The 72,089-nt window shown below is 39.4% G+C and overlaps 1 protein-coding gene and 1 pseudogene across 1 annotated transcript; both read right to left on the reverse strand.

Annotated features, from left to right (window-relative positions):
- Nucleotides 1-25,022: 25,022 nt before the first annotated feature.
- On the reverse strand, nucleotides 25,023-25,961 carry LOC121438921 (annotated as a pseudogene).
- Nucleotides 25,962-68,204: 42,243 nt separating this feature from the next.
- On the reverse strand, nucleotides 68,205-69,113 carry LOC121438450 (vomeronasal type-1 receptor 48-like). The gene has a single exon (XM_041638783.1). The coding sequence runs from the start codon at nucleotides 69,111-69,113 to the stop codon at nucleotides 68,205-68,207; it is 909 nt and encodes a 302-aa protein (XP_041494717.1).
- Between the last annotated feature and the right edge of the window lie 2,976 nt (nucleotides 69,114-72,089).

Genomic DNA, 72,089 nt, shown 5'->3' on the forward strand with positions numbered 1-72,089 from the left:
GAACAGGTCTCCTTGCCTACAGATGGATCTTCTGGCACCAAGATCGGGTCTCCTTGCTGGCCAGGTAGCTCGCAAACAAAGGTCCTACCTTGCTTGCTACAGGCAGGCTATTGAGACAAAGGGGCCCCCGCCTGCCCAGTTGCCCTCACAACTTGGTCCCAGCACCCAAACAGGCTGATCTGGGTGATGTTATGGGCCTGCGGATTGGAGGGAGGCATAAGGGAGAGGTTTTCTGGATTCAAGTTTGGTGGGGTAGGAAGAGAGAGGCATAGCCAGGAATTATAGCTACTGCAGGAAGACCAGGAAGTATAGGGGGATGAGGAATGTCTGTGCTCCCTGTCCCAAGGCTGCTGTCAAGGGTCGGGAACTCACTCACCCCACTGATGGCTCGTCTGGCACCAAAATTGGGTCTCCTTACTGGCAAGGTAGATCGCAAACAAAGGGCTTACCTTGTTTGCTGCAGGCAGGCTATTGAGACAAAGGGGCTCCTGCCTGCCCGGTTGCCCTCATGATTTGGTCCCAGGGCCCAAACAGCCCCCTTCTTAAAATTTATCATAGCTCTTACCAACCCTAAAATGATTCCCTTAATTAATATATATACTTCCCTGCTCCCATATCCATTCATCCATTATTCCATCCATCCCATTCCCCCAAGCTCTCGCCATCCTCCCCTTCTCACTTGTCTCTCCCATGTCTCCTTTCCCCCATCCCACCCCACCCCCCAGTTCCCAATTTTTGCCCAGCAATCTTGTCTACTTCAAATATCCAGGAGGATAACTATATTTTTCTTTGGGTTCACCTTCTTAATTAGCATCTCTAGGATCACGAATTATAGGCTCAATGTCTTATATTTATGGCTAAAAATGAATTATGAGTGAGTAAATCCCATGTTTATCTTTTTGGGTCTTGGTTACCTCACTCAGGATAGTGTTTCCTATTTCCATCCATTTGCATGAAAAATTCAAGAAGTCATTGTTTTTGACCACTGAGTAATACTCTAATATGTATATATTCCACACTTTCTTCATCCATTCTTCCATGGAAGGGCATCTAGGTTGTTTCAACCTTCTGGCTATTACAAGTAATGCTGCTATGAACATAGTTGAACAAATACTTTTGTAGTAAGATAGGGCATCTATGGGGTATATTCCCAAGAGTGGTATTGCTGGGTCCAGTGGTAAGTTGATCCCGAAATTCCTGAGAAATTGCCACGCTGCTTTCCAAAGTGGTTGCACAAGTTTGCATTCCCACCAGCAATGGATGAGTGTACCCCTTACTCCACATCCTCTCCAGCAAAGGCTATCATTGGTGTTTTTGATTTTAGCCATTCTGACAGGTGTAAGATGGTATCTCAAAGTTGTCTTGATTTGCATTTCCCTGATCGCTAAGGAGGTTGAGTATGACCTTAAGTGTCTTTGGGCCATTCGAACTCCTTCTCTTGAGAATTCTCTGTTCAGTTCAGTGCCCCATTTTTTAATTGGGTTAATTAGCATTTTAAAGTCTAGTTTCGTGAATTCCCAGTGGTCCCGAGAGATGTCCCCAACTAGGTCCTTGGGCAGCTGAGGAGAGAGAGCCTGAAATGGTCCAATCCTATAGCTATACTAATGAATATCTTGCATATCACCATAGAACCTTTATCTGGCGATGGATGGAGATAGAGACAGAGACCCACATTGGAGCAATGGAATGAGCTCCCAAGGTCATAATTAGGAACAGAAGAAGGGAGAAAATGAGCAAGGAAGTCAAGACCGTGAGGAGGGTACCCACACAATGTGATGGTGGGGCTGATCTATTGGGAGCTCACCAAGGCAAGCTGGAATGGGACTGAAAAAGAATGGGATAAAACCAGAATCTCTGAATATGGTGGACAATGAGGGCTGACTGAGAAGCCAAGGACAATGGCACTAGATTTTGATCCTACTACCTGTACTGGCTTTGTGGTAGCCTAGCCTGTTTGGATGCTCACTTACCAAGACTTGGAAGGAGGCGGGGCGGGGGGGAACCTTGGACTTCCCACAGGGCAGGGAACACTTACTGCTCTTTGGACTGGAGAAAGAGGGGGAGGGGAGTGGGGCATGAGGAGTGGGGGGAGCGGGACAGAAAAGGGAGGCGGGGAAGAGGTGGAAATTTTTAATAAAATATAATAAAAAATTATCATAAAGTTTATTTCCAGCCTAATTATAATTGTCACTTTGGTTACTTTCTTAATTCAAATCCATAGTCCATCTAATATTTAAAAGGTGACATTTAGGTGGACAAGATAGATCTGTGGGATAAAGGCATCTTGCACCAAGTATCATCACTGGCAAGCAAACCCAAGGACCCACATAGTAGAGAGAAATTCTACAAGTAGAACTCTGACCTCCACATACACAGTATTGCGTCAATGTGCACTTTTAGTAAACAGATAGTAAAAAAACAAAAAAGGTGAAATTTATTTTGTAAACCTACATATCGCCTTATAAGCTAACAGCTCTCAGAACACAGTCGAGAGAGGCTGAGGAAAGGGAAAAAACTGTAGCAGGTATCATTGTTAAATTATTTTGGGTCACCAGCCCCCAATAATGACATGGAGATTTTTTCATCAATTATGAAAGCTTGGCCTTTAGCTTAGGCTTGTCCTCAAGTAGCTCTTTTTGCCAAACTAACCTACTTTTGATAATCTACATGCTGACACATGGATTTGTGCCTTTCCTCAGTATGGCAAGTCTAACTATCTCCAAGCCTGATGACAAAATCATGTAATACTCCTAATCCCTCTCTCTTTTCCTAGAAGTCCCACCTATTCTCTCTTGCCTAACTATTGGCCATTTAGCTCCTTATTAAACCAATCAGAAGGTATCCTAGGCAAAGACACATATATAGAGTGTAAACAAATACTCTAGAACAAAAGAAATTATTAACATTGTGGCAGAAATTTATGATTTTTTATTTAAATTTTTAACTTTTTCAAAAATTTCACAAGTAATGTATTTACAAAATTTATTCTATAAGAGTACATGAATTTGAGTGGAGGTAAGGGGGAATCAGGAGAAATTGGAAGAATCAATGAAGAGAGTGTTGTTGTTTTGATAAGATAATCAAAACAAAAAGCCCTTAGCCAAACTGAAATAAAGATAAGACCCAAATTAATAAAATTGAGAGGAAAGGTAATCATTAGAACAGAAACTGTTGAAATTTAGAAAACCAAAAAGAAATGCATTTTGAATACATATTCCACTAAATTGAAAATAATGAGACCTCTACCTACAACACAATGAATCTCTAGATTTCCTCCATGACCTACCTATCTCCACCTACCTAGACAATTCTTTGTGCCACCCCCAATAACCCACTCCATACCCAGAGTTCCTATATCTGTCACCAAGGTATATCTTGGTGTGCACCACAAGCTTCTTATCCATACCCTTTCTATAACCTAACTAATTCAGACTCTGTCCTAGAAACAGCGTATCTGCCTAGTCTGGCCTTCCATACCTTTATTGCTAGGAGCCCTAGGATTGGACCAAAGCTTATCTTATCATCTTCATGCCCACCTCCAGCACTCTACAGTGTCATATCCAGGCTTTCAACTCAGACCAATTATTGGAGTAATATAGAAAATGTTGAGAGTTTGGTTTAGAGAAACAGTTAACACTTTAAGTAGATAGACCTTAATTGGCCATCCTCTTCAGACCATGGAAGACAATAGTGCTGAGAGAAATTGGGACAATGGAGGCTCCAGTCTTAGAGGTTTCAGAGGAAATAAATATTAGTAAATAGCCTACAGACCATTCTTGTAATATTTCGGCAAAGAATGTGGTCAGTTTCTGCCTTGCCCTTAAAATCTGCCTGAGGCTAAAGTGGGGAGTTTTCAGATTAATATATTTGGCAAAAAAAATTACAAGAAATCCTAGTATTGACTGTGTCAGATGATTATAAGTAATGACTGTTATGAAGATCTACATTGAAGAGGAGCAAACAGAACAAAGATAAATATAAAATGTATAGTTTGAGGAAAAAAGAAAAAACAGGAAATATAATGTTGGAGCCAAGTCTTAAGGAAACATTTAATGAAAAGCCTAATGCTAACTGGAATAAAGAGAGTGGTGTTGTCAAATTCATTTGTATTTTAGTAAATCAAGCATGCCAAAAGATCTGAGAGTAGCACAGCTCCACTAGTCAGCCTTACAGACCAGGCAGTGATGACACAAAACTTTAAACCCTATAGCCACACTAGCACTCATAGAAACTGGGCAGTAGTCATGCACACCACTAATCCCAGCCCTAGAGAGGCATTTACGACTGGAGGAGAAAGTTCTAACACAGTCTCATCAGAGATTCCTGGAGGTGGGATCGATTGCCATTTCTGACTGAGGTAGAGATAAGAGCCAGTTCTGCCTGTTTTCCTTTTTTGACCTTCAGGTTGAACCCCAATATCTGTCTCTGTTTTTTTTTTATTAATAATGCTACAGAGTGGCAAGATACTATCAAGATAATGTTGAAACCAGTGAAAGGAAAGGCCTGAGGGATTTCCTGGGCCTTAACAACAAAATGACTTTGACCACCTGATTCTGGATTGAGTCAATAACAATATTGGAAAATAATCAGGGTAGCTGATGATGGCCATGGGGCCAGTACAGGGCTCTGAGTTCCTGCAGGTGCTTGTTTTGTTCCATTTTATCAAAGACAAACTGACACACAGGAAGAAAACTACAAAAAGAGAGACACAGACTCAATACCAGAAGCCGCACACTGCAAAACCGAAAGTGCAGATGAAGGCAGATCATGCCTCCCAGTGACTAGAGCATCCTGGTCTCCCCTCCCTCAGAAATACCCATATAGCACACTCCTGGGCTGGGGCAAAGGGACTCGGGACATGTCTGCCTCCCCTCTTGTCACGTTTCAATACTAACCCTGTGAAGGTACAATTTTCAAATTACTAACTAACGATAACTCAGAAACAGAAACGCAATAAACGAATAGACAGGCATAAAAGCAAGCTAATTCTGCGTTACCTCCAACTGGGTGAATCTGGAGTGGGTCTGGCGGCGACTCTTACCTGGCCAATGAACCAAAGTTGTACCCTAGAATCCAATTATGGAGGAGGAGTCTCCCAAAGTTAACACTCTCACACCGCAGTTGAAATAAAAGCAAGAGGATTTAATTCTGTCGTAATAGGGTCTTTCAGCATTTGAGAAGCCAAAATACCCCGAATAGCTGGAACAGACTATTTTTAAAGTAAAAAGTCATAAAAACAAGGTGGGGGGAAAATTGGAGGTTGTTCTCCAACTATTGTGATTGGCTTATTCAAAGGGCTACTGGCAATGATTCGTCTGAGCCATGGCGAGAGAGTGGTTACTAGATTAGGCGGGGTAAGGGGGAACATCTGTGGATCATTGTGACCCTATTTTAGAAACTGAGGCAACACATCAGGAAGTAAGTCAACATCTAATGGTTATCTTTCCCCAATTCCAGGAACAGAGCTCTTTTTGGAAAATTTTAACAAGGCCGAGGGAAGATGGAAAGTTCCCAAAATTTCAGTAAGTGCACGAATTCTTGTTAGGCCCTTGGTCACCAAGGGAGGGGAGAGCACTAATGCTGAGAAGCCTCAGAAATGGCATCAGAATTGTTTTAAAATTCTACAATCTAAAAAAAATTAGATCCAAATACAAAAGATTATACATCCTTCTCAGTTCATCATGGAACCTTCTCTAAATATGAACAAATACTCATCAACAAAACAAACATCTACAGATAAAAACAATAGAGTAACCCCTGAGTCTTATCAGATCACCATGGATTACAGTTAGAATTTAACAACAATACTACTCTCAGAAAGCATACAAACTCATGAAAATTGAACAGTAAACTCCTTGAACTATCCATGGGTCAAGAAAGAGAGAGAGAGAGAGAGAGAGAGAGAGAGAGAGAGAGAGAGAGAAAACTTCCAAGAATTCAATGAAAATAAAGGCACAATGTATGCAAACCAATGAGACACTATGAAAGCAGTGAAAAGACGAAGTTCATAGCACCAAAGGCCAACATGAGAAAAATGGAGAAAGATCACATCAGTGACTTAACAGCAAACCTGAAAGCTCAAGAACAAAAAGAAGCAGACTCAGCCAAGAGAAGTAGAAGACAGTACATTATCAATTTAAAGGCTAAAATAAACACAATAAAAACTAAAAAATACAAAGAATCAATGAAACAAAGAGCTGGTTCTTTAATAAAATCAACAAGATAGACAAACCCATATCCAAACTTGTCAAAAGGAACAGAGAAAACATCCAAACTAAAAATATCAGAAATGAAAAAAGGTACATAACAAGAGATACAGAGGAAATTTGAAGAATCATAAGGGCATAATACAAAAAACCTGTACTCCACAAAATTGGAAAAGATAAAATAAAGGACAATTTTCTAGATAGATATCATATATCAAAATTAAATCAAAACAATGTAAGCAATTTAAATAGACCTATGAAATGCAAGGAAGTAAAGCTGTCATCAAAAACCTCCCACTACCCCCCCCCAAAAAAAGAAAAGAAAGAGACAAAAAAAGAAAAGAAAAGCCCAGGGATGGAAGGTTTTAGTGCAGAATTCTACAAGAACTTCCAATAAGAGCTAATAACTACACTCCTCAAAGTGTTCCACATAATAAAAAAAGAAGGAACATTGCCAAAATTTTATGAGGCGACAGTTACCCTGATATCAAAACCAGACAAAGACTCAACTAAGAAAGAGAATGACAGGCCAATCTCACTCATGAAAAAGCTTTTGACAAAATCCAAAAACCCTTCATGATAAAGGTTTTGGATAGATTAGGAATAAAAGGAACCTATCACAATATAATAAAAGGAACACAAAAGTCAACAGCCAACATCAAATTAAATGGGGAGAAACTCAAAGCAATTCCACTAAAATCAGGAACAAAACAATGCTGTCCTCTCTCTTCATATATCTTCAAGTACTTAAAGTTCTGACTATAGCCATAAGAAAACAAAAGGAGATCAAGGAGATACAAATTGGAAAGGAAGAAGTCAAACTTTGTTATTTGCAGATGACATGATATTATATATATGAGACCCCAAAAACTCGACCAGAAATCTCATACAGCTAATAAATACATTCAGTGATGTGGTAGGATACAAGATCAACTCAAAAAAATTCAGTAGCCCTCCTATATACAAATTATAAAAAAAGCTGAGAAGGAAATCAGAGAAGCAACACCCTTTACAATAACAACACATAGCACAAATATATTGGGATAACACTAACCAAAGAAGTGAACTACCTATTTGACAAGAACTTTAAGGCTTTGAAGAAAGAAATTGAAGAAGATACCAGAAAATGAGAAGATCTTTCATGTTCTTCGATAGGTTGAATTAACATAGGAAAAATGATAGTCCTACCAAATTAATCTATAGATTCAATGTAATCCCTATCAAAATCACAACACAATTTTTCACAGACCTTGAAAGAAAAAATAATCAATTTCATATGGAAAAAATCCCCAAATAGCTAAAACAATCTTGGACAATAAAGGAACTTATTTATCATATCCCTGACATCAATCTCTATTACAGAGCTACAGTTATGAAAACAGGTGTGTGATGTCATAAAAACATGGAGGTTGACCAATGGAATCAAATTGAAGACATGAATATTAACCCACACACTTATGAACACCTGATTTTTGATGAAGAAGCTAAAATTATACAATAGAATAAAGTATCTTCAACAAATGGTGCTGGCATAACTGGATGTCAACATGCACAAGAATGAAAATAGATCCATATATATCCCTATGGACAAAACTCAAGTCCAAATGGATAAAAGACCTCAATATAAATTCAACCACTCTGAACAGGATAGGAGAGAAATTGGGAGGTATCATTCAAAGCATGGGAACAGAAGACTACTTTGTAAATATAACCGAAGGAGCAAAGACACTGAGAGAAACAATAAATCATACGACCTCATGAAACATGGAAGGTTCTGTAAAGCAAAGGACACAGTCAAGATGTCAAAAAGGCAGCATACTGTAGTAATAAGGGCGATGGGGCTGCGTCCCCAGCACCCCAGCTGCCTGCCCAGCTTATGCTCCGAAATAGCAACACGGAAACTGTATTCTTTTAAACACTGCTTGGCCCTTTAGCTCTAGCATTTACAGGCTAATTCTCACATTCCAATCAACCCATCTCTAATAATCTGTGAGAACCGGTCTTACCGGGAAGATTCTAGCCTAGTCCATCCTGGGTCAGAGCTTCATGGCGTGTGTCTGCCCAGGAGCAGGGCATGGCGTCTCTCTGAGGCATCTGCTCCCGAGAGGAGAGCTGTCCAGTCTGAGCTCACTTCCTCTTCCTCCCAGCGTTCTGTTCTGTTTACTCCTCCCACCAATCTTCTAACCAATAAAATGGGCCAAGGCAATTCCTTTATTAGCCAATGACCTTCCTCCATCAGCATACTTAGTGGCAAAAGATTATCACCAATCACACATCATACAGAGGACTGATTTTACACCTGTCAGAATGGCTAAGATAAAAAACACCAATGATAGCTTATACTGGAGAGGATGTGGAGAAAGGGAAGCACTCATCCATTGATGGTGAAAATGCAAACTTCTACAAACACTTTGGAAATCATCATGGTGGTTTCACAGAAAATTGGGAATCACCTATCTCAGGATCCAGCAATACCACTCTTGGGCATATTCACAAAAGAGGCTCAATCATACTACAAAGACATTTATTTGTTCCACAATGATCATAGCAGCATTATCTGTAATAACCAGAATCTGGTAACCACCTAGATGTCCCTCAAGTGAAGAATGGATAAAGAAAGTGTGACACATTTCGACTGAGAGCACTACTCAGCAGCAAAAATCAATGACAACTTGAATTTTGCATGCAAATGAATGGAACTAGAAGACAGCATCCTGAGTGAGGTAACACAGACCCAAAAGACAAATATAGATGGGTTTGTACTTACAATTTGTGGATACTAGCTATAAACAAAGGATGTTGAGCCTATGGTTTATGATCATAGAAAAATGAAGTAATAAGTAAACCCTAATATATACATATATAGATCCATAATAGATAATATTGCCTAACAAAATTGGCAGCTTGGAGTTTGGGGGAGAAGGGAGAGTGGAAGAGAAAGAGGAGGAGAGAAAGAGAGGAGTGAGGAGAACTTGAGGGAATTGGATAGTTGATATGGAGTAAGGACAGAAATGTGAGCAAGGATTGAGATATCTTGATTGAGGGAGCCCTTAAGAAATATGATTCTATAGAAATTCTCAGGAATGCACAAAGATGACCCCAGCCAGGACCCTAAGCAATAGAGAAGAGGATGCCTTAACTGGCCTTGCCCTGTAGTCAGACTGATGAATATATTAAATGTCTCCAAAGAATCTTCATCCAGGAATGGATGGATACAGATGCAGAGACCTCCATCAGAGCACTGGACTGAGCTTTCAAGGTCCAGTTGAAGAGTGGGAGGAGTGAGAATATAAATAAGGAGGTCAAGACCATGATGGATACACACACTGAAACAGTCTACCTGAGCTAATGGGATCTCATGAACTCCAGCCAGTCAGACTGGGAAGAAACAAACATAGGTAGAAAGTAGTCCCTCTGAGTGTAGTTGACAGTTGCATGCCTTGGTCAGACTTAGGGACCACTGTCAATGGAACCAGGATTCATCCCACTGCCTGTACTGGCTTTTGGGGAACCTATTGTCTTTGGATGGATACTTTTCTCAGCCTAGATATAGTAGGCAGAGCCTTGGACCTTCTGCAAAACAGTGTATCTTAGCCTCTCTATAGAGTGGATGGGGGATGTGGTGAGGGGGCAAGTGAAGAGAGTGGGAGGAAGGGAGGGAGTGGGAACTTGGACTGGAATTGTGCAATGAAAAAAAGATAGTTTGTTTTATTTTTTAAAAAAACTAAATAAAACAAATAAAAAAAAATACATGTTTTGTCTATACAGTGTACCACACTTATGTCTTGAGCTAGCAAAGTCTAGAAGAACCCTCAGAATGAGTTAGGCAGTTGTGGGTTGCCATATGGGTGCTGGAACTAAGCAAAGATCTGTAGGAGTAGTGAGTGCTCTTGACCATTATGTAACTACAATATATATGTTAATATTACCACTGTAATTATTAAAATGATTATACTATTCATATTTTGCTTTATTTTTTTCTTCAGCATATTGTGTGGACCTTAACAACCATAAAATTCCTCAAAAAACTGGCTAAGTAAAGGCCATCTGTGGATTCCTTTCTATTCTTGTGGATTACCTAAATCCAGCTACACAAACCCCAGCTGAGACACGTAAGTAGTTTTGAACCCTACAGTTCCTGTCTTTGTTCCTTTCTGAAGGCCAAGCTTTTCTGGTTAAAGAGTGAAAGTCTAGCATTGAAGATGCACTGAAGGAAGAGTGCAGTTGGAAGCTCACCCCTCACCACACCACAGAGCAATAGAAAACAATATCCTGAGTGAGATAACTCAGAGCCTAAAAGACGAATATGAACCTTCATCTAGCAATGGTGGTGAAAGAGACAGACCCACATCAGAGCAAGCAATGGAGTTTCCAAGGTCCAGTTGAAGAGCAGAAGGAGAGAGAAGAAAAGTAAGGAAGTCAGGACAATGAAGGGTTGGTCCAGCTACAGAGAGTGAGACTGATCTAATGGGAGCTCAGCCAGGCCAGCTGGACTGGGGCTGAATGAACATGTAATCAAACTGGTATCTCTGGATGTGACTGAAAATGGGGGCTGACTGAGAAGTCAATGATAATGGCACTGGGATTTTCTCTACTGCATGTACTGGCTTTTTGGGATATTAGTCTGTTTGGATGCACACACTCCTAGGATGGATGAAGCGGGGAGGTCCTTGGACTTTCCATAGGGCAGGCTACCCTACTCTCTCTTAGTACTGGAGAGGGATGGGAACAAGGAGAGGGGAAGCAGGAGGGAAATGGTAGAAGGGGATGAGGTGGAAATTTTGAATGGTATTATTTATAAAGCAATAAAATTTAAAAATTAGAAAAAGAAAAAGTTGGTGAATGCACAGTAGAAAGTCATGACCCTTTGGCATGGGAACCTATTAGGAAAGCCAAAGTGCATCATTCTACCTTTTTAAGAGTCAAAGACAAGCCTCCTAACACACCCTCATATGACTGGGCACGCAAAGGGGACTCCCACATCAACTCCTCTTTTCTGTTTAAATAAAAAAAAGATTTAAACTTTAACATAGTAAAAATACATATAACAAAACAGGTGTCAAGTAAGAATTATACTTACAATATCTATATCTACTTTACCTTTTATCATAACTAAGGAAAACTATAACTATAAATTGTTCAACTCAATCAAAGACTCCAGAAGGATATAATAATCCCTAAGTAAACAAGAAATACATTGTAAGCAACTTCCAAAACTCTAGAATTGACAGAGACATCTCACTGCCTGCACAGTCACCCAAAGTTCTTCTGTACCATTGGGGTATCCAGTCTTCACCCACAGGCCCATAGTATACAGCAGACTTTCCCATGAAGCATGAAATTTCAAAGACAGTTCCACCTATACTTGCAATTTGTCCACCACATTTTTATGTGTCTTGCAGAATGTCTAACAGACTCTTTCATGAAGCTGGAACCCTGAAGGATCATCTTTCCTTTAGGCAAGTTCAGCAATCATTTCTCGGTGGATCCTCCATGTACAGTTCATCTAATGATCTCCATAAGGAGTCTCTTCAATGCCCATCTTCCTCTTGAAGCAGATTGGTGCTGTCAGGAACAGATGTGTCTCATTCTCATGAAAAATTCTATGTTATTAAACACTTTAAATGCCATATTCTGGAGGTACCTGAAAGATGTGAAGAATATCTATCTGAAATACATCTTGTATATCTAGAAAATCGAACTAACATGACTATAAGTTTGACTACTATAAATGACTCTTTATTAACCTATATTTCTTAATTATACTTTACATTTTTAAATGAGCTATACAAACACAATACCTTAATCAAAAAGAGAAGTATACATATACACAGCATAACAAAATTGACCTTATATTTGTATCAATAAATCAATATCCATACCAATGCACATCTCTGTAGCATACCCCCTTTAAATCAAAGAAACAATTATAAGGAATATTTGGGAATAGCAATAGGCTATATATTTTAAGAGTCTCTTGGACATGGTATGCATTTTTAATATTTGGATTTTAGCTCTTATATCACTGATAAGCAAGCTACAGAGGTTAGGAATAGAATAGGTGAATAGATGCATTTCCTTATGAAGTGCATATAGCAGAGATAATGCTAGCTGGCTGGCAGGCTGGCAGGCTGGCAGGCTGGATGGATGGATGGATGGATGGATGGATAGATGGATGGATGGGGAAGTTGGTATGGAAGAATAGAATGGAGATAGTGAAGAAAGAGTGGGGAAAGAAAGGGAATGTGGAGGGAGATAACTAAAACTAAGGAACCCTTGAGGGGTTGTATGGGAATATAATACATTAAAAACTTTCATATGTTTTTGAACGTGAACTATATTAAATAACCAAATGATAGAGGGGACAGAACAACAAGTGAACATAACTATTGGCCAAATGTAGATTCTAGTACAAAAAAAATGGGTTATATTTAATTGAGTTGTTGAACAAATGGTTGTTAAAAGAGATTTCCTACTGCCATGTTCTAATGCCATTAATCCCAAAGAAACACACAGAGGTCTATGTTAATTATAAACTGATGTGTCTATTAGCTCAAACTTCTTTTTAACTCTTATATCTTATCGTGGCCCATAAAAGAGATTTCCTACTGCCATGTTCTAATGCCATTAATCCCAAAGAAACACACAGAGGTCTATGTTAATTATAAACTGATGTTCCTAATAGCTCAGACTTTTTATTAACTCTTATATCTTATCGTGGCCCATAATTCTTGTCATATTAGCCACGTGTTTTTTTTTTTTCAGCAAAGTAGTCACATCTTGTCTGTTTTGTGTCTGGATTCCTCTGTTTCTTGGTGATGACTGTAAACTGGCTCTTTTCCTAGAATTTTCCTGTTCTCCTTGCCCTGCTTCTACTTCCTGCCTGGGCAACCTGTCTCTACTTCTTGCCTGGCTATTGGCCAATCAACGTTTTATGTAAAAAGTACAAGAAACAAATCTTTACAGAGTAAAACCATTGTCTCACAGCAAATGGGCCCCATGTAAACCCCACAAAACCCAGGATATCACCAAGGATATTTATTGATTGCTCTCCACAAATTGGTGGTAAGGCCTTTTGCTGAAGACAATCTCTACACGAATCATTTAACAGAGAAAATTTGAGCTGGTGCCTATCTACGAACTTCACCCAAATGATTTAGTGTTCAGCATTCTGGCGGGTGCTCTGCACACCATCCCAGCTACAAACTCTTCAAGATACTCTTCTGCAATAGTGCCACAAAGCTTATATATATAACCAACCAATATCTGATTTGATTTAAAGCATGCCCTCCAATAGATGAAATCCATACCTGACACTGCTTGGGTGGATAAAAACCTGAGATCAGATAAGCCACAAGCCCAAGGGAAAACCAAATACAGTAGAATTCCTACATTCTGCTATAATAGCGTAGCAATAAAATGACTCCATCATCACAGAAGCTTCATGTGAGAGAACATGGGAACAAATATGGAGACTCATATGCAGATAATATGCAGAGTGAGACCTCAAAACACTCCATTCTACATGGAATATCTCCCTCAATCTTGCCCCTCAAGACTCATGGAACTCAATGGATGAGGAGGTGCAAAGAATGTCAGAGCCAGAGGGACTGAGGACACCAAGAAAACAAGGTATTCTTATCAGAGACTAATCCAACAAAATCAGGTGAGGGATTCAGGGTAGGGCACGAAGACTAAGGAAATGTCAGACTAAAGACATAGAGACAGAAAACACAGGATAGATTTTGGAGACGGCCAGCTTACTCTGCATAATCCCAAGTTTATTTCAGAGCCTGCATATATACAAAACAGAACAAAGGACAGCACAGACAGTCAGTATCTAAACACAAGACCATTTCTGTCCTGTTGTAAGAAGTTTCCATTTCTATCTTGATGTTCCTCAGGATTGGCATCAGCAGTATTCTTTTTACTAGGTAGTGTGTCCTCTTCTGATGGGCAAAATGCTCTTTCTTATGGGCTTAATCAGAACATTTTCATAGCCCTCAAGGAAGCTGGAACAGGCAGAGTATCCAAGCTTGAACTCAAATGGCATTTTAAGTCAGAATTGACTCCAAATGAAAACTGAGTCACACGTGGGCTCCCACACCTTCTAAGCACAGCACACCAACACACATATAAATTCAGAGACTGTGGCAGCATGCACAGGCACTGCACAGGTCTGTACTACATGGAGTCCTAGAGCTGAGAGAAGTGGACACAGGATCACAATACTAATCTAAAAGCTATCTACTTTTTATAGTCCCCTGCAAATGAAAAATTGGTTTTCTTCAAGAGAGACTCACTAGGGAAATAAACCATTCATAAGGTGAGTTCCTATGCCCTGAAGTAGAATATTAGCACAAAAATAATGTAAATGGAATATTTGCAAACCATTTACATCCATATTGTAACTTTTGTTTTTTCAGTTTTTATAAGATTCCTGTGTGTTCAAACATTGTTTGTTTCTACGTCTGTATTTGTTTTGTGCTTTTTCTTTTTTTAGATTTTTTATTTTTCCATTCAAAAATTTACATTTCCTCCCCTCCTCCTATTCTCCTCCTGCTCCCCCAGTCTCCCTTGTCCATTTAATCATTATAACATACATATGAATTAGAGTTAGAAAAATCATGGTAAATATTCAAAAGGCAACCTATTCTGAAATATTGTTTGCCCATCCATGTTACTGCTAACCAAGCAATTCATACATGTAAAAAATTATTTCCTATTCAAAAGATTTGAGAAAAAAATCAGGATAATGAGGAATTAACAACAGTAACTCAAACACTCAAACTGTTGCTACATTCTCCCCTTGGGGCGACTTTAGCTACACCAAGCACTAAACTAGTTTGTTGTGGGTTCTCAGATCAGTCCTCAAGTACCTGGGGTTCTCAGTGATGGTGAGATATACACCATACAAGCTAAAAAGAAAAAAATCAGTCACCCCTCAAGGTGTATCATACATAAGATCTTCACTGTTCGTGCACATTGGCACTCAATTTTCTATGGAAGAAAAATACAGAAAATGCACGGTATCTCAGCAAAGCACAGGTTCTGAGCACAGACTCATAGCAGCCATTTCAGGCAACAGGTAGAAATGAAACATGGAGGATGTCTTTCCATTTTTTTATTATATGGTTTTCATTATCAAATGCTTTGCCAAGCATACAGGGTCTTTGAACTCCCTGCCTATATCAGCACATGACCATGGACATGTATCCATTCCTCTGCTGAAGGTCATAGATAGGAGGGCCCACTGTAGCTCAGGTTTTTTTTTCTTTTTTTTTTATTGAGAAAAGAAGAAAAAAAACATAAACAAAAAACAAGTTTCCACCTCCTCCCAGCCTCCCATTTCCCTTCCCCTCCTCCCACCCTTCTCCCCCTCCTCCCACCCTTCTCCCCCACCCCCCCACTCCTCTCTCCCTCCCTCTCCATTCCACAGAACAGTCCGGGTTCCCTGCCCTGTGTTAAGTCCTAGGTCCTCCCCCCTCCGTCCATATCTAGGAAGGTGAACATCCAAACTGGCTAGGCTCCCACAAAGCCAGAACATTAAGTAGGATCAAAACCCCCTGCCATTGTCCTTGGTGTCTCATCAGCCCTCATTGTTCACCATGTTCAGAGAGTCCGGTTTTATCCCATGCTTTTTTGGTCACAGTCCAGCTGGCCTTGGTGAGCTCCCAATAGATCAGCTCCACTGTCTCAGTGGGTGGATGCACGCCTCGTGGTCCCGAATTCATTGCTCATGTTCTCCCTCCTTCTGCTCCTCTTTGGGACCTTGGGAGCTCAGTCCAGTTCTCCTGTGTGGGTCTCTGTCTCTATCTCTATCCATCACCAGATAAATTTTCTATGATGATATGCAAGATATTCGTCAGTATTGCTCTAGGATAGGGTCATTTCAGGTTCCCAATCCTCAGCTGCCCAAGGAACTAACTGGGAACCTCATCTTGGGCACTAGGGAGCCCCTCTAGGCTCAAGTCTCTTGCCCACCCTAAAGTGGCTCCCTTAACTAAGAATTGTGGTTCCATGCTCCCCTATCCACCTTTCCTTTATCCCAATTCTCCTGTTTCCCCAGGTCCCCCCTTCTTCCCTTCTACCTTTTCTCTCCCCATCTCCCCTTACCCCCATCCCACCCCACCCCCAAGATCCCATTTTCTTCCCAGAAATTTGGTCTACTTCCCTTAGCCAAGAGGACAACTATATGTTTTTCCTTGGGTTCACCTTCTTACTTAGCTTCTTTAGGTTCACCTATTGTACCCTCCGTGGTCCTTATTTATGGCTAGAAACCAATTATGAGTGAGTACATCCCATATTCATCTTTTTGGGTCTGGGACACCTCACTCAGGATAGTGTTTTCTATTTCCATCCATTTGCATGCAAAATTCGAGAAGTCATTGTTTTTACCGCAGCGTAGTACTCTATAGCGTGTATATATTCCATACTTTCTTCATCCATTCTTCCATGAAGGGCATCTAGGTTGTTTCCAGGTTCTGGCTATTACAAATAATACTGCTATGAACATAGTTGAACAAATGCTTTTGTCATTTGATAGAGCATCTCTTGGGTATATTCCCAAGAGTGGTATTGCTGGGTCCAGGGGTAAGTTGATCCCGAATTTCCTGAGAAACTGAAACACTGACTTCCACAGTGGTTGCACAAGATTGCATTCCCACCAGCAATGGATGAGGGTACCCGTTCCTCCACAGCCTCTCCAGCAAAGGTTATCCTTGGTGTTTTTGACTTTAGCCATTCTCACAGGTGTAAGATGATATCTCAAAATTGTTTTGATTTGCATTTCCCTGATTGCTAAGGAAGTTGAGCACAACCTTAAGTGTCTTTTGGCCATTTGAACTTCTTCTGTTGAGAATTCTCTGTTCAGTTCAGTGCCCCATTTTTTAATTGGGTTAATTAGCATTTTAAAGTCTAGTTTCTTGAGTTCTCTATATATTTTGGAGATCAGACCTTTGTCTGTTGCGGGGTTGGTGAAGATCTTCTCCCAGTCAGTAGGTTGCCTTTGTGTCTTAGTGACCATGTCCTTTGCTTTACAGAAGCTTCTCAGTTTAAGTAGGTCCCATTTATTCAATGTTGCTCTTAATGTCTGTGCTTCTGGGGTTATACATAGGAAGCGATCTCCTGTGCCCATCTGTTGTAGGGTATTTCCCACTTTCTCTTCTATCAGGTTCAGTGTGTTCGGGCTGATATTGAGGTCTTTAATCCATTTGGACTTGAGTTTTGTGCACGGTGAGAGATATGGGTCTATTTTCATTCTTCTACAGGTTGACATCCAGTTGTGCCAGCACCATTTGTTGAAGATGCTTTCTTTCTTCCATTGTATACTTTTAGCTCCTTTATCGAAAATGAGGTGTTCATAGGTTTGTGGGATAAAATCCGGGTCTTCTATACGATTCCATTGGTCGACTTCTCTGTTTTTATACCAGTACCACACTGTTTTCATTACTGTAGCTCTGTAATAGAGTTTGAAGTCAGGGATGGCAATGCCTCCAGAAGATCCTTTATTGTATAGGATTGTTTTGGCTATCCTGGGTTTTTTGTTTTTCCATCTAAAGTTGATTATTGTCTTCTCCAGATCTGTGAAGAATTTTGATGGGATCTTGATGGGGATTGCATTGAATCTATAAATTGACTTTGGTAGAATTGCCATTTTTACTATGTTGATCCTCCCAATCCAAGAGCAAGGGAGGTCCATCCATTTTTTGGTATCCTCTTCAATTTCTTTCTTCAATGCCTTAAAGTTCTTGTCAAATAGATCTTTCACTTCCTTGGTTAGATTTACCCCAAGATATTTTATGCTGTTTGTGGCTATCGTGAATGGTGAAGCTTCTCTGATTTCCCTCTCTGCTTCCATATCCTTTGTGTATAAGAGGATGACTGATTTTTTTGGAGTTGATCTTGTATCCTGCCACATTACTAAAGCTATTTATTAGCTGTATAAGTTCTTTGGTGGAGTTTTGGGGGTCGCTTATGTACACTATCATATCATCTGCAAATAACGAAAGTTTAACTTCTTCCTTTCCAATTTGAATCCCCTTGATCCCATTATGTTGTCTTATTGCTATTGCTAGAACTTCAAGCACTATATTGAAGAGGTATGGCGAGAGTGGACAGCCTTGCCGTGTTCCTGAGTTAAGTGGGATGGCTTTGAGTTTCTCTCCGTTTAATTTGATGTTAGCTGTCGGCTTGCTGTATATAGCTTTTATTATATTTAGGTATGACCCTTGTATCCCTAATCTCTCCAAGACTTTTAACATAAATGGATGTTGAATTTTGTCAAATGCTTTTTCAGCATCTAATGAAATGATCATATGGTTTTTTTCTTTCAGTTTATTTATATGCTGGATTACATTGATAGATTTTCGTATGTTGAACCAGCCCTGCATCTGAGGAATGAAGCCTACTTGATCATAATGGATAATTTTTCGGATGTGTTCTTGGATTCGGTTTGCCAGTATTTTGTTGAGGATTTTTGCGTCGATATTCATGAGTGAGATTGGCCTGTAGTTCTCTTTCCTGGTTGAGTCTTTGAGTGGTTTTGGTATCAGAGTAATTGTGGCTTCATAAAAGGAATTTGGTAATGACCCTTCTGTTTCTATATTGTGGAATACATTAAGGAGTATAGGTATTAGGTCTTCTTGGAAGTTCTGGTAGAATTCTGCATTGAAACCATCTGGTCCTGGGCTTTTTTTGGTAAGGAATTTTTTGATAACAGCTTCTAATTCTTCGCGACTTACAGGTCTGTTTAGATTGTTCACCTGGTCCTGGTTTAGTTTTGGTAAATGGTATTTATCTAAAAAAGCGTCCATTTCTTTACATTTTCCAGTTTTGTGGCATACAGGCTTTTGTAGTAAGATCTAATGGCTCTCTGAATTTCCTCTGTGTCTGTGGGTATGTCCCCCTTTTCATTTCTGATCTTATTAATTTGCGTGTTCTCTCTCTGTCGTTTGATTAGTTTGGATAGGGGTTTATCAATCTTGTTAATTTTCTCCAGGAACCAGCTTTTTGTTTCATTGATTCTTTGGATTGTTTTCTGTGTTTCTATTTTGTTGATTTCAGCCCTCAATTTGATTATTTCCAGTCTTCTACTCTTCCTAGGTGAGTCTGCTTCTTTTTTTTCTAGAGCTTTCAAGTGGGCTGTTAAGTCTCCAATATGTGCTTTCTCTGTTTTCTTTAGGTGGGCACTTAGTGCTATGAACTTTCCTCTCAGGACTGCTTTCATAGTGTCCCATAAGTTCGAGTATGTTGTTTCTTTATTTTCATTGAATTCCAGGAAGACTTTAATTTCTTTCTTTATTTCTTCCTTAATCCAGGTATGGTTCAGTAGTTGACTGTTCAGTTTCCATGAGTTTGTAGGCTTTCTGGGGGTAGCATTGTTGTTGAATTCTAACTTTAATCCATGGTGATCTGATAAGACACAGGTGGTTACTAATATTTTTTTGTAACTGTGTAAGTTAGCTTTGTTACCAAGTATGTGGTCAATTTTTGAGAAGGTTCCATGAGCTGCAGAGAAGAAGCTATATTCTTTCCTCTTTGGGTGGAATAATCTATAGATGTCTGTTAAGTCCATTTGCTTCATTACCTCCATTAATTCTCTAATTTCTCTGTTAGGTTTCTGTCTGATTGACCTGTCCATTGGTGAGAGAGGAGTGTTGAAGTCTCCTACTATTAGTGTGTGCGGTATGATGGCTGCCTTGAGTCTTAGTAATGTTTCTTTTACGTACGTGGGTGCTTTTATATTAGGGGCATAGATATTCAGGATTGAGACTTCTTCCTGATGAATTGTTCCTGTTATGAGTATAAAATGTCCCTCTCCATCTCTTCTGATTGATTTAAGTTTGAAGTCTACTATGTTAGAAATTAGTATGGCCACACCTGCTTGTTTCTTAGGTCCATTTGCTTGATAAGCCATTTCCCAGCCCTTTACTCTGAGTAGGTGCCTGTCTTTGTGGTTGAGGTGTGTTTCTTGTAAAAGCAGAATGTTGGATCCTGTTTTCTTATCCAATCTCTTAGCCTGTGCCTTTTTATAGGTGAGTTGAGCCCATTGATATTAAGTGATATTAATGACCAGTGGTTGTTAACTCCGGTCACTTTTTTAGTAGTAGGGTTTGTGTGTTTTCCTTCTTTGATTTGCGCTGGTGAAGAGTCTCTAGATATCTGAGATATTGTGGTCATTGTTGGACTCCTTGGTTAGTGATTTTCCTTCTATTATTTTCTGTAAGGCTGGATTTGTGGTTACGTATTGTTTAAATTTGTTTTTATCCTGGAAAATTTTGTTTTCTCCATTTATAGTGAATGAAAGTTTGGCTGGATATAGTAGTCTGGGCTTGCATCCGTGGTCTCTTAGTTTTTGGAGAACATCTATCCAGGACCTTCTGGCTTTCATGGTTTCCATAGAGAAGTCAGGTGTAAGTCTGATAGGTTTACCTTTATAAGTAACTTGGCCTTTTTCCTTTGCGGCTCTTAATATTCTTTCTTTATTCTGTATATTTTGTGTTTTGATTATTATATGGCGAGGGGATGTTTTCTTTTGATCCAGCCTATTTGGTGTTCTGTATGCTTCTTGAACCTTCATAGGTACATCTGTCTTCAGGTTGGGAAAGTTTTCTTCTAATATTTTATTAAGTATATTTTCTGTACCGTTGAGCTGCACTTCTTCTCCTTCTTCTACTCCAATTATTCTTGGGTTTGGTCTTTTTATTGTGTCCCATATTTCCTGAATGTTTTGTGATGAGATTTTGTTTGACTTGCTGTTTTCTTTGATCAGAGTGTCTATTTTCTCTATGTTATCCTCAGAATCTGAGATTCTTTCTTCTATCTCTTGTATTCTGCTGGTTATACTTGATTCTGTAGTCTCTATTCGTTTACCTAGATTTTCCATGTCCAGCCGGCCCTCTGTTTGTGTTTTCTTCTTTGCCTCCATTTCAGTTTTCAAGTCATGAACTGTTTCCTTTATCTGCTTGATTGTTTTGCCTTGGTTTCCTAGGGTATCGTTCACTGATTTACTCAATTCCTCGAACTTTCTATTATACTTCTCATCCATTTCTATAAGGGCGTTTTTTATATGCTGTTTAAGGGTGTCAATCACTTTCATGAAGTCAGTTTTTTCTACTTCTTCTTGACTAAGGTGTTCATGTCCTCCTGTTGTGGGGTCACTGGCTTCTGGTGGTTTCGTGTTGTTTTTCAGATTGTTGGGAGAATTCCTGCATTGGCGTCTGCCCATCTCTTCCTCCCAATACTCCCCTTCGGATCTTCTTTTACAGGATCAGGTCTTCTTGCCCACTGATGTACCTTCCCAGTGATGTCACTCCCCAGAGATGTTTCTCCACAATGATGTTTCACCTGGTGCCCAGATCAAAACTCTGCGCTGCTTGGTTGGCTCGTGAACAAAGGGCCCACCCCACTCGCTGCAGGCAGGCTATGGGAACAAAGGAGCTGGTTCAGATTCGGTCCCAGTGTCCTAGCAGGCTGGGCAGGGAGGCACTATGCCCCAAAGGAGGGAGGGAGGGAGGGAGGGAGGGAGGGAGGGAGGGAGGGAGGGAGGGAGAGAGGGGGTGTGGGGATCTGGATGTAAGCTGAATAGGATAGGAAGAGAGAGGCGGTTTGGGCAGTATAGCCCCTGTAGGATGGCCAGGAAGTGTGGGCGGGCTGAGGTATGTTCCCAGCTGCCGCAGCACTCACTCACCACAATGATGTTTCACTGGGTGCCCAGATGGAAACTCCGCGCTGCTTGGTTAGCTCGCGAACAAAGGGCCCACCCTGCTCGCTGTGGGCAGGCTTTGGGAACAAAGGAGCTACCGGCCACCCCTTTGTCCTCCTGGTTCGGATTCGGTCCCAGCGTCCTAGCAGGCTGGGCAGGGAGGCGCTATGCCCCAAAGGAGGGAGGGAGCGAGGGAGGGAGGGAGGGAGGGAGGGAGGGAGGGAGGGAGGGAGACAGGGGGTGTGGGGATCTGGATGTAAGCTGAATGGGATAGGAAGAGAGAGGTGGTTTGGGCAGTATAGCCCCTGTAGGATCTCCCTCTCCCTTCTTAAGAGAGGGCAGAGAACCCTGCCCTGTGGGAAGTCCAAGGCCTTCCCCTGTATATCCAGGCCTAGGAAGCTTTGCATCCAAATAGAATAGGGTCCCAAAAAGCCAGTACATGCAGAGAAACATGTCCCAGTGCCTTTGGCAATGACTTCTCTGTCAGTCCCCATTATCAGCCACATTCAGAGAGTCCGGTTTCATTATGTGCTCTCAGGCCCAGTCCAGCTGGATTTGGTGAGCTTCCATTAAAACAGGCACACTGTCTCAGTGGGTGGACCAACCCCTTGCAGTCCTGCCTTCCTTCCTCATCTTCTCCCTCCTTCTGCTGTTCAACAGGACCTTGGGAGCTCAGTCTCTTGCTCTGATGAGGGTCTCTGTCTCTATCTCCATCTGTCGTAGGGTGATATTCCAGATAATGATGAGTGTGATACTGGGATAAGGCCAGTTCAGGCATCCTCTCCACTGCTGCCCAATACCTAGCTGGGAAATTCCAAATGCACACCTGAGATCCCCTCTAGAGCCAAGTCTCTTGCCAACCCTCAAATGGCGCCCTTAATGTAGATATCTTCTTTCCTGCCCTTTATCTGCCCTTCCTCCATCTCCACCTTCCTACTCCCCCAAGCTCTCCTCAGTCTTTCCCTTCTCATTTCTCTCTCCCTTTTTTACCTTCGCCCAAACCTGGACCCACCCCAACTCCTACCCCATGCTCCCAACTTTTGCCCAGTGATCTTATTTGCTTCCAATTTCTTGGAGGATCTATATATGTTTTTCTTACTTCTGAATGGGGGAAGATCTTTGCCAACCCGCAACAGACAAGGTCTGATCTCCAAATTATATAAAGTACACAAGAAACTGGACATTAAAATTCTAATTAACCCAATTAAAAAATCGAATACTGAACGGAACAGAGAATTCTCAACAGAAGGAGTTCAAAAGGCCAAAAGACACTTAAGGTCATATTCAACCTCCTTAGTAATCAGGGAAATGCAAATCAAAACAACTGCGAGATACCATCTTACTCCTGTCAGAATGGCTAAAATCAAAAACACCAAGGATAGCCTATGCTGGAGAGGATGTGGAGAAAGGGAAACACTCATCCATTGCTGGTGGAAATGAAAACTTGTGTAACCACATTGAAAATCAGTCTGGCGGTTTTTCAGAAAATAGCGAATCAATGTAACTCAGGATCCAACAATACCACTCTTTGGAATATACCCAAGAGATGCCCAATCATACTACAAAAGCATTTGTTCAACTATGTTCATAGCAGCATTATGTGTAATAGCCAGAACCTTGAAACAACCTAGATGCCCCTCAATGGAAGAATGGATAAAGAAAGTGTGGAACATATACACATTAGAGTACTATTCAGCGGTAAAAAAAAAAAATTACATTTTGAATTTTGCTTGCAATTGGGTGGAAATAAAAAACACTATCTTGTATGAGATTACTCAGACCCAAAAAAGATAAATATATTATGAACTCTCTCTTGTGCTTTGTCTTTAGCTCTTTTTCTTTTTTTTTCTATTCTGATTTATTTGCTTTTGTTTTATCTTAGGGTTGTTTACTGGAGGAAATGTGGGAAGAACTGAGAGGAGTAGGAGGAAGAAAACCCTAATCAGAATACATTGTGTGAAACAAACCTCTTTTCAATAACAGAGAATAATGTTTGAAAAAGCTGGAGCATGGTGGTGAACACTTTTATCTCAGAGTTGTAGTGGCAGAGACCACAGAATGCGTAGGGCTACCATTTGCCCTATCAGATAAGCCCCTTGTCATAGTGAGAGATGCCCTCTCATAACTCAAGATGAGAGTCAAGGAGAATGACATATGAAGAACAACAATCAACAACAATGGCCACCATGTGCACATTCAAACACATCCTTAATCTATGCACACACACATATGTATACATAATGCATTGTATAGCATATATGTATGTATTTCTATCTGCCAGCAATATTTCAGGAAGCATAGATGAAATGAAGTGTAAATAGAGGTACATGAAAACTTCATGTAATAGTGTTTACGTAACTGTAGTTAAAAATGGATTTGAAACTCACATAATTTATATGGATCCAGAGAAATGATAATTACAAAAATAGATTTAAACTACAATCAGATATTTAAACAATTATTGAAGAAAGAGTAGATTAAAATATTTTGAAAAGAAAAACTTAAAAAGTCAGTATCAGCACCATGCAGTAGTGACACATGCCTTTAATCCCAGCACTTGGGAGTCAGAGGCAGATGAATCTCTGAGTTTAAGGCCTGCCTGATCTACAAGAGCTAGTTCCAGAACAGGCCCCAAAACTATGGAGAAACCCTGTCATAAAAACAAAAAAAGAAAAAGAAAAACAGATAAAGATCAGTATCACTAAGCAGGTTCAATAGAGTAGCCTCAACATCAAGGGTACATTTATGATATAGTAAAGATAAGAGAATAAGAAAATTACTGTAGAAATTTAAACTTATGGTGTATAATCAACTTAAAGGACTCTATACCACTTGGCAGCAGAAATGTTACAAGAATGTTTATGTGGTGTTAGACAAGATTGTATTTAAATGTATGACTATTAAACAGTTAATGAAAAGTCTGTTTTTTAGACAAAAATTATTGATGCAACACCAATATTCCCTACAACCATCTGCACCTCCAGGTCCAGGAAATTCGATGACAACTTCTGCCCTCCCTGGGAACGAAAAATTCACACATGCACACAAGCTGGCACAACACTCTCCATATAAATTAAAATAAATACATTTTAAAGAAAAAATACAATTGTTTACAAAATCTGGTGGTATTTTGACCGAATGTTTTTCAGTATATTGATTATTCTGTTATCAGAACTGATTTGTACCAAAGGAGTAATTGTAGGATAAACATTCAACACAAGCTTCTGAACACTCTGGATGACTGGGTTGTACATCCATAACAGGACTGCAGTGGATGAGATGATGAAGTCCACCCAGTACATGACCACAAAGAAAGTCACGAGCAGCAAGATGGTCTGACTGGCCCTTTTCTCAGGGGATGATCTCCGGTGGCTGAGGCTGTGAAGATACCTGTGTTGCTTCTGATGTCTGAACAAGATAAGCACAATGTATGCACTTGTGGTCAGCATAACTCCTACAAGAAATATATCAATGGAGGTTGTCACTGTTAAATTCAGTGCCCTGATGATGTAGTTTGTGGGTAAGAGTGAGCAGGATTTAGTGACCTTCATCTGATTGGTCTCACTTACATTGGTTAAACCACCTACATAGAAGATCAGGTAGCTATACAATGACAAAGTGAGAGACCAAATATAGAAGAAAGCATAGATTATGTACTTCTTTAGCTTAAGTTTAAAGTTCGCCAAGAAAGAGGTACTGGGACTGATAGTGACAGCCTGGAACATACTCAGGAGGCAGGTGATGCAGATGGAGAGGCCTCTCATCACCCTGTGTATGTAAAACGCTGTCTTGCATTTAATGTCATTGTCAATGTTCAGTGACTCAAATATGTCTGTAACCCAAACAACCTCTCCAGTGAGGAGCATTACTGTATGGCTGAAGGTCAGTTGACAAGAGATCATGTCCATGGGCTTAGGTCTGTGATATAGAATTGTGAAAATGTAAAAAAGAAGGAGAAATACATTGGCAAAGACTCCAATTCCATTTTGAAAATAAAAGACATTGTTTAACGAGGACATAAGTGGGACGTGTAATTATCCAGAAAGCATAGTGGAAGCATATTTTATATACCTAAAAAATAACAGATTATCTATCAAACTTGTGGCATTTGTCAATATGTCTATATCATCACTCTTTTACCTGCCCATTCATGATTTATCTGTCACTTCACTTTTGTCTTCCAGACAGGACATGGCCTATATATCTATGTGCCCACTGTGTAATTCCTGTATACATAGCATATTGTGCATAATAAATGCTTTGTCACCCATATCCTATACAGAATACACACTTCATGTTCCTGTATTGCATCTGGGCCTCATGTCTTAGAAATCCAATCCTACTGATTTATATTGCTTTATTTTATAATTGAAACCTAAAACAGTCCCCTCTCCATTGTCTACTACCACCAAACTACAGTCATCTTGGCCATGATTGTATTTTGCTTTCCTCGTATCTGTAGTTACTACAGGCTAGATACTAAAATCTGCAGATGTGAAGCTATGAGGGTCCAAAGGAGAGAACATGCCACAAAAAAAAAAAAATATTATTTGCACTACATTGTGACAAATGTGAACTTTCCAAAGATGACCATGTAGTGATCCTATTTTGGAATTTCCGTTTTAAAAGAGATTCTTTCCCAAGCAGTGGAATTCAAGGGCCTCAGTGTTTCCATACATCATCAACATACATGCAGTTTCTATAATTTCAATTAACAGTCTTAGCTTTGGTATTTATGATAGTTATTTGGCCCAGTTACCAGTGTCATTATTTTATCAAATTAATATAATTCAGTACTTTAAAAGTGGCTTTGTGAAAAAAACAATTACCTTGACACAGGGTCTTGTAAGAAAAGGTGTGCACAAATGTATATTCAAGTTCACTACTATACTCCACATACATGTATAGAAATGTTAGTGTGTGTGCTAACTCTAAAACCTCCCCATGGATGTAAAACCATATAGAAACCATGAATAGTATGCTTTATATTTACATGAATATGTGAAAAGATTAATCTAGTAATTGAATAATTTCATCCCAATTGTAAGAGCCAAGAATCTGCTTCTCCATCCAACATATATCTATGGTGGATGCACCATGTTGTTCTCTGTTTTAGAATCTCCAGAACAGGGACAGGAGAGATGGCTCAGTCTTAAGAGCACATTTGCTCTTGTGGAAAACGTGGGTTTGATTCTCCGTAGCGACATGGTGGCTCATGACCATCTGTAACTAGTTCCAGGGAGTCCACTGCCTTCTTCTGACTCAGGCAAGTAAGTGCTACACAACATACATGCAGGCAAAACACATATGTATATAAAATGAAATAAATAAATATTAATAAATAAAAGTTCCAGAATAAAATCTTATTCGAGTGTTGATCTCCAAACTGTAAGAACTGTAGCCCAATTCCAACTTTAAAATTGCAAGTGGTCAAATAATATACTTAAAACCATTCATTATTAGCTATAGATCTACATCTTATTAATAAAGTGCATGTATTATGAGCCACATAAAAGAAGATAATATAATAATATAAAACAAAGTAATCCAAAAAGGTTTTCTTATCTCAAAACTACGCACTTCAAACTCTCTACTTCATATCCATTGCTTTTAAATGTTTATCACATACAAAAAATGAAATATCTTCTAGTTGACCAAGTGGCATCTTTCTCTTGGGTTCACTGGAGTTGAAACTAGACCAGAAAAGCCCAAACTGAGGTGTTAATACATATATTCACTGAGATAAGGCATTTGTTTTACAGGAGCTTTATTTTTTCAATGCTGAGATCACTAAGTATTCTGCACTTTATAGAAAAGTTCTCTAAAACTAAGACAAACATATCCTTGAGCTCTGAGGTTTTGTTTGATGGTTCTTGCTTTTAAGACAGGACCTCAGTCTACAGCTGATGCTGGCCTTGACCTTGCTATGAACCTGAGGATGTTCTCAATTTTATACTCCTTCTGCTTCTGCCTCCTGAATGATTGAGTCACTGGTGTGCACACCAATTCAAGATGTTGATTTTAGTTTAAATTCCAAGTATTTCTTAGATATTTTTTATTTGATGCCTCTGACATTTCCATAACATAAGAACAAAAAGAATTACCCTAAGCTAATATAACCAGGAAGCCATAGAATAGAAGAAAACACCTGAGAGAGAGAGTCTTCAAAGTACTGGAGTGTCAAGGAGATCTGGACCCTCTAGGACATAGTGTATACACACCTCAAAGTCTGCAGGAATGTGAAGACTGGGGCTGCTCAGGCTGAGATGAAAGCACTGAAGCAACTCAGATCAGACACTGAAGTGGCTGTTGGTTATTGCTGCATCTGGATCTCACAATAGTTTAAATTGCATTACTTAGCTGTAAGCACTAAAACCCAAAGTGTGCCCATGAATACTCATAACAGTGGGTAAGCCACCACCATTAAATTGACCCAGACCAAAAGACCAAGCAGTCTGAAAGCAACTGTTGAAAGAAATGTGCAACAAAAGCAAGTGTTGCTTCTTGCATAGCTCCATGTTCTTCCAATAAAAAAATCACTTTATCTCTTCATTCTTACAGTATTTCATTTTAGGACAGTCTTTTGTTATGAATTATTCTGGACTGTTTTTGTTTTGTTTTGTTTTGTTTTTGTTTTTTGAGACAGGGTTTCTCTGTAGTTTTGGTGCCTGTCCCAGAACTAGCTCTTGTAGACCAGGCTGGCCTCAAACTGCCAGAGATCCGCCTACCTCTGCCTCCCAAGTGCTGGGATTAAAGGCGTGCACCACCACCGCCCAGCTCTGGACTGTTTTTTTGCTTTGAGGAGATAGTCATATAATGAACATACAAAAATATTAGATCACGTATCACTTTCATTGTGTTTTACTATAATTAGTGAGTAATGAACAAAATCAGTGTGATTGTGTGACTTCAGGTGAAAAGATACATGGTGTTAGCTGATGTGCTGTCCACTGTCATCAACATTAATAATTCTTAGAGAATCTCAGAGAGATGAAGGCCTTAGCCACCCAAAGTAGTTCCATGAGGATATCTTTATGAAATACATAATGCCAGAAGGAACAAATAGTGACTACTTATTAATAAGGTATTAATTCTTAGCTATTACTGATACTCTTAAATAATTTAAATTCATACGTTATTTTTGGAACTAGAATTTAGCACAGTTAACTGGAAGCACAAAGACATAGATCGATTATAATGACCTCACACTTACCAGCCAGGTCCCCTGCAAGGAAGCAGCAGCAGCAGTGTCACTGCAGAGCCTGTGGGGAAGCAGTCAGACCCAGAGATTGATCACAACTCCCATGACATAAGTCTGGGAGAGATAGGAAAATGTTCACAGAAAATGTGTGTGTAGGTAAGAGAGAGATAGAGAGATAGAGATAGAGATAGAGATAGAGAGAGAGAGAGAGAGAGAGAGAGAGAGAGAGAGACATTACTGGACTACTGAGACTAAGAACAGAGCAATAGCGTACTGCCCACAAGAGTACTAACATGAACACCTGTACAGCCGTTGAGTGAAAACCTGTGAGTTATATCAAATATGTTCATGTAAAAAATGAACTTTAAGGAAAATGGAGAGTGCATTTGTCCTCTGTTTTCTGTTGACTTCATCAGAGATGTGGGCCCTGCCTAGTCTGCCCATGCAGACTTTTAAAGTAAATTGCTCAAAACAAATGAATGTTCCATAATGTTTGAAAATGTAAACTCTTATTTCTTTCTCTTTCTTTCTTTCTTTCTTTCTCTCTCTCTCTCTTTCTTTCTTTTTTGCAGGAGGTAAACAAAGATATACTTGACAAATAAGAAGTTAGCGAAGCAGTCTGCATTTCCAGATTGGGGTAGTGTCTAAAAGGAAAAATCCTGTTTCCAAACCACTTCCAGGAATGATTCTTCTAAAAAGCTGAAAACCTCTATCCAGCCTTCCCTGTCCCTGAGTCCCCCTTCATCTCTAAGAGCCCTTTGTGAGTGCAATCAGAGAACAGCTCTAGTTACAGCTGGAGGAAAGCCACTGAACAGAGTAAATGACCTACAGGGGCTAGAACCCAATGTGAAAGTCTATTAAAAACCTATTTCTCCAAAGCACATTGTCCCAAGGGCTTTTAGAAAAGACATCCAACTGAATGCATTTACCATATGAGGGCTCTGAGAGAAAGGAGGTTTGATTAGCCTGAAGGAAGGCACTGTTCTGGAAGGAGAGAAACTAAGACAGAAATTCTTTGCTATTATATTTCCAGACTACCACTCAGGAACACATAGTGAGTTGCTGCTATCTGGAGGGGATGTAGTGAGAATGAACAGCTGAACCCTCTTAGCTTCTTGAACTTCCAAACTACCAGAAGGAGTTCAGAGTGATACCCATGGCCCTGACTTTATTCCTGCATGTAGGTAAGTCTTTGTATATGTTCAGAGTGAAATCCATTTTTCTTTTCAGTGGCTAGCCTGTGTTACTTGAGAGGATTTTGGTGACTTGAAGAAGCATATCCTGCCACTGGCTCTTCTTTAAGGTTAGTGGTAGACACAAATACTTTAATATTGTGTTCTAATCTAACCAGTTGCATTTATATATGTAAAGGTTTTTTCCATTTCCATTCTCACACCAGATTAAGGTTAATGGCTTTAGGTTTCTTTCTGTGGTTTGCTCACAGTCCATGCCTGGCATCTGTGTCACCTGTGAGCCTTCATCACATCATTTTTGACATCCCTGCCCTGGAAGCTTCTCATGTGCCACACTCTGTCTCTGATCCTCCACCTCTCTCTCTTTGAAGATGTTGACTTTAAGCAGCATCTATAATGTGTCTGATTCTTTTACTTTTTAGTTGGTTTTATTGGTTAACTCATATTCTAAAAATTCACTTATGTGTTGTTTCTAATATGTACCCATACTTAATGACAGTAATTTGTTTCATTTTTTCCATTTTATTGATTTTTTTTATTTTTAATATTTATTTATTTATTATGTATACAATATTCTGTCTACATGTATGCCTGCACGCCTTTTGATAATTATATCATAATTCTACATTATCCATTTTCTACTTTAATTTTGTTGTATTATTCTGTGTGTGAAAGATGAAGGGTCTCACTCTGTAGGTCAAACTGAATTCAAACTCACAATGCTCCTGCCTTAGCATTCAAAATTCTGTGATCACAGGCAGGTACCAAGACATCTGCCTTCACTACCATTTAGTCTCCTGTATATATTAGTAAGTGATATTCCAGCAAGATAAAATGAACTTCTGGTATTCAGCACCTAAACTAATTTACTTGGAATTTTGTGAATGTGTATTTTTAGATGTTAATGGAGACACTTGGCAATTTTGGCTTAAATTGATTTTATACTATTCGAGAACTGCAAATACTTTGCTCACAGCTAATGAAAATATCATATCAGTATTAGTGCACAAAGTTCAATTTAGAAAACTTAAAATATTAGAAATAAATTTATTTAATTAAAACATACAAGACTCTTACTGAAATTTCCTGTTTTACATTTTTGTAAGAATAACCATACAAAGATTTAATAAATAAGAAAGGTGAGATTTCCAGACACTTTTGAAATATGTAGAAAAGATCTGCTTTATTAGAAATCATTTCACTACAATAAAAAATTACATTAAAATTTTAAAATTCATTATACAATGCTGAGAACATCTTATGTTTTACTCTAGGCCATAAGTTAAAACATTCCCAAGCATTCATAAGTATACACAAAGTTAACAAAATAGAAAATTACTGATACACAATAAATTATTTAATATTTCTTCTAAATTCCTAGCTTAAGTTTCATATAAGTGCATATAATCAGTAAATCTGAGAAAATTTGTAAAATGAGCTAATACAAACTTAATTCAAATGTATCAATATTATAAATGTACCAAAACAAACCAGTTAATGCATGTTCTCTGTTTTTCACCCTCTAAATCATTTCAGGTGTTTTCTTACAGAGATGGAAAACATAAATAACTGCCATTAGCTAGTTGGAATCATGTTTTTAGAATTATTAGAGTATACACTCAGGAGAATCTATAGTCAGATATGCTGCTCAAAATATTCCATTTGGGGTCACTTTTTACATATTTATTAGTATACATTCATTGTAAAAAGTGATTGGTTTCATGGCATTTTCATTCAGTATATACTATCCATCAGTCATATTTCACCCTGTTAGGCTTTCCTGTCTCTATCCACACTTCTGCTTGGCCCTGTGCTCTTCCCAATATTCCCCTTCTACCGTAAATACATTATATTCAGATTCACAGTAAATGATCACAGTATATTCTTTTATAAATCATTACACTCATGTTTTTATGTCAGCAAGCATCAGTTGTGCTTGCTTATGACACAGAGTGGCTCAAAAGTAGAATTGTAAGCAGAGAATTCTCTAATCATTTATTGCAGAAAACCCTAACTCATTTTACCACCTACTTAGATATTCCTCTTAATAAATAGAAAATCACTCACCTAGCCAGGCCTTTGGTAAACATCCTCATAGAAAGAGGCTCTAAGAAGCAGTTATAAAGAAGAAATGTCATCAGCTCATCTCCCTCTAGACCCATAATTTTCATGTCATCTGGAAAAGGACAATTCTGACCTTGACCTTGTTAGAAAGTGCAACCATCAAACTGGAAAGTAAACTTTTCTAACTCCAGGAAAACAGTGCAGTAGGAACAGCTGAGCTCTGGGTTTCCCATGTGAGAGCTCCTCTCCCCAGGCCGTATCTGTCTGTGTAGATTAGCTGTTCTCAAGTCTTGTGAACAAACCAAACTAGTAGCATTGCTTTTTTTAAAAAGCATACAAACATTTCAGATTCCCCCAAGGTATTCCTCCTGTTTCCAAAACTTTCCTGATAGTCTTCATACTTCCTTCAGGGACTCATCTAAAAAGTACTAAAACTTTTGTTAAAATTAAGAAACTGCCACCTCCTTAAAACACACTTAGGAAAAGTCATCTTTCTTACAAGGAGATCAGAGAGGAGGTGATGTAACAATACTATCAGGAAAAGCAGGCTGTGGGGCTACAGACGTAGCTCATCTGATAGACTCCATGCCTAGAAAGCATGAATCCCTGAGTTTAGAGCCCAGTGAAACATAGTAATGGATATATATATATATATATATATATATATATATCCATTACTATATATATATACACATATACATATATATATTATATTTATTATATTATATTAATATAATTTAATATATTTATTATATATATATACTACACTCAGGAAGCAAATTAGAAGATCAGAAATTCAAAGTTGTCTGCCCCATGGCCAGTTCAAAGCTAGTGGGAGATCATGCTTCATTTTCCTGCCAGAACACTTCCTTCCTCTACAGTTTAGGCATGAACCTCCAGCTCTAGTTGCAGACTGTTCTTTTCCTAGTCCTAACCCTCCTCCAGTGAGTGTACTCACTGGATTGTTTAGATCATTCACTCAGAAGAAGAAACCAATAGAGTCTTGTTCTTAGCACATAACTGTCAATTGACCCCTTCTTGTAATTTATCATAAAGTTTGTTTTAGCATTAATTATAACTATCACCTTGGTTATTCTCTTAATTCAAATAAGTCTGATTTTTAAATGGTGACATTTGGGCAGACAAGATAGATCTGTGGGAAAAGGCATATTGCACCAAGGCTCATCATTGGCCTTCAATCCCAAGGACCCACATAGTAATAGAAGAGAACTTCCACAAGTGGATCTCTGACCTCCACAAACACAGAATGGCATTAATGTGCACTTTTACTAAATAGATAGTAAAAAAATTAAATGGTACCATTCATTTTGTAAACCTACATATCTTCTTATAGGCTAACAGCTCTCATCACAAAGTGGATTGTGGCTGAGGAAAGAAAAGCATGTAGTAAGCCTCCGTGTTGAACTATTTTTGGATCACCAGCCCCCAATAATGACATGGAGACTTCTTATTAATTATGAAAGCTTGGCCTTTAGGTTAGGCTTGTCATCAACTAGCTCTTTTTGCCAAATTAACCTACTTTTGGGAATGTACAAACTGTCCCATGGATTTGTGCCTTTCCTCAGTATGGCAAGTCAAACTTTCTCCAAGCCTGATGACTACAATCGTGGAATCCTCCCAATCCCTCTCTCTCTTTGCCTGGAAGTCCTGCCTATTGTCTCCTGCCTAATTATTGGCCACTTAGCTCCTCATTAAACCAACCAGAAGGTATCCTTGGCAAAGACACGTATTTAGATTGTAAACAAATACTCCACAACAAAAGAAATTATTAACATTATGGCAAAAACTTATGATTTTTTATTTAAATTTTTAACATTTACAAAAATTTCACAAATAATATATTTACAAAATTTATTCTATAAGAGTACATGAATTTGAGTGGAGGTGAGGGGGCACTCAGGAGAAGTTTTAAGAATCAATGAAGAGTGTTGGTGCTTTGAAATGATAATCAAAACTAAAAAGCCCTTAGCCAAACTGAAATAAAGATAACACCCAAATTAAGAAAATCAAAGATGAGAGGTAATCATTATAACAGACACTGTTAAAATTTAGAAAACTATAAAAATACATTTAAACTACATATTCAACGAAATTGAAAATTATGAGACATCTACCTACAACACAACTAATCCCTAGATTTCCTCCATAACCTACCTACCTCCACCTACCTAGACAATTCTTGGTGCCATCCCCAATAACCCACTCGATACCCAGAGTTCCCATTTCTGTCACCAGAGTATATCTTGGTGTGCATCCCAAGCTTCTTATCCATACACTTTTTATAACCTAATAAATTTAGACTGGGTCCTATAACCAGTGTATCAGCCTAGTCTGGCCTTGCCTGCCCCTACTGCACAGGAGCTCAAGTATTGGACCACAGCTTAACTTACCATCTTCCCATCCAGCTCCATCACTCTACAATGTCATATCCAGACTTTCAACTCACACCAATTATTGCAGTAATATAGAAAATGTTGAGAGTCTGGTTTAGAGAAACAGTTAACATTTTAAGTAGATAGACCTTAATTGGCCATCCTCTTCAGACCATGGAAGACAATAGTGCTGAGAGAAATTTGGACAATGGAGGCTCCAGTCTCAGAGGTTTCAGAGGAAATGAATATTAATAAATAGCCTACAGACCATTCTTGTAATATTTTGGCAAAGAACATGGTTAGTTTCTGCCTTGTCCTAAGAATCTGCCTGAAGCAAAAGTGGAGAATTTCAGGATTAATTTTTATGGCAAAGGAAATTGCAAGGCATCCTAGTATTGACTGTGTCAGATAGTTGTAAGTGACAACTGTTCGGAAGATCTACATTGAAGAGAAGCAAACAGGACAAAGATAAATATAAAATGTAGTTTGAGGAGAAAACGAGAACCAGCAAATGTAAGGTTGGAAATAAGTCTTAAGGAAACATTTAATGAAAAGCCTAATGCTAAATGGAATAAAGAGAGTGGTGCAGTGATACTCATTCGCATTTTAATAAATAAAGCTTGCCGAAACATCAGAGAGTAACACAGCTCCACTAGTCAGCCTTACAGACCAGGCAGTGATGAGGCAAAACTTTAATCCCAATAGCCACACTAGCTCTCATAGAAACTGGGCTGTAGTCATGCATACCTTTAATCCCAGCCCTAGAGTGGCATTTAAGACTGGAGGAGAAAGTTCTCACACAATCTCATCAGAAATTCCTGGAGGTGGGTTTGATTGCCATTTCTGACTGAGGTAGAGGTTAGAGCCAGTGGCTGGCTGTTTTGCTTTTCTCACCTTCAGGTTGAACCCCAGTATCTGTCTCTCTGTTTTTATTAATCATGCTACAGAATGGTAAAACCTCACCAAGCTAATCCTGCAACCAGTAAAAGGGAAATGCCTGAGAAATTTCCTGGGCCTAAACAACAAAAATGACTTTAACCACCTGATTCTTGATTGAGTCAATAACAATACTGAAAAGAAATTGTGGAATCTTTCTCTACTGTTAAGGAAAACCTGGTGTAACTTTCCCAACCAAAGAAAGAAATGCCTGTGAAGATAAAAGAAGCTTACAGAACACCAAATAGACTGGATCAACAAAATTCCCCTTGTCACATGATAATCAAACACTAAAAACACAGAATAAAGAAAAAATATTAAGAGCTGAGAAGGAAAAAAGGCCAAGTAATGTATAAAGGCAGAACTATCAGAATTACGTGTGACTTCTCAATGGAAACAATGAAAGCCAGAAGTCCTGGTCAAGCATTAAACAGATATTAAGAGACCACAGATGCCAGCTCAGACTATTATACCCAGCAAAACTTTCAATCATCATACATGGCCAAAACAAGATATTCCATGACAGAACCAAATTGAATCAAAACCTAGCCACAAACCCAGCTATGTATAAAGTACTAGAAGGAAAACTCCAACTCAAGAAAATGGGCTGCATCAACAAAAACACAGACAAAAGATGATTTCACAGCAGCAAATCCCAAAGAAATGAATCTCCTGTATGTACTTTCTGAGCAGTACATATGAAAAGACCTCAGTGTCCAAGTAAGGAGCCTGAAGGTGTAAGTCACAAAACAATCCCACATCAGTTTGGAATTATGATTAGTAAAAGGGTTACTTATTTAAAGGGAAAAACTTACAGATCGCCATCCCAGACAGCAGCCCTCTGCATGACCAGGAAAGGAGCCTAGTAGCCAGAAGCAGAGCTGGAAGCAAGAGAGTGAGAGAATGGTTATCACTCCTTTATAAAGGAAAAGAGACCATGCCCAAGTGGGCTGGAATCCTAAAGGCTATTGGCTGAAGGAGCAGAAAGAGCTCCCACACCACATCCCCCTTTTGTTTAAGTAAGAAAGTTCTAAACCCAAAACAAAACAATATACAGTAGTAACAGATATTAAGTATAAGATGAGAATTACAATCAGCATAAACAATATTAAGCAAGGAACATATGCTAAATGTTTTAATAAACATTCTATCCTATGGAGTCTAAATCTTGTATAGGAAATGGCTTTGCTAGATCTTAAGAGGACAGTAACTATGACTATGTAATCTTCAACACTGTTGAAGGCCTAAGAAGGGAGATAATATTACTTGAGCATGCAGAAAGTACAATCAAGTAGCTTCCAAAGTGAGCAAAATATGACAGAGACCATTAGGTACCTCAACAATCACCCAAAATCTCATTTTGCAACATTGAAGTAACCAACTTTGGCTATGCCCTAGCATAATTTACAAACCATTTTCAGAGGCAAGAAATTTTTCAAAACTGTCTTATCCTGTCTTGGCAGGATTTGACAGTCCTTCTTACCCATTTCCAAATATCATGTAACTTGTCAGTAGTTGAGGCAATGTCAGTTCCTTGCACAAAGGCCAATTTTGCCAAGAAGAAAACAAGCTCCAAGTGAAGTGTCTTTGGTGCTCAACATTCTCTTGGGAATAGATTGGTGCTGTCAGAAGCAGTCAGGTCTCATGTCAACAGAACCCTAAGTTATTTAAATGTTATGTTCCACAGAACCTTGAAGTGGTTGAAGATTACGTATTTAGACAGAATACAATCTCTATGTATCTAAAGAACCTAATTGATCTAACTGTATGTACAGCAAGCATGAACAACTATTGACCTATAATAATTAATACCTGTATTACTTAAAGACTAAAACTTCATGTCATAATATTAAATAACCTGTAAACAAATGTCCAACAAATGAGGATAATGACCTCAAAATTTAAACAATATATAAGTATCTATCTAAATAGGAGTAATATATAATGAAAATATATCCTAAATGTTGTATCAATACACAAAATGTCCTAAACAGAGACATACATATATACAATCTGACAAAATAACTTTGTATAGATGTACAAATAAACAAAAGTAATAGACATAATTTGAACTTGTATCAATATAAAAAACTATACCAATGCAAATTATCCATGAATAATATCTCACAAGTATTCACTCTATTACCCACTATAACTATCCCTGCTTTTTTAAACAAACAGTTCTTACCCCAACCCCCTAATACAAGCAATAAGCAACAACTCCTAAACAGTGTTCCCAACCCTATGGAAAAACTTTTTGGGAATGCGGATGTCATCTTCTAGAATTGCTTCCCACTGTCATGGTGGCAATATTCTCTTCGTGCTAGAGGACCAGGCAGACCTGTATGGGATCAGATGATTGTTATGTACACAAGACAAAGGCTATCCCTGATTATGCCTTGTACCTGGATAAACAGTGAAGTCAATTCTGTATCATCTGGTATAAATTCAGCAGTTTCAATATGCAAGATAACTCCTTTTGCATATTGTGAATCTGTAACTATAATAAGAGGTTCTTTAAATTTTTTTAAAACCATAGAATGGTATATAATTCTGTATTTTGGACAGAATTATAAGGGCTTTATTACACCTTATTCAACTGTTCTGACTTGTGTCCTGTTTACCCAGATTTATTTGCATCAGTATAAAATGATGGATTCCAGTTATTGGTGCATCATGTACAAATCAAGGAAGAATTCAGGAAGTTATCTTTATGAAGTTAAGTCTATCACTTTTGGGATAGTTGCTATTAATTTCTCCTCCAAAATTAGCATAAGCTCTTTGCAATGGTTCATTGTCTTCCCATAACATTTTATTTCATGAGTAGTAAAAGGCACTAAAATTTCTGCTGGGTCTATACCTGCTAGTTGACAAAGTCTCAGTATACATTTTATAATTAATTCAGAGACTTTTTCCACGTAAGTTTTTAATTTTTTACTTTGTTTATGTAGTATAAATATCCATACAAAGATATCTTTCATCTACATTAAAATTCCCATAGCAGAAATTCTGGAAGGCAATATGATTAGAATACAACTAAGATTTGGATGCACTCTATTCATATGTGCCTCCTGTAATTTTTTTCTCAACCATGGTCAGTTCCTTTTCTGCTTCAGCTGTTAATTCTTTGGGACGATTCAAATCTTTATCACCATCTAAAGTTTTGTTTAAATAAACTATTAGATTGGGTGTTATCCCAACAGCTGGTTGTAGACTGGAAATGTCTCCTAACAATCTTTGAAAGTCATTAAGACTCTGTAATTGGTCTCCTAATTTGTGCCTTTTGTGTCCTAATTTTCTGTAAACCTATTCTGTAACCTAGGTAATTAACAGAATCTCCTCCTTGAATCTTTTCAGGAGCAATTTGTAATTCCCATTCAGGCAAGACTTCCTTTACCTCCTCAAATGTACTTTCTAAAGTATCTTTATTTGAATCAGATAACAAAATGTCATCCATGTAATGGTAAATTATAGACTTAGGAAATTGCTTATGAATTATTTCCAATGGCTGACTTACAAAATATTGGCACAATGTGGGACCATTGAGCATCCCCTGTGAGAGGACAGTTCATTGACATCTTCTAGTAGGCTGAGAATTATAAGTAGGTATTGTGAAGGCAAATTTTTCTCTATCCTTTTCTTGTAAAGGTATGGTGAAAAAAGTCTTTCAAATAAAAACTATAAAAGGCCATCCTTTTGGTAATAGAGAAGGCAAAGAAATTCCAGATTGTAGAGGGCTGATAGGTTTGAATTACCTTGTTGACAACGCTTAGTTCTGTCACAATTCTCCATTTTCCAGATTTCTTTTTCACAACAAACACAGGAGAATTCCAAGGGCTGGTTGATTCTTCAATATGGAGAGCATCTAGTTGATCTTGTACCAGCCATTCCAAAGCCTGTAATTTATCTTCAGCTAGAGGCCACTGCTTAATCCATCTTGGCTTCTCATTTTAAAGTTAGGGCTGTTGGTACCTCTAAATGTTTGCTAGTTGCTGTATGTTCTTCTACAGCCTGAATTGCTGGTTACCTTGTTCCATGATACCTCATTATATCCTTCCCAGTTTGTGAGTTCCTGGGACTTCAGGAATGTTAATCTGAGTATTCCATTGCTGTAGCAGGTCAAGGCCCCATAAATTTATTGCAATATTGGCTATATATGGCCTTAGTCTTCCTATTTGCCCTTCAGGACCCATGCATTCAACCCATCTTGTGATTTGTTTTACACGAGAAATGGTTCCAATTCCCAGGAACTGAACATCTACCTCTTGATGAGGCCAATTTGGATGCCAAGATTCTGGAGTAATGATACTTACATCTGCACCTGTGTCTAATAAGCCTTCAATAAAAAGGCCATTTATACAGACTCTTAGCTTTGGTCTTTGATCGTTAATAGAAGTCTGACAAAATATACATTGATTCTGTCCTACTGAATTTTTTACTAATCCTCCACATTTAACCCATCATTTAGACCAGTATTGCTTTTTACAGCAGGCATTGGATTTTTAATTTTCTTGGTGAGACATGTTCTCCACTGTAACTGGGTATGACTGGGCCACTTGTGGTTTGGGGGCCTGTGAGAGGCCCCTCAAGGAGTTTCCAAGTGGTATCAGGTTGCCTTCTCTGTCTGTTATATGCCTGCATTCATTGGTCCAATGTCAGTCTTCACCACACCTCCTACATATACCTGAAGGCTTAGGTCTCCTATTTTTGTCATTTCCAGAGGAGATATTATTCCTAGAAATTCTTTGCCTGCAATCCCTTTTCCGACATCCTACTTTTCCACAATTATAACATTTGGCAGTTTGATGTCTCCTCATTGCCTTGGAAATCACTTCTCCTACCCAAGATTCATCACTATAGCCAGTCTCAACATTCATTGTATGCTGAATCCATTCATCCATAGGTGCTGATATAGACCCTAAAGGCCCAATTATCCTTTTACATTCTAAGTTTGCATTTTCAGAAGCCAGAGATTCAAGAATTATTCTGGGTTTGTTACACCTATTTGCAGAGCCTTAATTAATCTTTGCAAAACATCAGTAAAGGTTTCTCTCTGTCCCTGCCTAACCCTGGTATATGATTAGATAATTTTCCCTGATTCTTGGGTCCTATCCCAAGCATTCAAGGCTGCTTTATGTCATGGGGCAATACTTCTTTGTCATATGCTCCTATGCCAAGAATTTGATCTTAGGAAACCTCCACACCTTTTGCTCTTCCTTGCTGTTGCATATGTTTGGATTATTCTCTGAAATACCAAACATCAAGGAAAGTCCATCATCCAATACTCTGGACACCAACTAAGAGAAATCATGGGAGGTAGCTCTGACATTAGAAGCCCAAGCCCTTATCATTTCCCTAACAAATTAATAATTTGTTTAATTAACATAATTAAAACAGCTTGCTTAATTTCTTGTAGATCATTCATTCCTATCGACGTCCATCTACTTTCTTTGGCTTCCTTTGAAACTTTAGAAGTTGATGCTTTGTCAGAGTAAATTGCAGGGTATGATGCTTAAACCCTGGGTAAACCAGTTCTGAAAGCCGGTGGTAATGTTGTATCCTGTCCTTGGGCCTTCTTACTCTGTTTGCCAGCTCCAGTAATTTCTCCAATTATTTCAAATCTTTTTAGCATTGTCTCTCATAAAACCTGAATCTCCTGACCTACATATGTTTCTAGTGATTTCACTAAGGTATCAATCATTTTTGGTCCCCATTCTGCACCTGTGATTCCACAGTTTTAATATTTATCTTCAAAGATAACATGTCCTCCTTGAACTTTTCTTGGATATTGTGTAGATTGCCATCCTGAAGGTACATTCTGTCTGTTACCTTATCAAAACTTTGTGATAACTTCTGAATGTCAAATTTAACAGTATGAACCCTTTCAGGTATCTTTCTAGTACTGTCGTATATGACGTCAATTTTGCCTATCATATTATCCACTTGTTCAGATAACCTCTGATTTTCAATCATTTTAATCCTTTCAAATAGCCGTTCATTATTAGTCCATAAAGATTGTATGCAGTGCCATATTCTTCCTTAATGATAGTATATGGAGAAGAAAACTGAAACCTAGTAACCAGTAAATTGAGCTATCCCCATAAACATATAAACCTCTCATGATATAATCCATTGTATTAGTAAAGAAAGAAGTAAAAGTTGCAATGGAAATGAAAACTGCCATATTACCTATTATCCAGCAGGTAGTGCTGTTGCTGAATCACAACTAGAAGTGCTGCAAAGGTAGACAGAAACAGGGTCCTGTTTCAGTGTCAGCCTTAGTATTTGTTAAAGACTGGGAAATATAAGTTGCTAAACAAAATAAATATAATTAAATCAGTTCCATACACGGAACCAGAAACCCAGAATCCCGGGGTAGAAAACAGCAACCCAGAATCTGCACATTCCTCCACATGACAAAGAGTTGCCCTGAGGGGTGGCACTGCTCATTCTGCTTAAGAGCTGCACTGCAAGGGGGATTTTAAAAATGCTCAGAAAAGAGGAAACCTGGTGGGCAGAGACTGTCCAGGCCTAAGAAGCCTGGGAGACAGGGAGTTTAAATCCATGTGGGGAGGCAAATGATAGGGTGCATGGGGACTTAAAGCCAATCGTAGGCATGTAAAGAGAAAACATAAAGAATTGCAGCAAGAAATGCCACTATACGATATTCTATACTGAACTGCTGGCTCCATGCACAGGCCGCAGCTGACGGAGAGCTCCTGCCAATCCAAGCTGGTGGCAGGCAGCCAAGCAAGGAGGGGGGATTCTAAAACCAAACATTGGGCATATGTTCTTCCAGGAAGGGCTTATAGAGACCAAGGTGGTGCCGGAAAGGTTATGCAGCCTCTGCTTAGCATGTGCCTCTCCTCAATGAACATGAATGCATCTCTTCGGTTCAAGACATGTGTGTTTGGGGGATCTTTGTGGCTCTGAAGATCACTGTACATCCATGGGCCATGTTTACTGAAGTATCATAAAGTAGAAGGTAGAGGAAGTTGGAGAAAGAACTAGGAGCTTGGGAGGTGAGCATGGGGGGGAGGCTTCCTTTAAGATACCATGAAACCATTTTTATTCCCTCACTCTAAGGGACAAGACTTAAATACAAACTATGACGGCATCCTCTGCTTCCTGGGCATTGGGAATGAACATCTGCCCAACAAGTCTCAGAGGAAACAACAGAGGAGATTACGAGCCCTGGAGCTGAAGGCGCTGAGGCCTGGAGAACAGACAGAGATCATTATTCAAGACCAATTACCTGAGATGAAGCTCCAACAGGGGCAAAAATAGTCAGCAGGGCAGGTCTGCAGTTTCTATCTAAGTACCAACTGCACAAAGATTGCTAAATTGCCAGGCTCTGCTCTGAATTATGCTCTAAAGGGTGGACTTTTAAATATGAGGCTTAGCATTTCCTGGAGCTATGGTGGAGCCTGACCCAGTTTGTTTATTGGAGCAGCCACTGGCTTGGCTACTACCCACCCACAGGGCATATAGAACTCAATGGTCCCATAGTGTCGCCTTCTGTACCAGACTAGTATTCAAGGAGTGCCTGACTTGCTGGGAGGCCTCAGCCCCACATGATCTTTGTAAAGCACTCATAGATTTGGCTAATACATGTTCCATATCTTCATCTTGGTGTTTACAGAGTAGCCTGTGCTCACCTTCAAATACCATAAAAAAAGATCAATTTAAACTCCCTGAGCATATGAAAGGGTGCAAATTAGAGGGTAATGAAAGTACTTTGTTCCTAGGAGGCATGGAACCTGGAAAAGAGTGCCCTGTAGAGTAATGACCTGTAATTTGGAATGGCGAAGTTGGGGGATGATCCTAAGAGGAATCAGGTGTCGAATTTTCAGATTTTGAAGGTCTCATTGCCCCTGAGGAAACAGTCTCCCAACCTTAGCAACACATCCATTCCAACGCCAACCCTTGATGAGCTCTCACTGACTTTGCCTGAGGGAACGAACCCTGCCACATCAGTAGAGCAAGCAGTGGCCTTTCCTACAGGAGATGACAGGACGGGCAATGCTGATGTCCTTAAGGGCCCATCTATCATTTTGTGGATCTATAACTAGACTCAAGGCTAAATAAGCACCTAGAAAGCCCCTAAAGGTGAGATACACAGTGTGCTCTATGAGGAGTTATGCTATATTTCCAAGAACTTAATGAGTTTGCCTCTCATCCAAGTACAACTATGGGGAAAATGTGATGGAGTGTTATAAAGCTGTGAGTTAATAGCAGAAGGATCATAATACTAAATTAGTCTGAGTTTATTGAAATGAGATCACTAAGCAGAGCTTCCAGGGTTACCATGGAGGCTCACATTTTTTTAAGACATCAAGAAATTGCTAAAGTATTTGTCCAAAGATGACCTACTGAGATAGGAGCTGGAGATGCCTCATATCCCTTTGTTTAGTGTTAATGGAAGTTTTTTAGGACTCAGGGTAATTACAATATTTAAGTAGATTCACTGCTTACAATTTGTCTTGGTGTTGGGGAAATAGGCTCAGTGCTAAACAATTGATGGAGGTGGGTCTTGTATCTATCTGTTTCTTTCATTAGTGAACTAATAAAGAAAACTGCTTGGCCTGATAAGACAGAGAATTAGGTAGGCGGAGAAGACCGAACAGAATGATGGGAGAAAGAAGCCAAGTCAGGCAGTCGCCATGATTCTCCCACTTCAGACAGACGCAGGTTAAGATCTTCCCCGGTAAGCCACCAGCTCATGGTGCTACACAGAATATTAGAAATGGGTTAGATCAATATGTAAGAGCTAGCCAATATGAGGTTAAAACTAATGGGCCAAGCAGTGTTTAAAAGAATACAGTTTCTGTGTAATTATTTTGGGGCATAAGCTAGCCATGCAGTAGCCAAGGTAGCCGGAATGTAGCCCACTGCTCCTCACAATAGAGTGGCACCCAATGTGGTAACAAACTCCATGTAAAACCTGAGAGAGCTTAATTTTATCAGAGAAAAAATAAAGTTTAACACAGATTTTTGCTGTTTGTTGGTGGCATGCCGTAGAGAGATTTCCTGATTCAGCAACAGCAGCAGAAAAAAAAACCTGATCATTTTAAAGCATGACTTCCTGGGGCTGTGCCACCAGTGCAAACTCTGGCTTGAAAGCATTTCAATGGCTTTTATGGGACTGGATGTTTGTGTTCCCACTTGGGATCAGAAGGAGAGTGCTCTGAGACCGTGCTGATGGCTCAGCGCTCCCCGCCTGCACCTGGGCAGATCCAGAATCAGGCTTAGGCAGGCAGAAGAGCATGTCGGATTCCTGCCGCCATACAGAGGGGTGTTTTCAGACTGTGCAGTGTTCTATCTGTCAGATTTGGCTGTAACTTGAATGAAAATAGTTTCTGTGCTGCACGCTGAGTCTCAGAGTTAAACTGCTGAGTGCGGCTCCAATGTGGACTTGCTATGTGCCTGGAACTGTGCACAGCTCAGGGGCACCAAATGTCTCTGAGGCAGGAGTGGCTCAGCTCTGCCAAGCTGAACTGTGCTGGTCTCAGGCAGGAACTACCGTAATTATCGTAATAACAACACAGTTAAGGTTTAGGCTGGGCAGGACACAGGTGATACCATATTACCCCTTCATGGTGCAACTTAAGTTTTTAAGAAGTGCTTAACATTTTAAGAAGTGCTCCTGGATTAAAAAAAAAATACAGATTCACAATAGGACAGATTCAGACCACTACATGGATCACAATGTTGGATGAGTGTACATAGGCTTGAGAGAGAGAAAAAAAATATAGAGAGAATAAAGTTAATGCCCTTAAAAAAGGGTAAAGTCTTTAAAGAGACAGAGTACAGACAGTTATAGATTAAAAGAAATAAAGAAAAATAAGCCACGTAAAAATGGAAAATTCACAGAGAGTCTGGATTATGTACATTGTGTTTTCTTTAAAATTTTTGACTGTGAAGAAGCTCAGTACAGAGAGACATTTCATTATATGGGCTGCCAAATGGAACCAGAACAGATATCATAAGGGTATGACTTCAGAATTTGGGTCTAAGGATATGATGCTTTGGAGAGGGTCTTCTTTTGTTTTCACAGAGGATGAGACCCTGTGGATTGCATCTATCCCAATATGGTATGATAGACCACGCCCTCCTGAAAGGTTGGTGTGAACACCCTCAAAAAATTACTTCACTCAACTGCCAGCTGAGATGACCCTGGCACACAGGTTATACCATGAAAGACCTAATTAACGATGCCCCCATTCAGCAGGAAGCAGTTTGGAGAGAAAAAACTGTGCCCATGTTCCCAAATATGGTTTATAAATGTTCTTTTACATTTAAAGGAGTATATGATATAGATATTAATAATTTGCATTTATATGGATTTTAAGGTCAACTTTGTTATATGTATATGCATATTTCTAATCTTGATTAAGGTATTGTGATTATATAGTTCACTTAAAAATGTAATGTATAATTAAAAAACACAGGATGTTAATGGATAATCATTAAAAATAGTCAAGCTTGTAGTCATGTTAGTTAGATTTTCTAGATATATAGAGATATATTTTAGTTAGATAGGCATTCTTGATATCTTTCAAAGACTACAGAATATAGCATTTAATGTTTTAATAACTTAGGGCTTTAAATGACAATGAGACACGTCTGCTCCTGGCAGCACCAATCTACTTCAAGAGGAAGATGGGAATCCAAGAGGCTCGTTATGGAGTTTGATAGCCATTTGGGCAAGAAACTGCTCTTTCCTGGACTGATGCATAAACTGGACACAACGAACCCGCAGAGAGAAGATTGCTGAACTTGCCTAAAGGTGAGATTGTCTTTCGAGATTCCTGATTCATGAAAGAGTCTGCAAGACATTCTGCAGGACACAGCAGATACTGACTGAACTGCCTTTGAAATTTCCTGCTTCATGAAAATGTCTGCTGGATGCTATTGACCTGTAGGCTGAAGATGGATGCCCCAACGGTACAGAGGAACTTTGGGTGACTGTCCAGGCAGCGAGTTGTCTCTGTCATTTCTAGAGTTTGGATTTCTTATTTGCTTAGGTAATATTATATCCTTCTGGAGTCTTTGATGGAGCTGAAGAATGGATAATTATAGTTTTCCTTAGTTATGATAAAAGATAAAATAGATATAAATATTGTAACTGTAATTCTTGCTTGATAACTGTTTTGTTATATGTAATTTTACTATGTTAAAGTTAAAGCCTTTCTTTTTTGTTTAAACAGAAAAAGGGGAAATGATGGAGGTGGGTCTTGTATCTATCTGTTTCTTTCATTGGTTAACTAATAAAGAAAACTGCTTGGCCTGATAAGACAGAGAATTAGGTAGGCGGAGAAGACCGAACAGAATGTGGGAGAAAGAAGCCAAGTCAGGCAGTCGCCATAATTCTTCCACTCCAGACAGATATAGGTTAAGATCTTCCCTGATAAGCCACCAGCTCATGGTGCTATACAGAATATAAGAAATGGTTTAGATCGATATGTAAGAGCTAGCCAATAAGAGGTTGGCTAATAAGAGGGACAAGCAGTGTTTAAAAGAATACAGTTTCCAAGTAATTATTTCAGGGCATAAGCTAGCCATGCGGTAGCCGAGGTGACCAGAATGTAGCCCGCTGCTCCGATTACTACAAACAATACTTGCTTCTCTTCCAGAAGACCCAAGTTCAGTTCCCAGGAACCACACTGGGCAGCTCAAAACTAGAGTTTTACTGATAGTCACCATTTTTAAGAAGTACCCCAAGATTTTACCAGAGTGGCTGTACACTGGGGAAAAAGAAACTATCAGACTTTCCTGGCCTATGGGATTCAAGGGACATACACATGCATAATAAAGGCAATTACATCAAGTACATAGCCAATATCAGCTTACATGGAGAGAAATTTCCCTTAAAATCAGGAAGAAAAGGAAGGATGTCGAGTCTCTCCATAACTATTCAATATAGTATTTGAAGTCTAAGCTAGAACAATAAGACAATGAAGAGATACAAATAGGGAAGAAAGGGTCTTTATTTGCAGATGCTATGATAGTGTGATAGCTATTCACAGTTGTCGAGTAGACACTGGACACACCTCTGGAAAATTATTTTTTCTTAATTAAATCATTTGAAGTGGAGAGACCCATTTCTGATCTGGATCTTTGAGGTAGGAAGACAGACCATTGATCCAGACCTTTTGAGGTAGGGAGATCCACCTTTAATCTGAATCATGAATTCTCTTGGCAGGCTATTTAAAGAACATGGAAGATGGAAGCTTAACTCTCTTTGCTTGCTTGATCTTGCAAAAAAAGTTTATTGCTTTACTGACATTAGAGCTTACTTCTTCAGGAATCCATCATATATTGAAGATTAGTTGAGACATCCATTCTGGTGGAATGAACAACTACTGGATTCTTGGACATTAGTAAATAGCCATTGATAAACTGGATGGAAGGCAGCCAGTAAGTCATTCTAGTAAATTTCCTTGGAAGATAGATAGAGAGATAGATGATTAGATAGATGATAATAGATAGATAGATAGATAGATAGATAGATAGATAGATAGATACAAAGATACATAGATACATAGATACATAGACTCTATAAACTGTGTTTCCCTAGAAAAAGAACCTTGACAAACACAGAAAATGAGTGACTAAACCTTTTGCCATCTGATCAAAACTTTCATCAAAGTGGCTGGGGATTCAAAATTAACACATAAAAATCAATAGCCATCCTATATACAAATAACAAATAAACTGAGAAAAAAAGCAGGGAAATAACACCTTGCACAATAACCTCAAATAATATAAAATATCCTAGGACAATTCTAACCAAACAAGTGAAAGACTTATATGACTAAAAACTTGAACACATTGGAGAAAGAAATGAAAGAAGATATCAGAAGTTGGAAAGATCTCCCATGCTCATGGATCTGTAGGATTAACATAGTAGAAATGGCCATTCTACCAAAACCAATCTACAGATTCCCTAAAGTCCCCTTTAAAATTCCCTCACAATCTTCAGAGAAATTGAAAAAATTATTTTTAGTTCTATATGGAAACACAAAACACCAAGCAGAACTAAAATACTCCTGAATGATAAAAGAACTTCTGAAGGTATCATCATTCCCAAAATCACTTTTTTTAATTAATTAATTTATTTATTAAAGATTTCTGCCTCCTCCCCGCTACCGCCTCCCATTTCCCTCCCTCTCCCCCGATCAAGTCCCCCTCCCTCGTCAGCCCGAAGAGCAATCAGGGTTCCCTGCCCTGTGGGAAGTCCAAGGACCACCCACCTCCATTCGGGTCTAGTAAGGTGAGCATCCAAACTGCCTAGGCTCCCCCAGAGCCAGTACATGCAGCAGGATCAAAAACCCATTGCCATTGTTCTTGAGATCTCAGTAGTCCTCATTGTCTGCTATGTTCAGCAAGTCCGGTTTTATTCCATGCTTTTTCAGACCCAGGCCAGCTGGCCTTAGTGGGTTCCCGATAGAACATCCCCATTGTCTCACTGTGTGGGTGCACCCCTCGTGGTCCTGAGTTCCTTGCTCGTGCTCTCTCTAGAACTATGTTAAAAAACAGCATCAGATTGGCACAGAATCAGACAGGTTGATCACTGGATACAAATTGAAGATTAATTTGGAAAAAAAGGCAGCATCTTCAACAAATGTTGCTAGTCAAATTAGATGGCTACATGTAGAAGAATGAAAAATTTATCCATAGTTATCACACTACACAAAATTCGACTCCAAAAGGATCAAAGACATCAACATTTGGCTAGTTACACTGAATCTCATAGATGAGACAGTGTAGAATGTCCTTGAATTCATTGGTACAGGGGAAAACTTTCTGAGAGGAACACTGTTAGCATAGGAACTAAAATCAAAAATTAATAAATGTAACCTCTGAAACTGAAGACCTCCTGCATGTCAAAAGACACTATCATTAAGACTAATCAGAAGGCTACAGAATGGGAAAAGACATTTACCAACTACACATCTGATAGAGGACTAATATGAAAAGAACTTAAAAATAGACACCAAGAAAACAACGTAATTTAGAAGTAGGGTACAGAGAACTCTCAAAGGGAAAACGAAAGTCTGATAATAACAAAAAAAAAGAACTTCTCAATATACTTAGTTATCAGGAAACTTCAAATCAAAACTACTTTGAGATTTCATTTTATACCATCAGAATGCCCAAGGTCAATAAAACAAATGAGAACTCATGATTGGGAGGTTGTAGAGTAAGGAGATCACTCTTGCACTGCTGTTGGGAGTGTAAATTTGTATATCTGAAGTGGGATTCTCCTCTGTATGCTGTGAATATGTTTTATTACTTTTAGTTAATGAACAAAGCTGTTTCTACCACTGGCTTAGCGGAGCAGAGCCAGGCAGAAAATATGAACAGAAATATACAGAAAGTAGGTGGAGTCAAGCAGATGCCAAGTAGCTGCTAATTGAGAAAACTTGGGTGCTGGAAGGTTTCCAGTAAGCAACAGCCTTATGGTAATATGTAGATTAATAGAAATATGTTGATTTAAGAGGTAAGAGTCAGTTAATAAGAAGCCTAAGCTAATCAGTCAAGTTTTACTGTAATTAATATAGTTTCTCTGTGATTATATTGATCAGCACAGGGAGGAAATGAAGAAGCACTGTCTGTCTACATATATCCACTATGAAAATCGTTGTGGCAGTTATTCACAAAGCTGGGAAGAGATCCAGCTATACCACTATTGGCCTTATACCAAAAAGAAACTTCATCCTATTACAGAAACACTTGCTTAACCATGTTCATTGCTGCTAAATGTATAATAACCTAAATTGGATACAACCCAATGTACACCCATGGATTAATGAATAAAAAGGGTGGTATATTGACACACTGGAATATTACTCAGCCATTAAAAATAATGAAATTTTCAGGTAAATGCATAAAACTAGAAAAAAAAATGATTCTGAGTGAGGTAACCCAGATTCAGATATTCAAACATGGTATGAATTTGTTAATATGTTGATTTTAGCTCTTATGTCATTGATAAGCTAGCTACAATCTATATAACAACAGAGGTTAGGTATAGATTAAAGGAATAGAGAAAATAGATGGATTTTCTTAGGAAGGGAGTATAGAGTAGAAGATACTGAATTGATGGATGGATGGGGGAGGTGGAATTGGAGAATTGAATGGGGATAGGGAAGAAAGAATGGGGAAAGAAAGGGAATAGGGATGAAGACAATTAAAACTAAGGAACACTTGAGGGGGGTGTTTGGGAATGTAACACAGTAAAAACTTACATATTTATCTGAAGGTGAATTAAATTAAATCACCAAATAACAGGGGAGACAGAGCCAAAACTGAACATCACGTTTGGCCAAATGTAGATTCAAGATCCAGGAATAGGTTATATCTACTGAATTGTTGGACAAATGACTGTTGAAAGAGATTTCTTATCTGCCCAGTCCTACAGCCACTTAATCCCCAAAGAAACACACAGAGGTTTACATTAATTATAATCTGATTGGCCTATTAGCTCAGGCTTCTTATTAACTAATATAACTTATAGTAGCTCATAGTTCTTGTCTGTGTTAGCCTCCTGGCTTCATACCTTTTCAACAAGGCAGTCACATCTTGCTTCTTTGGGTCTGGATTCCTCTGTGTCTCAGTGATGCCTGCAGACTTCCTCTTTTCTCTTCCCAAAATTTTCCTGTTCTCCTTGCCCTGCCTTGACTTCCTGATAGGCTATTGGTTAATCAGCATTTTATTAATCAAGTACAAAAAACAAATCTTTACAGGGTAAAACCATTGTCCCACAGCAAATGGACCCCATGGGACCACCCAAAACCCAGGATATCACCAAGGATATTTTTTCGTTCCTCTCCACAAATTGGTGGTAAGGCCTTATTGCTGAAGACAATACCCTGCACAAATCAATTAACATTGAAAATTTGAGCTGGTGCCTATCTAGAACCTTCACCCCTATGGTTTAGTGTTCATCATTCTGGAGTGTGCTCCGCACACCAACCCAGATGCAAATTCTTCAAGATACAGTGCCCTGCCTGCCTCCAAAATATGCTGCTTCAATAGTGGCACAAAGCTTGTATGAATAACCAACCAATAGAGTTGCTGAGGAATCCCATCAGGACGGGTGAGTGTGTGCTACGCAGGAGTGGACTGTCCCGGAAGAGAGCACAAACCCCCTCCCCCAGCTCCTTCTGCAGGGCTGTCTTCCTTTCGCACGACCCAGCACCCCTCCCCAACCCTGCCCTGCTGTATGCTAGGACCAGTGCTCAACTACAGTCTTAAGCTCTTAAACTAAGGCGGCCCACCCAGAGCGGTGAGTGCCTGCCAGCCGGGCAGACCTCAGGGTCCCCTATAAGGGAGCCGGGCACCTTCAGCTCCAGCGCCAGGCTTCCTGCGCGCTCCTGGATACCACCCCCACCCTGCTCCATTCATCCTGTTGGCCTGGATCATTGGGATACCGGCGGCCCTGTTTAGTTGCTGAGGAATCCCATCAGGACGGGTGAGTGTGTGCTATGCAGGGGCGGACTGTCCCGGAAGAGAGCACAAACCCCCTCCCCCAGCTCCTTCTGCAGGGCTGTCATTCCTTCGCACGACCCAGCACCCCCAGCACCCCTCCCCAACCCTGCCCTGCTGTATGCTAGGACCAGTGCTCAACTTTAGTTTTAAGCTCCTAAACTAAGGCGACCCACCCAGAGCGGTGAGTGCCTGCCTACCGGGCAGGCCTCAGGGTCCCCTATAAGGGAGCAGGGCACCTTCAGCTCCGGCGCCAGGCTTCCTGCGCGTTCCTGGATACCACCCCCCCCCCCACTTGCTCCATTCATCCTGTTGGCCCTGGATCATTGGGCTACCGGCAGCCCTGTTCAGTTGCTGAGGAATCCCATCAGGACGGGAACGGTTCCTGCTTCTACACTGAAGAGATATACCCTGAGAGTCAATCACAGCAAAGACTGGACAAAGAGACCAGGCCTCTCCTGGCTCCATTTGAAGGAAGAGATGGGAAGGCGACAATACAAGAATTCCTCCAACAATCTGAAAGGCAACATGACATCACCAGAAACCAGGGATCCCGAAATAAGAAGAATTGTACACCCTACTCCTGAAGAAATAGAAGAAATCGACTCAAAAGTGAACTATATGAAAATAATAGAGGACCTTAAACAGGAGGTGAAAAACTGCCATAAACAATTAGAGATTACAAACAAAAAGGTAGAGGAAATGAATAAATCGCTCAAAGACACGCAAGAAAACCAAGAGAAACAAGAAAAAACAATCAAACAGGTTAGGGAAGCGGTTCAAGACATGAAGAATGAAATGGAAGCAATGAAGAAAGCACAAACCGAGGGAAGAATGGAGATGGAAAATCTGGGTAAACGAACAGGAATGACAGAATCAAGTACTAACAACAGATTACAAGAGATAGAAGAGAGAATATCAGACACTGAAGATACCATAGAAAAAATAAACACACTGATCAAAGAAAACAGCAAAACCAACAAATTCTCATCACAAAACATTCAGGAAATATGGGACACAATAAAAAGACCAAACCTAAGAATAATTGGAGTAGAAGAAGGAGAAGAAGTGCAGCTCAACGGTACAGAAAATATACTTAATAAAATTATAGAAGAAAACTTTCCAAACCTGAAGAAAGAGGTACCTATGAAGGTTCAAGAAGCATACAGAACACCAAATAGGCTGGATCAAAAAAAAAAAAACATCCCCTCGCGATATAATAATCAAAACACAAAATATACAGAATAAAGAAAGAATATTAAGAGCCGCAAAGGAAAAAGGCCACGTTACTTATAAAGGTAAACCTATCAGACTTACACCTGACTTCTCTATGGAAACCATGAAAGCCAGAAGGTCCTGGATAGATGTACTGCAAAAACTAAGAGATCATGGATGCAAGCCCAGACTACTATATCCAGCCAAGCTTTCGTTCACTATAAATGGAGAAAACAAAATTTTCCAGGATAAAAACAAATTCAAACAATACGTAGCCACAAATCCAGCCTTACAGAAAATAATAGAAGGAAAATCACTAACCAAGGAGTCCAACAATGCCCACAATAACTCAGTCATCTAGAGACCTTTCACCAGCACAACTCAAAGAAGAGAAACACACAAACCCTACTACTAAAAAAGTGACCGGAGTTAACAACCACTGGTCATTAATATCACTTAATGTCAATGGGCTCAACTCACCTATAAAAAGGCACAGGCTAAGGGATTGGATACGAAAACAGGATCCAACGTTCTGTTGTCTACAAGAAACACAACTCAACCACAAAGACAGGCACCTACTCAGAGTAAAGGGCTGGGAAAAGGCTTATCAAGCAAATGGTCCTAAGAAACAAGCAGGTGTGGCCATACTAATTTCTAACAAAGTTGACTTCAAACTTAAATCAATCAGAAGAGATGGAAAGGGACATTATATACTCATAACAGGAACAATTCATCAGGATAAAGTCTCAATCCTGAATATCTATGCCCCGAATATAAAAGCGCCCACGTATGTAAAAGAAACATTACTAAAACTCAAGGCAGCCATCAAACCACACACACTAATAGTAGGAGACTTCAACACTCCTCTCTCACCAATGGACAGGTCAATCAAACAGAAACCTAACAGAGAAATTAGAGAATTAATGGAAGTAATGAAGCAAATGGACTTAACAGACATCTATAGATTATTCCACCCGAAGAGGAAAGAATATACCTTCTTCTCTGCAGCTCATGGAACCTTCTCGAAAATTGACCACATACTCGGTAACAAAGCTAACTTACACAGTTACAAAAAAATATTAGTAACCACCTGTGTCTTATCAGATCACCATGGATTAAAGTTAGAATTCAACAACAATGCTACCCCCAGAAAGCCTACAAACTCATGGAAACTGAACACTCAACTTCTGAACCATACCTGGATTAAGGAAGAAATAAAGAAAGAAATTAAAGTCTTCCTTGAATTCAATGAAAATAAAGAAACAACATACTCGAACTGATGGGACACTATGAAAGCAGTGCTAAGAGGGAAGTTCATTGCACTAAGTGCCCACTTAAAGAAAACAGAGAAAGCACATATTGAAGACTTAACAGCCCACCTGAAAGCTCTAGAAAAAAAAGAAGCAGACTCACCTAGAAGGAGTAGAAGATTGGAAATAATCAAACTGAGGGCTGAAATCAACAAAATAGAAACACAGAAAACAATCCAAAGAATCAATGAAACAAAAATCTGGTTGCTGGAGAAAATCAACAAGATTGATAAACCCCTAGCCAAATTAATCAAACGGCAGAGAGAGAATTTGCAAATTAATAAGATCAGAAATGAAAAGGGGGACATAGCCACAGACACAGAGGAAATTCAGAGAATCATCAGATCATATTACAAAAGCCTGTATAACACAAAACTGGAAAATGTAAAAGAAATGGACACTTTTTTAGATAAATACCATATACCAAAGTTACACCAGGACCAGGTGAACAATCTAAACAGACCTGGTGGTCGCGAAGAATTAGAAGCTGTTATCAAAAACCTCCCTACCAAAAAAAGCCCAGGACCAGATGGTTTCAATGCAGAATTCTACCAGAACTTCCAAGAAGAGCTAATACCCATACTCCTTAATGTATTCCACAATATAGAAACAGAAGGGTCATTACCTAATTCCTTTTATGAAGCTACAGTTACTCTGATACCAAAACCACACAAAGACTCAACCAGGAAAGAGAATTACAGGCCAATCTCACTCATGAACATCGACGCAAAAATCCTCAACAAAATACTGGCAAACCGAATCCAAGAACACATTAGGAAAATTATCCACTATGATCAAGTAGGCTTCATTCCTGAGATGCAGGGCTGGTTCAACATAGGAAAATCTATCAATGTAATCCAGCATATAAATAAACTGAAGGAAAATAACCATATGATCATCTCATTAGATGCTGAAAAAGCATTTGACAAAATTCAACATCCATTTATGTTAAAAGTCTTGGAGAGATTAGGGATACAAGGGTCATACCTAAATATAATAAAAGCTATATACAGCAAGCCGACAGCTAACATCAAATTAAACGGAGAGAAACTCATAGCCATCCCGCTTAACTCAGGAACACGACAAGGATGTCCACTCTCTCCATACCTCTTCAATATAGTACTTGAAGTTCTAGCAATAGCAATAAGACAACATAATGGGATCAAGGGGATTCGAATTGGAAAGGAAGAAGTTAAACTTTCGTTATTCGCAGATGATATGATAGTGTACTTAAGCGACCCCCAAAACTCCACCAAAGAACTTTTACAGCTGATAAACACCTTTAGTAATGTGGCAGGATACAAGATCAACTCCAAAAAATCAGTAGCCCTCTTATACACAAAGGATAGGGAAGCAGAGAGGGAAATCAGAGAAGCTTCACCATTCACGATAGCCACAAACAGCAATAAATATCTTGGGGTAAATCTAACCAAGGAAGTGAAAGATCTATTTGACAAGAACTTTAAGGCATTGAAGAAAGAAATTGAAGAGGATACCAAAAAATGGATGGATCTACCTTGCTCTTGGATTGGGAGGATCAACATAGTAAAAATGGCAATTCTACCTAAGGCAATTTATAGATTCAATACAATCCCCATCAAGATCCCATCAAAATTCTTCACAGATCTGGAGAGGACAATAATCAACTTTATATGGAAAAACAAAAAACCCATGATAGCCAAAACAATCCTATAAAATAAAGGATCTTCTGGAGGCATTACCATCCCTGATTCAAACTCTATTACAGAGCTACAGTAATGAAAACAGTGTGGTACTGGCATAAAAACAGAGAAGTCGACCAATGGAATCGTATCGAAGACCCGGATTTTAACCCACAAACTTATGAACACCTCATTTTTGATAAAGGAGCTAAAAGTATACAATGGAAGAAAGAAAGCATCTTCAACAAATGGTGCTGGCACAACTGGATGTCAACCTGTAGAAGAATGAAAATAGACCCACATCTTTCACCGTGCACAAAACTCAAGTCCAAATGGATTAAAGACCTCAATATCAGCCTGAACACACTGAAAAGGATAGAAGAGAAAGTGGGAAATACCCTACAACAGATGGGCACAGGAGATCACTTCCTATGTATAACCCCAGAAGTACAGACATTAAGAGCAACATTGAATAAATGGGACCTACTAAAACTGAGAAGCTTCTGCAAAGCAAAGGACACTGTCACTAAGACACAAAGGCAACCTTCTGACTGGGAGAAGATCTTCACCAACCCCGCAACAGACAAAGGTCTGATCTCCAAAATATATAGAGAACTCAAGAAACTAGACTTTAAAATGCTAATTGACCCAATTAAAAAATGGGGCACTGATCTGAACAGATAATTCTCAACAGAAGAAGTTCAAATGGCCAAAATACACTTAAGGTCATGCTCGACTTCCTTAGCAATCAGGGAAATGCAAATCAAAACAACTTTGAGATATCATCTTACACCTGTCAGAATGGCTAAAGTCAAAAACACCAAGGATAACCTTTGCTGGAGAGGTTGTGGAGGAAGAGGTACCCTCATCCATTGCTGGTGGGAATGCAATCTTGTGCAACCACTATGGAAGTCAGTGTTTCGGTTTCTTAGGAAATTCGGGATCAACCTACCCCTGGACCCAGCAATACCACTCTTGGGAATATACCCAAGAAATGCCCTATCATATGACAAAAGCATTTGTTCAACTATGTTCATAGCAGTACTATTTGTAATAGCCAGAACCTGGAAACAACCTAGATGCCCTTCAATGGAAGAATGGATGAAGAAAGTATGGAATATCTACACATTAGAGTACTACTCAGCGGTAAAAAACAATGACTTCTCGAATTTTGCATGCAAATGGATGGAAATAGAAAACACTATCCTGAGTGAGGTATCCCAGACCCAAAAAGATGAACATGGGATGTACTCACTCATAATTGGTTTCTAGCCATAAATAAGGGTCACGGAGTCTACAATAGGTGAATCTAAAGAAGCTAAGTAAGAAGGGGAACCCAAGGAAAAACATATAGTTATCCTCTTGGCTAAGGGAAGTAGACAAAATTGCCGGGGAGAAAATTGGGATCTTGGATGGGGTGGGTTGGGGGTAAGGGGAGATGGGGAAAGAAAAGTTAGAAGGGAAGGAGGTCGGGCCTTGGGAAAGCAGGAGGATTGGGATAAAGGAAGGTTGGACAGGGGAGCACGGAACCACAATTCTTACTTAAGGGAACCACTTTAGGGTTGGCAAGAGACCTGACCCTAGAGGGGCTCCCAGGTGCCCAAGCTGAGGTCCCCAGTTAGTTCCTTGGGCAGTTGAGAATAAGGAACCTGAAATGACCCTATCCTTGAGCAATACTGACGAATATCTTGCATATCATCATAGAACCTTCATCTGGTGATGGATGGAGATAGAGACAGAGACCCACACTGGAGCACTGGACTGAGCTCCCAAAGTCCCAATGAGGAGCAGAAGGAGGGAGAACATGAGCAAAGAAGTCGGGACCAGGAGGGATGCACCCACCCACTGAGACAGTGGAGCTGATCTATTGAGAGCTCACCAAGACCAGCTGGACTGTGACTGAAAAAGCATGGGATAAAACTGGACTCTCTGAACATGGCGAACTATGAGGGCTGATGAGACGCAAAGGACAATGGCACGGGGGTTTGATCCTACGTAATGTGATGGCTTTGTGGGAGCCCAGCCAGTTTGGATGTTCACCTTCCTAGATATGGACGGAGGTGGGAGGTCCTAGGTCTTACCACAGGGCAGAAAACCCTGACTGCTCTTTGGACTGGAGAGGGAGGGGGAAAGGAGTGGGGGGAGGAGGAGAAGGGTGGGAGGAGGGGGCGTAGGGGGGGAGGAGGGGGAGGGAAATGGGAGGCTGTGAGGAGGTGGAAACTTGTTTTTTTTCTCCTTTTCTCAATAAAAAAAATAAAAAAAATAACCAACCAATACCTGCTTTGATTTAAAGCATGCACTCCAAGATATGAAATCCATTCTTGACACTATTTGGGTGGATAAAAACCAGAGATCAGATAGGCAAGAAGCCTAGGGAAAAAATACAGCAGAATTTCTACATTCTGCTATAATAACATAAAATAAAATGGCATTATGCTATAGCCATACCTAAGTGCTATGCTCAGCCATCATCACAGAATTTTCCTCTTGGAGTGAATGGGAACAAATATGGAGCCTCACATACAGATAATATGCAGAATGAGACCTTAAAACACTCATTCCTTCATGGGATATCTCCCTCAAATCTTTACCCTCAGGGCTTAGAGAACTCTGTGTAAGAGGAGGTGGAAGAAATGTCAGAGCCAGAGGTACTGAGAACACCAAGAACACAAGGTCTTCTTATCAGAGATTGCTCCAACAAAATCAGTTGAGGGATTTGGAGTAGGGTACGAAGACTAAGGAAATGTCAGACAATGAGACAGAAAACACAGGATAGATTTGGGGGACTGCCAGCTTACTATGCACAGCCACAAGTTTATTTCAGAGTCTGCGTATATACAAAACAGAACAAAGCACAGCACAGACAGTCAGTATCTAACTACAAGACCATTTCTGTCCTGTTGTAGCAGTGTCAAATTCTATCTTGATGTTCCTAAGGTTTGGCATCAGCAGTATTCTTTCTACTAGGTAGTATGTCCTCTTCTGATGGGCAAAATGCTCTTTCCCATGGGCTTAATCAGAACTTTTTCATAGCCCTCAAGGATGCTGGAACAAGCAGAGCAGTCAAGATTGAACTCAAATGATGTTTTTTTTTCTTTTTATTTTAACTTTTTTTTTATTGAGAAAAGAAAAAAAAACAAATTTCCTCCTCCTCCCAGCCTCCCATTTCCCTCCCCCTCCTCCCACCCTCTCCCCCTCCCCCCACTCCTCTCCCCCTCCCTCTCCAGCCGAAAGAGCAGTCAGATTTCCCTGCCCTGTGGTAAGTCCTAGGTCCTCCCCCCTCCGTCCATATCTAGGAAGGTGAACATCCAAACTGGCTAGGCTCCCACAAAGCCAGCACATTACATAGGTTCAAAACCCCGTGCCATTGTCCTTGGGTTCTCATCAGCCCTCATTGTTCGCCATGCTCAGAGAGTCCAGTTTTATCCCATGCTTTTTCCGTCACAGTTCAGCTGGCCTTGGTGAGCTCCCAATAGATCAGCTCCACTGTCTCAGTGGGAGGGTGCTCCCCTCGTGGTCCCGACTTCTTTGCTCATGTTCTCCCTCCTTCTGCTCCTCATCGGGACCTTGGGAGCTCAGTCCAGTGCTCCAGTGTGGGTCTCTGTCTCTGTCTCCATCCATCACCAGATGAAGGTTCTATGATGATATGCAAGATATTCGTCATTATTGCTCTAGGATAGGGTCAATTCAGGTTCCCCATCCTCAGCTGCCCAAGGAACTAACTGGGGACCTCGGCTTGGGTATCTGGGAGCCACTCTAGGTTCAAGTCTCTTGCCAACCCTAAGTTGGCTCCCTTAACTAAGAACCGTGCTTCCGTGCTCCCCCATCCAACCTTCCTTCATCCCAATCCTCCCCCTTCCCCAAGCTCCCCCCATTCTCCCCCTCTCCCCCCTCTCTCCCCATCTCCCCTTACCCCCATCCCACCCTACCCCCAAGATCTCAATTTTCTCCCCGGCAATTTTGTCTACTTCCCATAGCCAAGAGGGCAACTATATGCTTTTCCTTTGGTTCACCTTCTTACTTAGCTTCTTTGGGATCACCAAGTGTAGACTCCGTGACCCTTGTTTATGGCTAGAAACCAATTATGAGTGAGTACATCCCATGTTCATCTTTTTCGATCTGGGATACCTCACTCAGGATAGTGTTTTCTATTTCCATCCATTTGCATGCAAAATTTGAGAAGTCATTGTTTTTTAACGCAGCATAGTACGCTAATGTGTAGATATTCCACACTTTCTTCATCCATTCTTCCATTGAAGGGCATCTAGGTTGTTTCCAGGTTCTGGCTATTACAAATAATACTGCTATGAACATAGTTGAACAAATGCTCTTGTCATGTGATAGGGCATCTCTTGGGTATATTCCCAAGAGTGGTATTGCTGGGTCCGGGGGTAAGTTGATCCCGAATTTCCTGAGAAACCGAAACACCGATTTCCAAAGTGGTTGCACAAGAATGCATTCCCACCAGCAATGGATGAGGGTTCCCGTTCCTCCACAGCCTCTCCAGCAAAGGCTATCATTGGAGTTTTTTATTTTAGCCATTCTGACAGGTGTAAGATGATATCTCAAAGTTGTTTTGATTTGCATTTCCCTGATTGCTAAGGAAGTTGAGCATGACCTTAAGTGTCTTTTGGCCATTTGAACTTCCTCTGCTGAGAATTCTCTGTTCAGTTCAGTGCCCCATTTTTTAATTGGGTTAATTAGCATTTTAAAGTCTAGTTTCCTGAGTTCTCGATATATTTTGGAGATCAGACCTTTGTCTGTTGCGGGGTTGGTGAAGATCTTCTCCCAGTCAGTAGGTTGCCTATTTGTCTTGGTAGCAGTGTCCTTTGCTTTACAGAAGCTTCTCAGTTTTAGTAGGTCCCATTTATTCAATGTTGCCCTTAAAGTCTGTGCTGTTGGGGTTACACATAGGAAGCGATCTCCTGTGCCCATCTCCTGTAGGGTACTTCCCACTTTCTCTTCTATCAGGTTCACTGTGTTCTGACTGATAGTGAGGTCTTTAATCCATTTGGACTTGAGTTTTGTGCATGGTGATAGATATGGGTCTATTTTCATTCTTCTACAGGTTGACATCCAGTTATGCCAGCACCATTTGTTAAAAATGCTTTCTTTCTTCCATTGTATACTTTTGGCTCCTTTATCAAAAATGAGGTGTTCATAGGTTTGTGGGTTAAAATTCGGGACTTCTATACGATTCCATTGGTCAACTTCTCTGGTTTTATGCCAGTACCACACTGATTTCATCACTGTAGCTCTGTAATAGAGTTTGAAGTCAGGGATGGTAATGCCTCCAGACAATCCTTTATTGTATAGGATTGTTTTGGCTATCATGGGTTTTTTGTTTTTCCATATAAAGTTGATTATTGTCCTCTCAAGATCTGTGAAGAATTTTGATGGGACCCTGATGGGGATTGCATTGAATCTATAAATTGCCTTTGGTAGAATTGCCATTTTTACTATGTTGATCCTCCCAATCCAAGAGCAAGGAAGGTCCTTCCATTTTCTGGTATACTCCTCAATTTCTTTCTTCAATACCTTAAAGTTCTTGTCAAATAGATCTTTCACTTTCTTGGTTAGAGTTACCCCAAGATATTTTATGCTGTTTGTGGCTATTGTGAAAGGTGATGCTTCTCTGATTTCCCTCTCTGCTTCCACATCCTTTGTGTATAAGAGGGCGACGGATTTTTTGGAGTTGATCTTGTATCCTGCCACATTACTAAAGGTGTTTATCAGCTGTAAAAGTTCTTTGGTGGAGTTTTTGGGGTTGCTTATGTACACTATCATATCATCTGCAAATAACGAAAGCTTAACTTCTTCCTTTCCAATTCGAATCCCTTTGATCCCCTTATGTTGTCTTATTGCTATTGCTAGGACTTCAAGTACTATATTGAAGAGGTATGGCGAGATTGGACAGCCTTGTCATGTTCCTGAGTTTAGTGGGATGGCTTTAAGTTTCCATTTAATTTAATGTTAGCTGTCGGCTTGCTGTATATAGCTTTTATTATATTTAGGTATGACCATTGTATCCCTAATCTCTCCAATACTTTTATCATAAAGGGGTGTTGAATTTTGTCAAATGCTTTTTCAGCATCTAATGAAATGATCATATGGTTTTTTTCTTTCAGTTTATTTATATGCTGGATTACATTGATAGATTTTCGTATGTTGAGCCAGCCGTGCATTCCTGGGATGAAGCCTACTTGATCATAATGGATAATTTTCCTAATGTGTTCTTGGATTCGGTTTGCCAGTATTTTGTTGAGGATTTTTGCATCGATATTCATGAGTGAGATTGGTCTATAATTTTTTTCTTGATTGAGTCTTTGTGCGGTTTTGGTATCAGAGTAACTGTAGCTTCATAAAAGGAATTTGGCAATGACTCTTCTGTTTCTATATTGTGAAATACATTAAGGAGTATAGGTATTAGGTCTTCTTTGAAGTTCTGGTAGAATTCCGCATTGAAACCATCTGGTCCTGGGCTTTTTTTGGTAGGGAGGTTTTTGATAACCTCTTCTAATTCTTCACGACTAACAGGTCTATTTAGATTGTTCACCTGGTCCTGGTTTAACTTTGGTATATGGTATTTATCTAAAAAAGTGTCCATTTCCTTTACATTTTCCAGTTTTGTGGCATATAGGCTTTTGTAGTAAGATCTAATGATTCTCTGAATTTCCTCTGTGTCTGTGGGTATGTCCCCCTTTTCATTTCTGATCTTATTAATTTGCAAATTCTCTCTCTGCCGTTTGATTAGTTTTGATGGGGGTTTGTCAATCTTGTTGATTTTCTCCAGAAACCAGCTTTTTGTTTCATTGATTCTTTGGATTGTTTTCTGTGTTTCTATTTTGTTGATTTCAGCCCTCAGTTTGATTATTTCCAGTCTTCTACTCCTCCTAGGTGAGTCTGCTTCTTTTTTTTCTAGAGCTTTCAGTTGGGCTGTTAAGTCTCCAATGCGAGCTTTCTCTGTTTTCTTTAAGTGGGCACTTAGTGCTATGAACTTTCCTCTTAGGACTGCTTTCATAGTGTCCCATAAGTTTAAGTATGTTGTTTCTTTATTTTCATTGAATTCCAGGAAGACTTTAATTTCTTTCTTTATTTCTTCCTTAATCCAGGTATGGTTCAGTAGTTGACTGTTCAGTTTCCATGAGTTTGTAGGCTTTTTGGGGGTAGCACTGTTGTTGAATTCTAACTTTAATCCATGGTGATCTGATAAGACACAGGTGGTTACTAATATTTTTTTGTAACTGTGGATGTTTGCTTTGTTACCGACTATGTGGTCGATTTTTGAGAAGGTTCCATGAGCTGCAGAGGAGAAGGTATATTCTTTCCTATTTGGGTGGAATGTTCTATAGATGTCTGTTAAGTCCATTTGATTCATTACCTCCATTAATTCTCTTAATTCTCTGTTAGGTTTCTGTCTGATTGACCTGTCCATTGGTGAGAGAGGAGTGTTGAAGTCTCCTACTATTAGTGTGTGCGGTTTGATGGCTGCCTTGAGTTTTAGCAATGTTTCTTTTATGTACGTGGGTGCTTTTAAATTAGGGGCATAGATGTTCAGAATTGAGACTTCATCCTGATGAACTGTTCCTGTTATGAGTATAAAATGCCCCTCTCCATCTCTTCTGATTGATTTAAGTTTGAAGTCAACTTTGTTAGAGATTAGTATGGCCACACCTGCTTGTTTCTTAGGTCCATTTGCTTGATAAGCCTTTTCCCAGCCCTTTACTCTGAGTAGGTGCCTGTCTTTGTGGTTGAGGTGTGTTTCTTGTAAACAGCAGAATGTTGGATCCTGTTTTCGTATCCAATCTCTTAGCCTGTGCCTTTTAATAGGTGAGTTGAGTCCATTGACATTAAGTGATATTAATGACCAGTGGATGTTAACTCCGGTCATTTTTTTAGTCGTTGAGTTTGTGTGTTTCCCTTCTTTGATTTGTGTTGGTGAAGGGTCTCTAGATGTCTGAGTTATTGTGGTCATTGTTGGACTCCTTGGTTAGTAATTTTCCTTCTATTACTTTCTGTAAGGCTGGATTTGTGGCTGCGTATTGTTTAAATTTGTTTTTATCCTGGAAAATTTTATTTTCTCCATTTATAGTGAACGAAAGCTTGGCTGGGTATAGTAATCTGGGCTTGCATCCATGGTCTCTTAGTTTCTGAAGTACATCTATCCAGGACCTTCTGGCTTTCATGGTTTCCATGGAGAAGTCAGGTGTAAGTCTGATAGGTTTACCTTTATAAGTAATTTGGCCTTTTTCCTTTGCAGCTCTTAATATTCTTTCCTTATTCTGTATGCTTTGTGTTTTGATAATTATATGGCGAGGGGATGTTCTTTTTTGATCCAGCCTATTCTGTGTTCTGTATGCTTCTTGAACCTTCATAGGTATATCTTTCTTTAGGTTGGGAAAGTTTTCTTCTATAATTTTATTAAATATATTTTCTGGACCATTGAGCTGCACTTCTTCTCCTTCTTCTACTCCTATTATTCTTAGGTTTGGTCTTTTTATTGTGTCCCATATTTCCTGAATATTTTGTGATGAGAGTTTGTTGGACTTGCTGTTTTCTTTGATCAGAGTGTTTATTTTCTCTATGGTATCTTCAGAATCTGAGATTCTTTCTTCTTTCTCTTGTATTCTGTTGGTTATGCTTGTTTCTGTAGACTCTGTTTGTTTACTTAAATTTTCCATGTCCATCCGGCCCTCTGTTTGTGTTTTCTTCTTTGCCTCCATTTCAGTTTTCAAGTCTTGCACCGTTTCCATTATCTGTTTGATTGTTTTTCCTTGGTTTTCTAGGGTATCATTCACTGATTTATTCAGTTCTTCAAACTTTCTGTTATATTTCTCATCCATTTCTATAAGGGCATTTTTTACATGCTGTTTAAGGGCGTCAATCACTTTCATGAAGTCAACCTTTTCTACTTCTTCTTGATTAAGGTGTTCATGTCCTCCGCTTGTGAGGTCGCTGGTTTCTGGTGGCTTCATGTTGCTTTTCAGCTTGTTGGGCGAATTCTTGCCTTGGCGTCTACCCATCTCTTCTTCCAAATGCTCCCTTATGGATCTTCTTTACCGGATCAGGTCTCCTTGCCTACCCAATGCTGGATCTCCCCAACGTTGTCTCTCCCCAACGCTGGGTCTCCCCAAGGCTGGGTCTTCTGGCGCCGAGAGATCAGGCCTCCGTGCTGGTGGGCAGGTCGCAAACAAAGCGCCTACCCTGCTTGGTGCAGGCAGGCCATAGAAACAAAGAGACTCCCGCCTGCTTGGGTGCCCCGATGATTCGGACCCAGTGCCCAGACAGGCTGGGCTGGGTGATGTTATGTGCAGAAAGAGGGCGGTGGGGCAAATTGGGGAGGGTTCTGGATGGGAGCTGGGTGGGCTAGGAAGAAAGAGGAGGTATGCAGGGAGTGGGGGCCCTGCCGAGAGCTCAAGAAGGACAGGGGACCAAGGAACCTCTGAACTCCCCTTCCCGGGCTGGCGCTGCAGGGTCAGAAACTCACCCCAACGCTGGGTCTCCTGGTGCCTAGAGATCAGGCCTCCGTGCTTGTGGGCAGGTCGCAAACAAAGCGCCTACCCTGCTTGGTGCAGGCAGGCCATAGAAACAAAGAGCTCAAATGATGTTTTAAGTAGGAATTAACTCCAAATGAAAACTGAGTCATACATAAGCTCTTCTAAACATAGCACATCAACACACATATAAATTCAGAGACTGTGGCAGCATGCAAAGGCACTGCACAGATCTGCACTACATGGGGTCCTAGAGCTGAAAGAAGTGGACACAGAATCACAACCCTAATCTAAATGTTATCTCCTTTTTAAATCCCCCTGCAAATAAAAAACTAGCTTTCTTCAAGGGAGCCCCACTAGGGAAATAAACCATTCTTAAGGCTAGTTTCCATGCCCTGTAGTAGTTAATCAGCACAAAATACTCTAAATGGAATATTCACAGATCCTTTACATCGATACTGTGACTTTTGTTTTTTCAGTTTATATAAGATTCCTGTGTGTGCAAACATTGTGTGTTTCTAGGTCTGAAGGTGTTTCTTGTCCTTCTAATTTTTTTTATATTTTTATTTATTTTTCCATTCAAAAATTGACACTTCCTCCCCTCTTCCTATTTTCCTCCGGTTCCCACACTCACTCTCCTCCCTCACCCTCCCTCCTTAAGAAAGGGCAGGGAACACTGCCCTGTGAGAAGTCCAAGGCCCTCCCCTCTATATCCAGGCATATGAAGCATTGCATCCAAATAGAATAGGTTCCCAAGCACTGAACTGAACAAAGAATTCTCAAACAAAAAAGTTCAAATGGCCAAAAGACACTTAAGGTCATGATCAACCTCCTTACAAATCAGGGAAATGCAAATCAAAACAACTTGGAGATACCATCTTATACCTGTCAGAATGGCTAAAATCAGGAAAAAATCAATGATAGCCTTTGCTGGAGAGGCTGTGGAGGAACGGAAACACTCATCCATTGCTGGTAAAAAGGAAAACTTGTGCAACTACTTTGGTAATCAGTGTGGTGGTTTCTCAAGAAATTGCAAATCACCATACCTCAGGATCCAACAATACCACTCTTGGGGATATACCCGAGAGATGCCCAATCATACTACGAAAGCATTTGTTCAACTGTGTTCATAGCAGCATTATTTGTAATAGCCAGATCCTGGAAACAACCAGATGCCCCTCAATGGAAGAATGGATAAAGAAAATGTGGAACATATACACATTTGAGTACTACAAAGTGGTAAAAAAAAAACTACATTTAGAATTTGCATGCAAATCGGTGGGAATATACAACACTACCCTGAGTGAGATAACTCAGACCCAAAAAGATGAATGTGGTATGTACTCACTCTGTGCTCTGTCTTTAGCTCTTTTTCTTCTTTTTTTTTCTATTCTGATTTACTTACTTTTGTTCTATCTTAGGGTTGTTTACGGGAGGAAATGTGGGAAGACCTGAGAGGAGTAGGAGGAGGGGAACCCTAATCAGAATATGTTGTGTGAAACAAATCTCCTTTCAATAACAGAGAATAATGTTTGAAAAAGCTGTAGCATTTTATTCCAGAGTTGTAGCAGCAGAGACCAAGGTATGCCTGGGGCTACCATCTTGCCCTAAAAGGTAAGCCCCTTGTCATAGTGAGAGATACCCTCTCAAACTCAAGGAGAATGACATGTGAAGAACAACAGCCAAAAACAATGGCCTTTAGATGCACATTCAAACACATCTTTAATCTGTAGATAAACACACACATGCATACAGACAGGCATTGTATGGCATGTATGTAGTTATAAACTATTTCTATCTGCCAGCAACATTTCAGGAAGCATAGATGAACTGAAGTGCAAATACAGAGGTACTTGAAAAGTTCATGTAAGACTGTTACATAACTGTAGTGAAAAAATGGATTTGAAAAGCACTAATTTGTATGGATGCAAAGAAACAATAATTAGGAAATAGATTTAAACTACAATCAGATATTTAAACAATTATTGATGACTGAGAGTAGATTAAAATATTTTCAAAAGAAAAACCTAAAAAGTGAGTATCAGCACCAGGCAATAGTGACACATAATTTTAACCCCAGCACTTGGGAGTCAGAGGCAGGTGAATCTCTGTGAGTTCGAGATCTGCCTGGTCTACAAGAGCTAGTTCCAGGACAGGCTCAAAACTATGGAGAAATCCCATCATAAATAAAAAAAAATAAAGAAAAAAATCAGTATCACAAAGCATGTTCAATTGAGTAGCCTCAACAAAATTTCACACATGCACACAAGCTGGCACAACATTCCACATATAAATTAAAATAAATAAATTTAAAAGAAAATATACAATTTTTTACAAAATCTGGTGGTATTTTGACCGAATGTTTTTCAGTATTTTGATTATTCTGTTATCAGAACTGATTTGTACCAAAGGAGTAACTGTGGGATAAACATTCAACACAAACTTCTGAACACTCTGGATGACTGGGTTGTACATCCATAACAGGACTGCAGTGGATGAGATGATGAAGTCCACCCAGTACATGACCACAAAGAAAGTCACCAGAAGCAAGATGGTCTGGGTGGCCTTTTTCTCAGGGGATGATCTTGGGTGGCTGAGGCTGTGAAGATGCTTGTGCTGCCTCTGATGTCTGAACAAGATAAGCACGATGTATGCACTTGTGACCAGCATAACTCCTACAAGAAATATATCAATGGAGGTTGTCACTGTTAAATTCAATGCCCTGATGATGTAGTTTGTGGGTAAGAGTGAGCAGGATTTAGTGACCTTCATCTGATTGGTCTCACTTACATTGGTTAAACCACCTACATAGAAGATCAGGTAGCTATACAATGACAAATTTAGAGAACAAATATAGAAGAAAGCATAGATTATGTTCTTCTTTAGCTTAAGTTTAAAGTTCGCCAAGAAAGAGGTACTGGGACTGATGGTGACAGCCTGGAACATACTCAGGAGGCAGGTGATGCAGATGGAGAGGCCTCTCATCACCCTGTTTATGTAAAATGATGTCTTACATTTGATGTCATTGTCAACGTGCAGTGACTCAAATATGTCTGTAACCCAAACAACCCCTCCAGTGAGGAGCATTACTGTATGGGAGAAGGTCAGTTGACAAGAGATCAGGTCCATGGGCTTAGGTCTGTGACATAGAATTATAAAAATGTAGAAAAGAAGGAGAAATACATTGGCAAGGACTCCAATTCCATTTTGGAAATAAAAGACATTGTTTAACAAGGACATAATTGGGAAGTGTAATCATCCAAAAAGCATAGATGAAGCATATTTTATATACCTACAAAATAACAGATTATATATCACACTTATGTCTTGTGTCAATATGTCTATATCGTCACTCTCTTTTACCTGCCCATTCTTGATTTATCTGTCACTTAAATTTTGTTGTTCCAGACAGGACATGATGTATATTTCTATCTACCCACGATGTAATTCCTGAATACATAGCATATTGTGCATAGTAAATGCATTGTCACCCATATCGTATACAGAATGCACACTTCATGTTCCTATATTGCATCTGGGCCTCATGTCTTAGAAATCCAAAACTATTCATTTATATTGTTTTATTTTATAATTGAAACCTAAAACAGTCCCTTTTTCATTGTCTCCTACCACCACTGCCATCCTGGCCACGGTTCTATTTTGCTTTCCTGGTATCTGTAGTTACTACAGGCTAGATATTCAAATCTGCGGATGTGGAGCTATGAGCCTCCAAAAGAGAAAACATGCCACAAAAAGAAACAAATATTATTTGCAACACATTGTGACAAATGTGAACTTTCCAAAGATGACCATGTAGTGATCCTGTTTTGGAATTTCTGTTATTAAAGAGATCCTTCCCGTGCAGTGAGAATCAAGGGCCTCAGTGTTACCATACATCATCAACACACAGGCAGTTTCTATAATTTCAATCAACAGTCTTACCTTTGGTGTTTATGATAGTTATTTGGCCCAGTTACCAGTGTCATTATTTTGTCAAATTAATATAATTCAGTACATTAAAAGTGGCTTTGTGATTGAGAAATAAAGAACAATTACCTTGACACAGGGTCTTGTAAGAAAAGGTGTGCCCAAATGTATATTCAAGTTTACTACTATACTCCACATACACAGATTAATGCTTGCATGCATATACAGAAATGTTAGTGTGTGTACTCACTCTAAAACCTCCAAATTGATGCAAAACCATATAGAAACCATATATCATATGCTTTATATTTACATGAATATGTAAAGAGCTAAATCTAGTAATTGAATAATTTCATCCTAATTGTAAGAGCCGAAAATCTGTTTCTCCATCTAATATATATCTATGGTAGCTGCACCATGTTATTATCTGTTTTAGAATCTCCAGAACAAGGACAGGAGAGATGGCTCAGTGTTAAGAGCTCAGTTGTTCTTGTGGAAAACCTGGTTTGATTCTCCAGTAGCTACATGTAGGCTCATGATCATCTGTAACTAGTTCCAGGTTCCCCCTTGCCTTCTTCTGAATCAGGCATGTAAGTGGTGCACAACAAGCATGCAGGCAAAACACATATGTATATAAAATGAAATAAATAAATCTTAATAAATAAAAGTTCCAGAATAAAATCTTATTCAAGTGTTGATCTCTAAACTGTTAGAACTGTAGCCCAATTCCAACTTTAAAATTGCAAATGGTCAAATACTATACTATAACTATTCATTATTAACTCTAGATCTACATCTTATTGATACAGCACATGTATTATAAGACACATGAAAGAAGATAATATAATAAAAGTAAAGAAAATAATCTAAAAATGTTTTCTTATCCCAAACCTATGCACTTCAAAGACTCTACTTCAGATCCATTGCTTTGTAAATGCTTATAACATACAAAAAATGAGATATCTTCGAGTTGATCAAGTGGCATCTTGCACTTAGATTCAATGGAGCTGAAACTGGACCAGAAAAGTCCATAGCTACCATGGCTACAAGCTGAGGTGTTAAAACATATATTCACTGAGATAAGGCATTTGTTTTACAGGAGCTTTTTTTTCAATGCTGAGATCACTGTAAGTATTCTGCACTTTCTAGAAAAGCTCTCTAAAACTAAGACACACATATCCTTGAGCTCTGAGGTTTTATTTATTGATTCTTTCTTTTAAGACAGGACATTAGTCTACAGCTGATGCTGGCCTTGACCTTGCTGTGAACCTGTCGATGTCCTCAATTTTATACTTTTTCTGCTTCTGCCTCCTGAATGCTGGGGTTACTGGTGTGCATACCAATTAAAGATGTTTATTTTATTTTAAATTCCAAGTATTTATTAGTTATTTTTATTTGATGCCTCTGACAGTTCCATAACAGAAGAACAAAAAGAATTACCCTAACCTATTGTTACCAGGAAGTAATTGAATAGAAGAAAACACAAGAGAGAGAGAGTGTACAAAGTACTGGGGTGCCAAAGAGATCTGGACCCCCTAGGACACACTGTATACACACCTCAAAGTCTGCAGGAATGTGAAGACTGGAGCTGCTCAGGCTGATAGGAAAGCACTGGAGCACATTCAGAGCAGACACTGAAGGTGGCTGTTGGTTATTGCTGAATCTGGATCTCACAATAGTTTAAATTGCAATACCTAACCATAATTACTAAAAGCCAAAGAGTGCCTACGAATACTCATAACAGTGGGGAAGCAAACACCATTAAATTGACCCAGACCAAAACACAAGCTGTCCGAACACAGCTGTTAAAAGAAATGCGCAACAAAAGCAAATGTTGCTTCTTGCATAGCTCCATGTTCTTCCAATAAAAAATCACTTTATCTCTTCATTATTACAGTATTTCATTTTAGAACAGTCTTGTGTTATGAATCATTGTGGTCTTTTTATTTTGCTTTCAGGAGATAATAATATAATGAACATATAAAAATATTAGATCACGTTTCACTTTCATTGTGTTTTACCATAATTAGTGAGTAATAAACAAAATCAGTGTGTCTTCTCAGAGAGAACATGGAATGATTGTGTGACTTCAGGTGACAAGATACATGGTGTTGGCTGATGTGCTGTCCACTGTCATCAACATTAATAATTCTTAGAGAATCTCAGAAAGATGCAGACCTTAGTCACCCAAACTAGTTCCATGAGGAGATCTTTATGAAATACATAATGCCAGCAGGAACAAATAGTGACTACTTATTAATAAGGTATTAACTCTTAGCTATTACTGAT

This window comes from Microtus oregoni, unplaced genomic scaffold, assembly GCF_018167655.1.
Source record: "Microtus oregoni isolate MIOR12 unplaced genomic scaffold, Mior012 000002F_ref0000024, whole genome shotgun sequence".
NCBI classification, from domain to species: domain Eukaryota; kingdom Metazoa; phylum Chordata; class Mammalia; order Rodentia; family Cricetidae; genus Microtus; species Microtus oregoni.

Bases quoted from the DNA above. Each gene is read 5' to 3' on its own strand.
- LOC121438450 (XM_041638783.1), bottom strand. From the start codon at position 69,113: ATGTCCTTGTTAAACAATGTCTTTTATTTCCAAAATGGAATTGGAGTC.